The 65,670-nt window shown below is 36.0% G+C and overlaps 6 protein-coding genes and 1 long non-coding RNA gene across 12 annotated transcripts; 4 read left to right on the top strand and 3 right to left on the bottom strand.

Annotated features, from left to right (window-relative positions):
• The first annotated feature begins 4,955 nt into the window (after positions 1 to 4,955).
• On the top strand, positions 4,956 to 8,263 carry LOC125185474. Its single transcript, XM_048082004.1, has 8 exons — positions 4,956 to 5,269; positions 5,838 to 5,905; positions 6,332 to 6,398; positions 6,491 to 6,639; positions 6,739 to 6,806; positions 6,983 to 7,051; positions 7,473 to 7,573; positions 7,672 to 8,263. Exons 1-8 carry the CDS (start codon positions 5,021 to 5,023, stop codon positions 7,957 to 7,959), a joined length of 1,059 nt encoding a protein of 352 aa, XP_047937961.1. The 5' UTR covers positions 4,956 to 5,020; the 3' UTR covers positions 7,960 to 8,263.
• Positions 8,264 to 14,286: 6,023 nt separating this feature from the next.
• Positions 14,287 to 19,924, top strand: LOC125217521. 3 transcript variants are annotated; one of them, XM_048119036.1, is made up of 3 exons: positions 14,287 to 14,596; positions 17,362 to 18,189; positions 19,600 to 19,924. In XM_048119036.1, exons 1-2 carry the CDS (start codon positions 14,524 to 14,526, stop codon positions 18,183 to 18,185), a joined length of 897 nt encoding a protein of 298 aa, XP_047974993.1. In that variant the 5' UTR covers positions 14,287 to 14,523; the 3' UTR covers positions 18,186 to 18,189; positions 19,600 to 19,924. The 3 variants fall into 3 exon arrangements, with proteins under 3 accessions (XP_047974993.1, XP_047974995.1, XP_047974992.1); XM_048119038.1 differs by having other exon boundaries at positions 19,594 to 19,924; XM_048119035.1 differs by lacking the exon at positions 19,600 to 19,924 and having other exon boundaries at positions 17,362 to 18,337.
• Positions 19,925 to 25,796: 5,872 nt separating this feature from the next.
• On the bottom strand, positions 25,797 to 26,982 carry LOC125219049 (nicotianamine synthase-like). The gene has a single exon (XM_048120907.1). The coding sequence runs from the start codon at positions 26,906 to 26,908 to the stop codon at positions 25,973 to 25,975; it is 936 nt and encodes a 311-aa protein (XP_047976864.1). The 5' UTR covers positions 26,909 to 26,982; the 3' UTR covers positions 25,797 to 25,972.
• Positions 26,983 to 35,902: 8,920 nt separating this feature from the next.
• On the top strand, positions 35,903 to 38,534 carry LOC125222141. Of its 3 annotated transcripts, XR_007176481.1 has the most exons (4): positions 35,903 to 36,140; positions 36,236 to 36,686; positions 36,774 to 37,248; positions 37,338 to 38,534. It is a non-coding gene; the product is annotated as an uncharacterized LOC125222141 (long non-coding RNA). The 3 variants fall into 3 exon arrangements; XR_007176480.1 differs by having other exon boundaries at positions 35,903 to 36,686; positions 36,802 to 37,248; positions 37,338 to 38,249; XR_007176479.1 differs by having other exon boundaries at positions 35,903 to 36,686; positions 37,338 to 38,249.
• Positions 38,535 to 38,781: 247 nt separating this feature from the next.
• On the bottom strand, positions 38,782 to 42,604 carry LOC125222140 (calreticulin-like). Its single transcript, XM_048124616.1, has 14 exons — positions 42,467 to 42,604; positions 41,188 to 41,295; positions 40,913 to 41,105; positions 40,579 to 40,837; positions 40,432 to 40,488; positions 40,271 to 40,318; positions 40,098 to 40,184; positions 39,961 to 40,018; positions 39,804 to 39,871; positions 39,603 to 39,698; positions 39,436 to 39,483; positions 39,290 to 39,322; positions 39,099 to 39,206; positions 38,782 to 39,007 (listed from the first exon to the last, which is right to left on the bottom strand). Exons 1-14 carry the CDS (start codon positions 42,579 to 42,581, stop codon positions 38,996 to 38,998), a joined length of 1,290 nt encoding a protein of 429 aa, XP_047980573.1. The 5' UTR covers positions 42,582 to 42,604; the 3' UTR covers positions 38,782 to 38,995.
• An 11,095-nt stretch (positions 42,605 to 53,699) lies between these two features.
• On the bottom strand, positions 53,700 to 55,265 carry LOC125219185 (RNA pseudouridine synthase 1). 2 transcript variants are annotated; one of them, XM_048121092.1, is made up of 2 exons: positions 54,892 to 55,265; positions 53,700 to 54,536 (listed from the first exon to the last, which is right to left on the bottom strand). In XM_048121092.1, the coding sequence occupies exons 1-2, from the start codon at positions 55,244 to 55,246 to the stop codon at positions 53,860 to 53,862; spliced, it is 1,032 nt and encodes a 343-aa protein (XP_047977049.1). In that variant the 5' UTR covers positions 55,247 to 55,265; the 3' UTR covers positions 53,700 to 53,859. The 2 variants fall into 2 exon arrangements, with proteins under 2 accessions (XP_047977049.1, XP_047977050.1); XM_048121093.1 differs by having other exon boundaries at positions 53,700 to 54,527.
• Positions 55,266 to 56,289: 1,024 nt separating this feature from the next.
• On the top strand, positions 56,290 to 58,803 carry LOC125220459 (probable cyclic nucleotide-gated ion channel 16). Its single transcript, XM_048122629.1, has 6 exons — positions 56,290 to 56,724; positions 56,823 to 57,035; positions 57,105 to 57,397; positions 57,484 to 57,595; positions 57,689 to 57,925; positions 58,087 to 58,803. Exons 1-6 carry the CDS (start codon positions 56,290 to 56,292, stop codon positions 58,801 to 58,803), a joined length of 2,007 nt encoding a protein of 668 aa, XP_047978586.1.
• Positions 58,804 to 65,670: the final 6,867 nt, after the last annotated feature.

Below are 65,670 nucleotides of genomic sequence, written 5' to 3'. Positions count from 1 at the left end.
GGAAAGTTGTTTCGCCATCATGTCCATGGCGGCTTTTTGTTCAGACTGAGCATCTTGCAACTTGTGCACCATGTCATTGTTGGAATGTAGGTTACCTTGCATGAACTGCTGTGAATTTACCAAATCATGGACCATGTCATCCAAACTCCGTTGTGGTCTGAAGTTGAATTGACCAAAATTTTGTCCTTGACCTTGGTTCTGTCGATAATTGCCTTGATGATTGTTGTATTGGTTATTCGACCCTTGATTATTGTACTGGCCACCAGACCCTTGATTTCCTTGGTGGTTCTGTTGGGAATTCTGAAAATTGCCTTGGTTATTCCTTTGGTGAGGTGGCACATAGGAGTTTCCCGAATTGTTTTGGTTATTCTGATTCCTATTCCCCCAATTTGTGTTGTCTTGATTCCTATATCCCGCTTGCAGCTGGCCTTCTTGATTCCTTCCTGACCAGTTATGTTGCCTCTCTGGGGGGTGTGTAATTCGTGATTTGCTGCGAGGGCGATTGATTCTGGTCATTTTCACTCCATCGAAAATTAGGATGAGTCCTCCACGGTGCGTCCTTCTGTCTTCCTTAGTTCCAACTTCCCATCGAATTCGCCTGGGCATGGCACTCCTCTTCGCTAGGTTGACCATAATAAGGCTGAATCTGTCTTTCCTCCGGACCCGGGGATTTCTCACTCCTTGATGGAGCGTGGGGGTTGTATTTTTCAATCGCATTCAACAGTGCTTTCTCCAATTGGTCTATCCTATCTTCCACCTTCTTATCAGTTTGCTCCGTTGCTGCGTTGACCGATCCCCTTCTCAAGATGCTCCTCGGGTTATCATAAGCCTTCTTTGCCTCAATTAATCTCCCCAGCGTTTCCCTGGCTTCACTTGCTTTGTTCTTAGTAAAATTCCCCCCGCTCGAAGAATTCATCAGGTCCTTTGATTCGGGGTTTGCACCTTCATAAAACAGATAATAAGTTTCCGCCTCGATCATCCGATGATTAGGACAAGCATCCAGCAATCCCTTGAACCGAGACCAGTAAGAACTAAGGGACTCATCATACTCCTGCTTGCACTCCTGGATCTCTTTTTTCAGAGCGTTCGTCTTGTTGGATGGGAAAAAATAGTCCAGAAATTCTAGTTTGAAATCCTTCCACGTATTGATCGAGTCCGGCGGAAGCCTTAGTAGCCAAGTGTTCGCCTCCCCTTTGAGGGCAAACGGTATTGCACGCAGACGGTAGTCCTCCTCCGTCGCCTCATTAGGTCGCTTCTGAATGCTACACAATTTGCTGAATTCATTTAAAAACTCATAAGGGCATTCGTTCCTCCGTCCAGAGAACGTGGGCAGAACTCCGAGCACATTTGTTTTGATGTCGATTGACCTCCGGCGTGGGTTCGAGACTATAGCGTGAGCGGGTTCACCGTCAAGATGAGCGGTGAGCGACCCTATCTCCGGATCGGGATCTACTAGATGGGCCATATTCGGGTCTTCCTCCTCCTCGGTCTCGGAATGCTCTGGTTCTGTTGACGATCCCTGGGTTCTCCTCTGTCGATGAATTCCACTCCTTTTCACTCTCTGACTCGAACGGGAATGGATCCTCCGTTCTCAATCCTGATCTAGTGGTGATGGTAGATGTAGATTCCTTGACTCGCCACTCGTACCACTCCCTGATCCAGATGAGCCAACTTCCAGATTGGAAGCCTGCTCTCATAAACTGTCAAGGGAAAAGGAAATAACAGAAATTAAAATATTTACACCAAATCCTTAAATGAAATAACAACAAACGCCATCCATCCCCGGCAACGGCGCCACTTGAAAGGTTCTCTGGTCTACGCGTGTTCAAATAGGAAATAGCAGGTTCCCTAGATCCAGCAAGTCCACCAGATCACTCGGTCTAGGAACTCGTGGGTCGCGAGGAATCCCGGTCGTCGGACACACAGAGCACTTTTTCTTTCAAAAACCCTCAACCACTTTACTAAACCTAGTATAGGGAAGTAGGGATCGATCCCACAGAGAAGGATGCGTAATACTCATGTTCAAGGATTTGGGAGTGTTTTTGGTGTTGGCTGCTGCCACGCATTTTCTTGGGTTGAGGAAAATCAAAATTAACTTGACTTGGAAACTTTTAAAAATTCTTAAACTAACAGCTAGACCTAGGAAATAAACCTACTGTGGGGACCATGTCTGAAAAAGCAAGGTACGACTGAAAAGTTGGCAGAATAACTAACTCTCGTACCGACTGACAGTGATATCGTCTTCTACAACCAAAATTGCGTAAAACTTCTTAAGAAAAGCAGCATGAGCAAAATAAAAAATGTTGGGACTACCGCAGCGGAAGACACGGAAACCAAACAGGTCCTAGAACGGATCTATTTAGGTGATTATGCATTCGACTCCAATTTCATGCAATTTACATAGATCTATAGATATAACATCAAATAAACACATAATCATGCATATTCGATGTAGATTCGATTGTTACCTCATTTTGATCCATCATAGGATCGAAGTTGCTAGCTGCACCACCCGGAGATCCTTGGTTTATCGACCGTGAATCTTCCAACCTATTCCCTAGTCCTTGATTACTCATCCGTGTGGGCGGATCTCGAACAATCAAAATAGTCTTGATGAGATCTAGGAAGAACACTACACCAATCTATCTATCTCGATTCAATTCTATGGATTAGAATGAACAAGACTAGAACAAACCAAAACCCTAGATCTCCTTGTTCTATGGCTCGAAAATCGAGGCAAGAAGGAGAGAGAGAGGCCGAGTGATCGGCGGCTAGGGTTAGGGTTTAGGGTGTAACTTGTGGTGTACTAGGGTTTCCACATCTCATCACTATTTATAATGGACTTGTTGGGCTAGGTTGGGGATCCATGGAATGACTTAAGTGTTGGGCTCACCCATTAGATAAATTACTAATTAAATCAAATGACCCATGATTTAATATATTATCAATGGAATATTATTTTATTCCACTAAAGAATAATATTGCACTCCCACTTAAATCACCAAATTACAAATAACTTGGGTCCATTTTATTTTATAATATTTCCCGCGTTTAAGATTATCTTGATCCATCAATTTAATTCTTTTGTCTGCTATGTGACTAGAATTAAATTAATTCTCCAAAGAGTTTTTCTAGTTTGAAACTTTATTTATTATTCGTGGAATAAATTCCAACTGCGCAGATTTCTGAATAATAAATTCCTCTTTCAAACACCTCATTGGGGATCACCCTTTTAGGGATTTAATCATACCACACTGGGCACGCGAATTCTATGAAATAATATTCCAATACCTTCATGTTATTCAATTACTACCACCCAAGATATCATGAACTTGAGTTACGTACAAACTCTCACATATTGATAAGTCAAAGTGGCGTTTGATTGAATAAACAATATTGATATTAATATCATAGACTAGAAAATACTAAACTTTCTTGAAATATATTCTTTCAGTAGATAGCAATAAAGAATACATTTCGGATTAGATCCTTTCAGTGCTTTACCACACCGGTGTTACTAATCTCTTCTTAGGTAAGAGAGAATTATCACAAACACCGCAACCGTACCAATAGGTAGCCAAAGCCTATCTAGGTTGTGAATACGTTTTTCTTCTTACTAGATCTGGCCAAGTCCCCTACTGGAAAACTCATGAGGAGATTCATCGAATTTCCCTACTTGACCTTCTTAGTAAAAAGCCTTAGACTTGTTTATCATATTTCAATAATAAACCATTATATTATATTATTTATTCTCATAAATAGGTAAACAAGTGGACGTGGCGTTTCTCGTATACATGCACAAGCTGACTGTACAAAGGCATGTACGCTCGAAGCATCTTTTAGTATACAAACCCCAACATGTTAGGCAGCATAGATTGTATGCATTGGGAGTGGAAAAACTGTCCCGCTGCCTGGAAGGGGTTCTACACCACCGGCTACAAGGGAAAGAATCCCACGATGATATTCGAGGCCGTAGCTGATTATCGCTATGGATTTGGCATGCATATTTTGGGGTAGCCGTGTCGAACAACGACCTCAACGTCCTCAACTCGTCGCCCCTTTTCAACGAGTAGTGCCAGGGCGTCGGTCCGGCCATCAGTTTTGTCGCCAACGGCAACCGGCATGATATGGGCTACTACTTGGCGGATGAGATATACCCTAGGTGGCCCATCTTTGTGAAGACGATCAGATGCGCAAATGAGGACAGGAAGACCTACTTTACGGAACGGCAGGAGTACGCGCGTAAGGACGTGCAACGCGCATTTGAGGTGCTCCAGGCTCGATGGGCGGCAATTAGGGGTCCAACGCGTTTGTGGCATGTCAACTGCATTGCTGATATAATGTACGCATGTATTATTATGCACAACATAATTGTCGAAGATGAAGGTGTACAACTGACTAGTTGGGCCAACGACGATAATGAAGCCGGTCCATACCACGGTGTGGCCGCCGCCAACGTACGACGGGGGTACCTCACGATGAAACCGGCCGCCTCCAGGCACATGCCGACATGCGCCAAGTGGATGCTCATATTCAACTCCAAAAGGATTTCATTGAAGAGTTGTGGGCGCGGAAGACTGCACGGCGATAGTTTTTTTGTTTTATGTATTTTTTTTTTAATTTATGTAAATTTTTTTAGGACGCACTTTTTTTAATTTAAATGAAATTATTGCATTTTCCCGTATATGTGTCGTAAATTTAATTCTGTATTTTGTGTTTAATTCCGTAAATTTAGTTGTTTTATAATTTTGATTGTTGTGGCTAGCCTATTGCTTGTCCTGATGATGTGGCAAGAGGAATTTTAGTGCTAATAATAAAGTGGCAGGAGGAGTCTGTGGCTAGCCTATAGCCGGCCTATGACTAGCCTAAAGCCATCGTGTATGCACTTAACATTAAATTATATCATAGTAGAATTAACAATATAAACAGTGGGACAAGGTGAATTTGAAGATTTATTAATGGGAGGCAAGTCAAGATTGGAAACTCCGTAAACCAGAATTTCCAGGCTACTCTACTCAATATGTTGTTTCTTCGTCACCTCCTAATCGGCTGCCTATTAGTCTTGGCGGCTTCTCACCAAGAATCTGGTGAGTGGACCTGCGAGCCCGACGACGAGGCCCGAATCTCCGCCCACTTCAGGCCCGGGATCGTCACTATCGACGGCCGCGCCGACGACTGGGCCGACGTCGACGGTTTCGACTTCCCGCTGCGCCCAGCGCTTGATCCTGATCAAGATAAACAGTACAAAGCGGGAAAATTGACCGTTAAGGTAAAACACTCACTCAAATTTGGTAATTGTTTCTTAACTTCCAACATATGAACTTATTTTCGTATTAGTTGTGATTGCAGAAACTGTTTTAGATGGGAATCTATAGTTGCAATTGGAATGGAATCGAGGTTTTTCCGTTTTATGCATAGATGGATCTACAACTTTTGGTGGTTGGAAATGTGACGTTTGGGAAAAATAAAAAATCTTAGCATCTGAGTTCTGATTTTTGTTTGAAGTTAAATTGAAGTTGAATTTGGAGGCCTCTAATAGTTACGAGCTTGTTGGCCAGCTCAAATAGATGGGATTTCTTGTTTCAGATTTACTCAACTGGTAATTTCAATGTTGACCAATAGAACTTTCATGTGCAAACAATACCTCTTTTGTTGATTTTGTTACCAAAAATATTTGCATTGTCCGTCTTTGTGAATGATCATACACAACGAATCTGTTTTACCAAGTTGCGTATCGATTTTTGGATTTCAGTTATGTATGGTTGGAAATGACGAAGCATAGATGTTTTTATGTTTCTTTTGAGATGTGATATTTATAGGTTGATAATTGTATATAGGCTTTGCATGATGGAGCGGATGTTTACTTCATGTTGCAAGTTCCTGGAGATTATGTATACTCCAAAGGGTGAGTTGCCTTTCTCCATTCATGATCCTACAGCGGCTTGATGTGCGTTTGAGTAACTGAGTTTACTGTCTTTTTTAGAGCTCGGATTGCGGCAAGAACTTTTGGAAAAGTAGTTTTGTATCCCCTGTTTTTGGTTCTGTTATTATATTCAATATGGTTTATGTTAATTTCTGCGGAAAGCCGGAAACGAAGTTCAATGGCCTTTAAAAATCCATCCAAATGCTATACAGACACATGATCTGAAACTTTTCTGTAGTTGATGTCATTAGCTGAGTTTTGCTAGAAAGGAAAAAAGCCTAATATTATTATTTAAGTATTACTTTATGTTGCTCTTACTTCCGTCTTAGTAATTTGATCTAGTGATAGTGACTTATTACTGAAAACTGAATGCCTCTTCCCATTTCTGTTGGATTATCAATCATGCAGTGATGACCATATGTGCCCATCAGTAGCTTTGATGTTTCAAGTTGGAGAGAGTGCTACTTATCATAATGTACGTTGTATACTTGTATACCAGTTTTCATCTACCCTAAATGTTTTTTTTCTCATCTTTTATCTGACATGTGTTAATATTTTTGAAACAAGATGGGTGGATGCAAGGAATCACCCAATACATGCAACTACACGAATTGCCGTGGCCATGAAGTTGACATCATGCACTTCTCTATTGGAAACTCTATTCCAGGAAGATTGTATGGTGGCAATTCCATAAATGAAGAGGGTAAAGAAGACAGGTAGAGTCAATAGCATTCCCCTTCTAATCTTCTATACAGGGCCCCATTTTATCACTACGATAATTAACCAAAGGCTATTTCTTGATTTGTCTTTTACAGTGTAGGTCTGGTTGATATGTTTTCCTGGAATCCACACTGTCGAAACATAGATGGTAGTGGTCCTTCAGGTATATAATTTACATACACTTACATGATATCAATATATATGTAGCATTTGGAGCTTCCAGTTTCCTTCTTTTTCATGAGCTTTGTATATATTTTCCTAATTAATCAATTGAGCAACTTTATAGGGTTTATTTGTAGAGTCATTTGACACAAGTTTTCATTTTGATTCACTTGACAGGAAATAGTTCTGCTGCACAGAACGACTGGAGAGGTGCATGGTGGCACAGCAGTTTTTCGACCAATACGGGTTAGTATTTCTCAAATATGCAAAGATTATATTCTTTTGTTTTCTTTCAGGCCCACTTCATGGAGTGGAGGTAACTCCAGAAAAAATGCAACGTTTTTTTGCAGTCAATTTATTGTAAAAAGATACTTTTGGTTCATACTCCCACCATTGTTGTTCATTTGTTTGTTGGTTTATATCTAAAGTTAAGTGTTTCATATATATACTTTTATGTTGCATTAATGATTTCCGTTTAATTCCTATTTGTTTGGATCTGCATATTACTTTATATCTTCTTTTGGTATTGCTTTTTACTTATTAGTTTTGAGAAAATATAAGACATTATTCTTCTGGTAATATAGCGAAGAAGACTGAAAACATCAACGAAGTTTCTCTACTAAAGATGACATGTTTCTTATAACACGCATGATACGTCAACTGACAGGATATATTGAGGTTGATAGTCCTTATGGATCATCTGGTCAGAAAGGCACATATTACTTTGAATTCTCTCGGCCTTTGCGAACCATGGATCTTCTTCAACAGGTTTGTCTCATCTCTCCAGTTAAATCTGTACTTTATTTGAGTCACAGTGCTGGTATTTATTAGAAGCAAGAGTTATGTGTTTTTTGGTGTGAGTGCAGGATGCCCAATTCAGTATTGGACAGTCAAGCAAATTCTCGGCTGCACTGTGGTACCCAGGTGAAGGAAATCCATGGCATGGTGAAGCTCACTATACAGTAAGCTGTGATTGGGTGGCGATGGACGTGGTTCGGGGCTATTCCACACATAAGGAAGTAGGATCTTGGGATGGAGCCAGTGCCTTTGCTTTTGTGATTTCTGTTGTTGCATTAGCCGTCTCCATCTTTGTCGGTTATTTATTGGTTTCCAAATCAAAATCCATTGATTTTACCCCAATCGACCGCCTATGAATTCTTTCCTTCCATTTTGTCTTCTGCACTCTTGATTGCCTCTCGTCTTTTATACTTGATCCTCCATTTTTGTTCTCTCTCTCTCATCACATCTTCACACACAAACATATTTACATCTACGAGACTATGAAAGTCTGTAATTCCCATTTATTTGTTAGAAGAAACTTTGGATGCTCTTCTCGATGTGTACTATTCCACAGGATTGTAAATATCTCCAATTTATGGAGATATGAAAATGGTAGTTAGATTGTAAAGTAACAATCCAAATTTTTGTTGTAATATGATATGGTGGTTTGAAACCAAACTTTGGTCGCTTCTATTAATTAGTTTATTGAATATGTATGTGTATTACTATTAGTTAAAAACCAGGCTTTGAAAATCTGAAAAAAAAAATCAAATAGACAGACAACAGTTAATATACAGCCATTAAAACAATTTTGTTTGCAAAAATAGAACTGAACGCTGCAGACATTATTACCACACTACTGCAAGGCCAACTCACATAGATACGCACTATTAGTTTCTTCTTGTTTCTCAATAATTTGCTCATTTTGTACTTAATGAGGTCTAAAGATAAGGCAAAGTTATTGAACTATTACTTGCCTCATCGTATGGTAGGGGCCTACAATAATAACTCCACATTCAAGATAACTTTCTTTGTTTACAAAGAGAGAGTTTTCAAATTTCTATAGAATTAGTCAATTAGAGTTGAATTGACATCCCTACTCGGTATAACTGTACGGTTTGTACCATGAGAGCTCAGCCGTACACATCAACAAAATCAGTTTAATATATGCATTAATTGGAATCACATTATTCATTCTACTCTAACGCTATCAACAACAAATGGGAACCAAACCTTCTAAAATTGAATTAAAGTTCCAATGAGATGGTGGAGTTTAGACTTGAATTCGAAAAGGTCATCACTGTCTTATGCCGTATTTTGGGCACGATTTACTAAGCATCTTAGCATACTCTGTACTCGCTTTACTAAATACTTACTTCGTTCCATATTTTCAAAGATCTGTTTCAAATAAAACACGGATGTTAAATGTATTACTTTTCATTGCTCAATATGCATGAGAACAACCTCAAAAAGCACTACTTTATTTTAACAACTCTGAATTAATGTCTATTACAATGTACATAGAGATCAACCTATATGATCTCTATAACCTGGTGCATTGGCTTTACCAATAGTGAGCAAGATGATTTGAATGAAATTAGTTTTGCTCAACTCATTTTCCCTTTGATGCTCCTCAAATACCATAGCACTAAGATTTTTGTCATGTTATGTAAATATACAAACATATCAAATTCTAGGTTTAAGATGGAGTATGTGTAAGTCTTATTAAATTTAATAGCCACTGAAAGCATTTTAATACTTATGAGGACTCTTCTTGATGTCCCATTGAATTCGAAAATTGAGGTGAAATTGATATCCTTTTCATCGATTTCTGATTGATCCTAAATATCACCACCAAACCAGAATCTGCAAGACGAAGAATTAATCTTGGGCAATGTACTTACCATATTTCCCTTTCCAAGAGCATCCTCTCTCAGTTTCTTAATCATTGCTCAAAATTTTAATGAATGTTTAAGTATATTTAATTTTTATTTTATACATATAATCATGGAGTATTTATTAAAAAATTATTAGCTAGACACTTCAATCCATAGAATGAATTTGCAATTTGATATGTCTAGAGTCTAGACAAGGGATTTCTTTTTGCTGTTGTAGATCATTGGAAAGGAAAAAAAAAAAGAAAAATAAGCGTGGAAGAGTAATGAATATCGGTGATTTGGGTATATTGCCGCCCTATTAAAAACTTATTTATTCTCTATATTGCCCTTTAGATTTAGTGACCTTGTATGCCAGGAGCATTTCCAACCATTTACACTAAATCTAAATTCATTTTAGTGTAAATGTCACATCAAATATGATTTTACTCCAACCATTTATAGTAAATTCAAACTTAAAAGAATATTCTCTCTATTATACTTTTTTTAGTCATAAAATTTGAAAAAAAATTGGATTTAAGTTTAGTGTAAACTTAAAGATAGGTATTTTTTTCTCAAAAACCAAAAATGGGATTGGTTTTTGAGTACTATTAGAGCTAAATACCTATCCCATTTTAAGTTTTAGTGTACCTTTGGAGATGGTCTAATATTGAATCATTAGTTACAGACACGATATTGATTAGGGAATAACGTGAAATAGCTTCACTTATGGATATAATGTGTGCCAAATAATTATACAATGCATATTCACAGTAACACACATCCCAGTTTTTAATTTAATTGGATACTTACAAAGTTATATAAATGTGATGTATAAAGGAATTTAATGTAGGTGGAAAGGAATAAAAGAAAGGAATAACTGCAATAAATAAATAAATACATGCATTGGTAACATGGGAAAGCTCTTGATTATTGTGTAATCAAGTCACGCACAATAAACGCATGCTTTAGTCTTAATTTTATAGATTTTCTTTTTATGTTTATAAACATGTTAGGTTTTAATAATCATTATTAACATATGAACAATTTTTTTCCAGGGAAAATAGGATTGAAAATTATGAATGTATGTATTAATTGGATAGAGAAAGTTTCCAAAAAAGGAAATGTGTCATCTTAGTTGGGACAAACTAAAAAGAAAAACGTGTCATCTTAAGTGGGACGAAGTAATATATAATAATTTTTTTTCAGGGACAAGGGCATTGGAAACTGATTTATTGATCTGCAAGTGCTTTGTCAAAATATTGTACTCCCTCCATCCCACATTTGGAGTCACTTATTTTTATGGCTCAGATTTTAAGAAAGAGTTAAAGTGTGTAATAAATGAAGTGAGATGGTGGAGTTGGTTGAAGGTGGGTCCCTTTTGACTTTTGATTTTTGTTTTGATTTATTTTAATGTAGATAATGACATTTTTATGTAATTTTGATGAAGAATGGGGTAAAATTGTATGACCAAATATAAAAAATTCTAAAATTGACTCTTAAACTGAGACGGACTTTTATGGTAAAAAGTGACTCTTCATCTGGGACGGAGGGAGTATAGAATAATTTTCTTTACCTAAAGCCTATACAAACCTAGATGTTGCAGACCACAAAACACAAAAGTAATCTATACGTAAACACAAATAATTAAATACAGAAAAGAGATAATTACACATCAGCTTCATATTTCCCGTTTAAAAGGGCAGTATGGTATTTTTACCAAACTGTCACTTTAGATTAGGATAGATAGATTTTTAACAAGCTTTGGACTCACGCAAAGAAGGTCAACCATCTGCTAAAATCACACAATATATGAACTCAAGTTTGGTGTCAACAATGATGAGCATCATAACGCATCAGCAGTAACAATCGATCCAATTTCAAGCACTGTGCAAATTTCAAATCAGATGGACAAAATCCAATAATCTGTCGTTCCCTAAATTGTATTTTTCGCCTCCTAACAATGTCAAATGGCCAAAATCTATCGTTCATCAATGACTTTGATTTTGAATTTCAAACACCGTGCGGATTTCAAGTCAGATGCACAAAATCCAAAATCAGTCGTCCCCTGAATTGTATTTTTCGCCTCCTAAACAATGTCAGATGGCCAAAATCTATCGTCCATCTGCTAAAAGCACACAATGTATGAACTCAAGTTTGGTCTCAACAATGATGACCATAGTAACGCATCAGCAGTAATAATAGATCGAATTTTTAGCATCGTGCGATTTTCAAGCACCGTGCGAATTTCAAGTCAGATAGACAAACCAGAGATCAAAGTGGGTAAAGCCACGGTTGAGGTTGTGTTGGGCATGGTGCTGCCAACCATCATCAGTCTGGTGTCACCCTTTTAAACAAAGGTTTTTGGTCTTAAAAACCATAAACTTTTCCCGAATTCTGTTTTTTCGCATGAACTTTCAAATTTGTTTTTAAAACCATCAACTTTCGATTCGTATGCGATTTGCCAACCCGACCCGAATACTCAATTTTCACTTAAATTCTGGCACGAAATTGTCCAACGTGGACACCGTAAAAATGATTGGGCAACGGCGTCGTTTTGTGCATTTAAGCCCGATTTAACCTTCGTTGGAGCATTTTCATACACAAGCTATCCCGAGTCTCCGCGTTCTGTGCGAACTTCACCTTCGCAAATGTCCCTTCCCCAATCGTCCGCCCCACCTCATACTTCCCCACCTTCCGCACCACCATTTTCGCTACTTTCCCCAATCAAAAAAGCATAAAATAAAGTGGGATTTTGATTTTGAATTGGAGTCGTGGAAGAGGATTAGGTTTGGAATTTTGATTTTGAATTGGAGTCGTGGAAGAGGATTAGGTTTGGTAAAGTGGAAAGAGAAATAACAGAGCAACGAGAATTGAAAATGGAGTTGATTGGAAAATGATTTTATTCTATTTTATTGCTACCTTTAACGGTGGCGATTGATTGTCAGCAGCTGGCTTAGGAGTATGAAAATAGCGATTAATGAAGAAGAATGTATGATTTTATCATCTAAATTGGGTTTTTATTATATACTCCTCCCGTCCCAAGATAAGTGACCTACCTCTTTTGGACACGAGATTTAAGAAATGATATTTAAATAAGTTAAAGTGGAGAGAGTAAAGTATGAGAGAAGGGAAAAGTAGAGGAGAGAAGAGAGAATAAAGTAGGTGGAGAATAAAATAATAGAGATGACTTTTTGCTAAAAATGAAAATAGGTCACTTATATTGGGACACCCCAAAAAGGAATACAAGTCACTTATCTTGGGATGGAGGGAGTATGAAAATAGGATTCATCTATGATTTTCATATTATTATATACTCCCTGCTTCATTGGAAATATATACGAAAATCATATTTACTATTGGAAAATAGGATCGAATAATAAGTTTGCCTGAGTCTTTTCTTCATCCTTCTTCAACTTCTTTTCATTTTCAGAGCTTTTCTTCTTCCCTTTTACCCAATGTAGGAAATACTTATAGGAAGATTTCATGTGCTCTACTACTCCACTAAACCAATTACATAGCAATTACATATAATTTATGATTTATGATTTTGAAGTCTTTATTTTATTTTATTTTATTATAATATTTATAATGACAGTTTTATAAATATTTTCAAAATTCCCTTTATATATATTTATAGATTTTCATCTCCCAGTTTTATTTCTCTCATATTTTCTTTGTTTCGAAGTTATGTATCCAAAATAATACTATCAATTTATATTATTCATTTTTTAAATTAACCATACCGTAAGATTTTCAACATGAGCCAACGTATCTTATTCCTCATTTCTCTACAATTTGGATTTTGGATATCAACCTAATTCTCAGTTTCCTGGAAATTCCCATTTTCCTCTAAATATAAGTCAAATTCATACTTAGGTCTAATTCCAGGAAACTGAAAATGGGAATTTCCAGGAAACTGTCGAAACAAACATTGCCTTAGTCGCTGAACACAGCCTTCAGTTTTTAATTATGTGGGCTAGTCTGCCACAATTCTCAACAAGTCTCATTATGAACAAATAAATTCATCTCAAAGAAAGTGAACAGACCCTTAAAATCCATAAATTCACGATAAACTTTTCCGAGTCTGTAAATTGAAACAAGTGTTAAGAGTTTGATTATCATATCTTCGAAGTGAACCAACAATTAATTGAGAAATAGATTCAGCAAGCTTATAGTTATACTATTATCTTTTTTTATAAGCCACATGTCCCATAAAAATAATCTTATTTTTCATTTTGGTTCGTCTTACAAAAATAACTCATTTCTATTTTTGGTAAATCTTTTCAACTTATTAGGTGGATCCCATCTTATTTTCCACTAATAATACATCACTCACTTTTTCTTTCTACATCTTAAAAATGACTATTGCCCTCGAAATTAAAAAAAAATGTTTTTTTCGCACAAACTTTTAAATTGGTAAATAATAATATCACGAACTTTATCCGTGGTTGTTATTTCCCACCAGCAACAGATTCCAGCTACATGACATAAATGATGAGTTCGTGTACATCTATAATAACGAAATCCTGAATCCTGAATCACGAACTCAACTCAACATCCATGTCATTTTAATGTAGTCGGAATCCGTTGCGGTGGGAATAACAACCATAAATAAAATTTGTGATGTTATTTGCCAAGTTAAAAATTTATAAGAAAAAAAAAACAAAATTTTTAAAAAAACTTCATGATATTAAGGGTCAATATCTATTTTATTGTACTACAATAAATTTGTGTATAGTTAAATCCTTTAGAAATTAAGGGTGAATATCTATTTTATAGTACTCCTACTACAATAAATTTGTGTATAGTTAAATCCTTCATAAATTAGGCAAGAGGATAACGACTCATCGTTATTCAACATTGGCAGTTAACTGCTACACGCCCCCCAAATTTCAATTCTCCCATCATCAAAACTGCAGATCCTTTTCTTCTTCGCTAATTTCTCATTTTCTACGTTTCCTATCAAATCCATGGTAAAACTAGTCAAACAATCGCGATGAACTAGTATTAGAATTTTGGGGTTAGGTTCTCCACAATTACTGTTGGATCATCTCTGCAATTATGACGATTCTGCTGAAGAAGAGAGTTCACTTCCTGCTGTTTGTTATTGGCGTCATTGCTCTCAGCATCACTGGTAATCTGTTTCTTTACTTATTTCCGTGATTTTTATTCCGTCGCCCCCTAATTTTTTGGTCTATTCTGTGATTTCGAGATTATACTTTCTACTGTTCGATTTGCTATAGTAGTTGCTCTCATGCTTTAATTTCTCAATCTGAGTGCTGATTGAAAGTTGTTGTCCACGCATTGTGGAAGTGACGCTCTTATTTAGGATTCCAAATTAGTGTTGATGCACTCTCTTTAGGGGTCCCGATTAAGGTAACAGAGTTGATATTTCTGGAGCTCATCGACCATTATAAACCTACTCTAAGATTGGAAATTTCGAGTGCTTGCACTTTTTATGAACTAGTTCTGAGATCTCTTTGATTAGAGAATTTGGAAAATAATTCTGCCATGATTAGTTTGACATTTACAGCGAAAATTGTTTCCCACGGTTTTAAACAAACGATGGTAAATTGTCATGATTCCGGAATTCCATATACACCAAAATCTCAACACAAACATCCTCTAAGTTTTGCTTGCCTGGAGATTTCATGAGATGCAACCATTTATCACACTAATAGCACAAGGGACTCTATTTATTAACAGCAGTAAGCATGAGAAATAGTGTTTTGAAGATTGAATCATAAATGTTCTATCATGCTTAGATTCAATCATTCAAGTAGCTTTGTATGTGTACAGTAGTATCAAAAAGCATATGTAATCTTTGGACAATCTAGTACTAGCTGCTCCAGATTTAACAGCTGTAATATTCGAACGTTCCAGATAGCATAAGATCACTTTTGACGATAAATCGGTGCTTCTCATTCTTAAAGACATTAATCCGTATTTATTGATATTCAGTTCATTGATAAAAATTCATCCTTTAATACAAATTCTGTCATGCCCAATAATATGGTAAATCCCAAGCATGAATAGTTGGAAAAACTTCTTAAACTGCTGCAGCCGCAGATTTTTTACTAAAGTATTTCGTGTTTGTTATGTTACGCTAAGTCGGTTTAACCAAAATTAGTTGCTAAATATGTGGCATAGGGTTCATAAAAAGATAACGCCTCAGACAATGAACTTAACTTCTGTTTCATAGACGCTAATTTGAGAAACTCATAAGTCATAACATCTTATTGAGAGCAAAAGTCAGCTACCAGTTAATACTCTCAAACCACTTCAAGGTGTCTGTCTAAATACCTTTGTAGGTCTCAGTTTTCAGGGCCTTTGTTCCTATAGGTTGGCTTAAAGTTTTGACTTTTCGTTTCCTTCAATATATCCCAGCAAACTTATGCATTGTCCTACAAATTAGATTTTTTCAAACCTTTGACTGTTTTTATGTATGCCAAGTTACAAGTTTCAGTCAGCCACTTCTTTGTTCAGTTTGTTTCTCCATCTCATTGCTAACCACCAAAATTCTACACCTACTCCTTTGAGTCCTTTTGTATTTGCCTGAACATCAAAGCATATATTACCTTTTTTGATCAGAAATTTGAATTTCTGTCGTCTCCCTTTCATTCCACCTCCCCCCCGCTTCACTTTGCACTTTTTGGCTTCATGTTTCCCCGGTAGCCATATAAATCTTTTTTTTACCAATTTCTTTTATTCTTAATTTCTGTTAAAGAGAATGCTGTAATGATTTTATCCTTGGTTATTTTGGTATATCCTCCATTGACCTACAGCATCCTGTTAGCCACTGATCAAGATTCCTCATACTTAATCGTTTCATCATCATTGAGCTGGATTTGTCATCAAAACTTGGATCATGCTTAGTTTTATTTATTCATAACGCAATTATGAGCATGTGCATTTTAATAACCTATTGATAAGTTGATATTACTATCATTCTATTAAGAATCCCTCTTCATCCATCTAAGATGCTATTAACGTTCTCCCTCCACCTTCCCTAATTTTCTGAATTTCTGGATTAAGGTTTGCTTATGTGTTAAATTATAAAGAGTTTTAGAAAGATTAAGATCTAAGCAACTTAGAGTTCTTGCCTTTGTGTAAACATAGGTTAGCCTTTCTTGTCAATTGCTCATGTTCGTATCTCTGTAGACGTTTCATGTAACTTTCCTGAAATGATCATACATGGCTAGACATCCCAATTAACAGTAGCTCCTGTACTAGTATGATTGTCGCACATCTTGAGGTTCTATACTTCTATTGAGATCTGTACAAGTCATTCTATTGAGGTTCCAATAAACTGCTCATGTTTCGTATCTCTGTTGACTTATTATGCAACTTGCCTGAAATGATTACATGGCTAGACATCCCAATAAACAGCAGCTTCTGTACTAGTATGATGGTCGAACAGCTTGTGATGCTTGGAAGCGTATAAAGTTGATTAAGATTAACGAAATACCGGAAAATAACGCAAATAGAGTGAAATTCTGTCGATTCTCTCTTGAATACCGGATGAACAGAGAAAGGAAAATAAACCTAGCTTTATATTAATCAAAATTCAACTTGAGAATACATTAAAAAATCTCCTATATATAGACTAACCAAGCCCGTAAACTAAAGCAAAAGGGATAAATAAGTAAAGGCCATAACAACTAAAATAACAATTAATTAAACTACTCCTAATCACTCTCTATTGCCTTGCATCAATGTGAGGATCAGATCTATCTTAATTATATGATTTATAAACTATGATTAAATTAATCCACTTTTTCATATTGCAATCAAACTGATCACTACTTTCTTAAACTCATTTTGCTTATGTGCATCTTTCATTCTTTCTATATGAATATATTAGTACTATATCTTACTTTATAATCTCTTGTTACACAGCTGAAAAATGTAGGCAGTGGGTTGGTAAAGAAGCTGCATCAAAAAGTGGGCAGTTTACTTTCTTAAATTGTTTTGATGGAAGTTCTGGAACCCTAGCATGTGCAGTTAAAGAGTGTGTAAAACTTTATTTCTATAATATCCGGTCTCATCATGTGGAAAATAGAAGGAATGAAGCAATTGAGGCTGCTCTGGCTGATGCAGTTGCACAAGGCATGGCTGCAAAAGATGCGGCTAAAGTAGCCCAGAAAGAAGGAGCAAAGGCAGCAAAACTGGCAACAAGAAAAGCTAAGCGTATTATTGGCCCAATAATATCTTCTGGATGGGATTTTTTTGAAGCAGTGTACTATGGGGGTACAGTAACAGAGGGTTTCCTTCGAGGCACAGGTACCTTGTTTGGCACATATTATTTTGGTTTTATTGGAGAGGAAAGGTTTGGGAGGTTCGGTTACTTAGTTGGAAGTCATCTGGGCAGTTGGGTGGGTGGAAGGATTGGGCTGATGGTGTATGATGTGGTCAATGGAATTCATTACATGATGCAGTTCCAACAGGCAGATACCCAAGGTTATGAAGATTCTTCAAATGATAAATTTTTTCAGCCTGATGATGGAAAATCCATTGAGGCCGAAGATTCCTATCTGCAAGGATCAACATTCGGTGGTGTCTCCGATGAGCCTAATAATATTGAGACTCCAGCTGATGAGCCCAGTAACAATGAGTCCCCTGTGGATGAGAACTTTGATTCTACACAGAGTTCTAGTTCCGAGGAGTACAACAACTCTGAGACCCCTGAAGATATGAGCTTTGATGCCCATGAAGAATTATAATCAGGTCAAATGAAGTCATTTACTTGAATGCTTTATGAAATATAAATCATGAGATAGATGTTGTAAATTTATTATGGCAGCTTGTTCTGTACTAGAACTTTCATTCTTGTTTCTTTGAGTTTAGATTATGAAATTATCTTATATGTAGTTAATTTCCTTGAGGCTTTTTAGGAACACATATTCATAAGAAACTAAAGAGTTTCAATAGTCTTTGAGCTCATCTTTGTCTGAATTGCCATCTGAAGATAATTAGAATAGACTTTTGTGATGTCCATTGAAATCATAAAACTCCCAACATGCTCATGTTAATGAAACAAAAAAATTAGCTAAAGTATTTATTCATGTTTAGCAATTACTGAGTAGTATTAAATCATCGAAAAAAACTTTTGTAAATCTTAATCTAGCAATCTTTTGATTTTATTCATCTATGTATATGCTATGATGTTCATGTGAGTTTGGTTTTAAACAAAAAAACCAAACTTGTTAGGAAAATGAAAACCAAACTGAACCATGATTCTCACCTAAATTTGAATCAAATCCAACCATTGTTTTTCGATTTGGTCAGTTTGGTATTAGGTTATATCCAGGTTTTTTTTTTACAATTTCCCCCCTGTTTTCTCCTAGGCTTGATTTCAGTAAAGAATAAGAAAAAGCTAATATTCAAATTTTCAACACTTCTCACTCGGTGAGCAGCATCAAAATTATCAAACATAAAACTAATGTATGCACATATATAATTATACTTGTAGGTTTGGGTTTTACACTGTAAAAAACCGAAACCAACTGAACTTCAAGAACATCGAAACAAATTCTGGCTTAAAGTTTCAGTACAGTTTGCGCACTTTAGGTGCGACAAACATAGATGAAGAGATGATCCATGACATTGAGCCACAAAATTGACACTATTCTAGGTCGAACAGGAAATGAACTTGATTACAGTGTTGCTACTTCCAGATCAAAGTCAGAGTTAATGATATATATGTGAATTGGATTTCTATCCTGACAAGACTTCCATAATTTCTTATTCTGAATTCTTATTTCAGATCCCTTTGTTTCCTCTTCAAAAATTTGCTGGCCTCCCAGCAGATTTTAGTTGGTTAAATTATGTTTGGTGCTGCCTCAAAATTAATGCTTCTTGCTAATGTTATAGTTGCATTGTTAATGGTAATATTTTGTCATGTAGCCGAAAACAGGCAGTGCCATTTAAGCATACTTTTGAAGCTCACTTGACAGTCAGAATAGATGAAAAGGCCTTTTGTCTTTGTTATTTATGAACTGTGCAATTTCTGTTATGAGAGGCAATGATGCGAGCATTTATTGCCCTGAATGAGATCAATTTTTGAAATAGGAAAGATGAAAGAAAACGCAAACTTTTAATTGATATGTGCTTTTGTTACCATATGTCAAGTTGCAGATGTGGTAGCAATGTTGATTGAAGATAAAGACTACAGAAAAAAAGGTCTTAATCAGTGTGGACATATCAGGTATGCTCATGTCTTTTCTTGTGGTTAGCACGCATTTATCGTGAGCCGGCCATGGGCTTGACTTAATCCACGGCCAGCCAAAATGGGACAGACAGATAGGCCCCAAGATGATGGTCTCTTATAGATTTCTCACAATAATACATCACCAGTAACAGTGTACTTGCAATTTCCTCATAGCATAAAAAATCTTGCTTAAATCTGCTGTTGTTGAACAACTGTACATGTTGTTTTGTTGAAAATGGTGGGTTCAACTGTTACGTGTTGCAAAATCAATGAGTTGGTGTAATATATGTGCGCTAGAAGTTCCCAACTCGAGTAGAACACACGCGTAAAAAAACTTAGTTGATGTACTTGTGCACTGACATACCGATTATGGTTAAGTTCTGAAATATGTTTGAAGGCTGAATGAAGCTAAGTTTGCTCCTAGGATGCAGTACCATGTTTAACAAGATTAATCCTAAGGTGAACCAAATTAGGGCTTGTTTTAGAGAAGGCTATTGGAAAAGGATTAACCAGTGATTAAATAAAGTTGGCAAAACAAATGTGATGTCGTTATAAGCAACCCCACTCATACTTGTCTTCATTATTGTTCTCCAAAGGACCTATGCCTTTCTTGAAAATAGACCAAATATTATAAAGTGTGTGTTTATGCTATTATATGCTTTTTCATCCTCGTCGAGTAGTCGCATTACTTTTGCTTCTCTATTATAAAAAGGTCAATGCAAAGGGTGGGAGATTTAAAATTGGCTCCTTTAATTTAATCATAATCTTACACATATACTATTTCATACATGATGTGTTGATTAAATCACACATATAAGTATTTATGCTTATCATATTTAGCATATCACTGGAACTCTCTGGCTTCTAAGACTAAACTCTACATGATTTGTGGTCTTCTAAGTTTATGTTGTGTTGATTGTGGTTATTGTTGGGCACTATTTTTGAACCAAAAATTTGATACACATAAGTGAAATAATTAATTAGAAATAAAATTGGAGAAAGATGCTATGATCCAATCAATGATGAGCACTAGCATAGAAAAGGGTAAAAGGGGAGGAAGACTGTGATAAGAGCCATTGAAATTGTTGAAGGAAAGAAAAGAGAAAGGGTCACAAAGCATCGAACAAGTTGAAAAAAATAAAAGATGAACATTCTGTTCATGATGTGAGATGTCAACATATGTAACTAACTGTGATAATGGCCATTCAAATTACACAAGGCCAACATATCTTAATTATAATATACCAAAAGACTAAAGAAAGGCCATTGCTCTTTTATATATGCATGTTTCTATCACTGTTAAAGAGGTCCGACATTTTATTTTGATATGTTAATATAGCATTATTGATATATATGTATGCAATATAAATCTTTAATAAGGGTTTCAATTGGGGTATTTGACTTGCCTTTTTATTTTCTTTTTAAATTGCATTATAACAGAAGGACAGTAAAAAAAAAATATCTTGTTCTCTCCAAAGTCCAAACATAATAAAAAAAATTATCCGCATGAACTAAAATACTATAGTACCTAGTTTCGGTCCCATCACAGTGAAAATAACTATTTAGAATCATAGTTGTATATTAATCCTTGCAGTTGGTGAAATAATAAAACAAAAAAGGAGTTACTTGTACGTAAGTATCTCTAGTTTTAAAATAGTACAAATGTGTAAGTTATCATTCAAGTCTTTATATTAACAATCAACAACTTAAGGAATCAAAAACGCAAGGTCGTATTACTCCCCGTTTTACAAAAATCAAAACATTTATTTTGGACATGAGAGTTGAGTGGTGAATAAAGTACGAAAAAGAATAAAATAGGAAAGAGTAATTGTGTTATACTATTTCACTGAAAAAATTGAATCAACTAGGACATTCCAAAAATATATACAATGAATTGCTAGTCGAATGGAGGGAGATGAAAAAAAAAATCATCTCATACGACTGATCAAACACCCTGATTTAAGTTCATATTTCTACAACATTTAGATCTTACTTTTATGCAATTAAGTGCGTAGCCACAGTGGCGGACGCAGAAATTTGATGGTGGGGGGTCCAAATCAGTGTTCCTAGTACTGCGGTAATTTTTAGCGCTGACGAATTAGAGCATCAATTATAAAAGATAGAGATATGTGTAAGGTTATTGTTGATAGATGCAATGCCAACATAAAAAAAAACATTGTCGGAAAAGTGAGTTTTAAAAAATAAATAAAATAAAACATAAATTATTAAGAAAAAGGAAAGACTTAATTGAATTTTAGACCATAGCAATGTAACATATAGAACAAAAAAAGTGATATTATAAATATGAGCACATAAAATATAAAATACAAAATTCAATGTAAAATGTAAGAAAAAATTTAGTAATTTCTGTTATATTAAAGTATAATTAAAAAAAAAAAAAACTCAAAGTCTAACTGTAAATAATAAAATAGGGAAAAACAAAGTTGCAAGAAGAATCAGTAAGAAAAAGTAAATAAACACCAAACTATGGTGTTGCTGGGAATCGCACTCGCACATATCATTGTGATGGTTGTGAAGGAAGCCAACTGTGCTACTGAAGTTAACATTGTCATTAATATCAATTATATATGCTACTCACAAAATAGTTTGGGGTTTCATGGGTCCCTCATGTCCTTCTTTAGGTCCGTCTCTGCGTAGCGAGATTCTTATTTTTGGGGTTTTGGTCATACAAATTAAAGATAATCAATACCACGATTGTAATGCTTAGTTTTATTTAGAGTAAAGGCCAAAACTGGCCCTGAACATATGCTCATTTTATGATTTTGGTCTTATACTTTATCTTTTGAATTTTTGCATCCTGAACATTTCAACTCAGATCACAATTGGTCATACACTAACAATTCCGTCAATTTTTAAACGGTTTAAACCCGAATGGGACTGTTAAAACCATCAAAATCGGGTTTAAACCGTTTAAAAATTAACGGAATTGTTAGTGTGAGACCAATTGTGATCTGAGTTGAAATGTTCAGAATGCAAAAATTCAAAAGATACAGTATATGACCAAAATCGTAAAATGAACATATTTTCAGGACCAGTTTTGACCTTTACTCTTTTATTTATACCCGAGCTGAAGGTACTATTTTCACAATATGTATGTTAATTCTTTTTCTTAATTTTACATTCTCAATCACGGGCCCTAAAAAATAAATGCATTTGTAATTACTAAATTAAGGTCATTCAAAATGAATGTTGGTTGTTGAACGTAAAGATGTTAAATACTTAACTAGTGCTTTTGATGGTATCCACAACACTTGACCGAGTAAAAATTTCATGGTCCTTCCACACTATGGTGGCATAATGATTTGGTGTGCCTTACCAATAACTCTTTGACAATTGTAAATGAAAATGGTCCACATGCCACATCACTAGATATAAATTTGGCAACCTTATATCTAAATTGGAGACATCCATTTTAATCATTTTTGGAAAGTTTAATAAATTAAATATAGAAATTATATCATATAAACTATTTATTGACGTTAATATACTAGTACAATTTATATATGCATATTGATATCATAATATAATAGTATTATACACATAAAAAGTAATTGTTTTAGTATTTATATATATAAGAAAAAAAATCATAATAAAGTTATTATGGATGAGATCCCTTTTAATTGTTTTAGTATTTATATATAGAAGAAAAAATTCACATAAATAAAAATTATGACTGTAAGTTTTATTTTGTAAATAATATATTATAATTTTTGTTATATTTATTAGTATGTAAAAATCAAGATTTTTTAACAAAAAAATAAAAAATATAAATGAAATATAAATATAATTTGAAAATATTATTATTTTATTAAAGAGATGTCTTGTAGTATATTAGTACTATTATAATTTTCATTAGATTTATTAGCATGAGACAAAATCAATAATTTTTAACACAAGAAAATAAAAATTAAAAAATTAAATATTAATATAATTTGAAAATATTATTATTTTATAAAATAGATGTCTTGTATATTAGTTCTATTATATTATGAGATAGAATATTACTAGTATATTAACGTCAACTCATTTTTCATATAAGTATAATTTCTATATTAAATATTATTATACTTTCCATAAAATGATTAAATGGATGTATCCAAATTTACCTATAAGTTTCCTAATTTATGTTAAACTGATGTGGCATGTGGACCCTTTTTATTTCAATTGTCAAAGAGTTATTGGTGAGGCACACCAAATCATTATGCTACCATGGTGTGGAAGGACCATAAAATTTTTACTCTGAGCGAGTACTAAAAGGTTGAGCATTTACAATATTTATGAATCCCGCATAATTTTAATTTCTTATATATATATATATATATATATATATATATATTTCAAAATTTAATTTATGAGTGAACAAAAAATACTGACATTTATTATAAATAACAAAATTCTATAATTGAAAATAGACAAAAAAAATTACAGAATTAGAAATAACATTTTACATAATTTTAAATAAAAAATACATAAAGGCCATGTAGACATGTTTATATGTAGTATTATCACTGATAACCAAAGTCAATTCCTTTCTTTGTTTTAAAAAATTTGATTTAAATTATAAAAAACAAGAAATTAAAATCGGGTCACATGCAAGCTTCTGATTAGATAATGCTTGAACACTCTGGAGAGTGTAAAACAATGATCATGCAGAATTTGACACTGTGATCCATGTAAAACCCCTTGTGTGTTTTTGCTTTTCAATATTAGTATATCTATTAATTGCTTGATCGATTCCGCAAAATATAAATATAAAAGAATATATTGGGATCTTTGATCCTCTTGCCACCACACCATTTACGATTCCAATGTGTAGCACTAATATTTACACAATGATTTTTGGTTAGAGGGGCAGCACTGCACTGCTCACCCATAACTATAAAGTTTATTGGAAATGTCATAGGATGTCAACATGCTAATGCTATCGTGCACTTTAGTTTGCCACCAAATTTTATGTAAAAAATTGAAAAAGATTACCCAGATATATTAAATATTAGTAATTGCTGTAGTGTCTTGGTTAACAAACACATACGGAGTATATAGGTTTTGCATATCTTCTAATTTAGGTCGGTTAACAAAATTTAATATATAGATTATGCATATCTTCTCCAATTGATTGGCCCTGTCACTTAAAAAAAAAAAAACTTTAAAGGGTATTTTTTTTAATGCAATCAAGAACACTTACTTGTGTTTTTAAATATACCACCAACACTTCAAAAAGCGTCATTATTGTTGGTGTCCCAGAGGACGCAAATGAAAGCGTTCTTATAAACCAAAAAGTTAAGTTAATTTATCCTTAATTTAGGAATGCTTTCTTTTGCGTCTTAAAAATTTATTGCTATTTTTGAAAATTTTCCATAAATTAAGTAATGCGTCTCAATTTTTGTGTCATTAAAAGATTAATTTTGTGATGCGTTTAGTACTCTTAATTGGAGATATAACTAAGAGAAAAAGTAGAAGGAGCAGTAACCGATGAAGTTTTGTTACTACCTAAACTAATTGTTGCGAGACCCTATTTTGGGTTAGAGCATTTTAAATATATATACCTAAAAAAATGGTCCAATTGCAAACCCTAATGAAGGGAACAGCCAACATGAAATTTTCCATCTTCATTCTGATCAACTTCGGTTCCCTTAATTTCTTGGTCGTCCGTGAATAGATTGATTTAGCTCATAGTCAATGTTAAATTAATCCTTTAGATTATTGGAGTATATGATAATATATGTTTGGAGTTGACAAATTAGTAGTCTTTTTCCAGTTTTAGTTAACATCATCTAATTTATCCTTAACTAATCATTTTAATTGGTTTTTTTCCGGCGAATCTAAGCTCACTGTAACCATCTGCAAAGAAATGATTTGATGAGGACAGCAGCATTGCTTCAACATGTGTGGCCATAAATATGGCACCAATGAAATTCTATTTTGTTTGTTTCAGTCATTGTTTTTAACAATAATTCATACACACATATAATAGTATTTAATTAGTGGTGTTATCCCACATATTGACAAAATTAAGGTTGATCTTGATTGCCCTAGCAATAAAAAAAAGTAGTGGTTTGCCGCAATCCAATTGGAAAATCCAATGCTACTTGCATCGAACATCTCTAGAAAATATAGGAATTCATTATTAATTAAAAGATGTTATTACATCATCAAAATTAAGATTGAATTTGAAGTTGTTCAATGTTATTTCATCCCAAAACAACACAAGATCGACGCACACATTCGATTTGCTAGATAGATAGACAGATAGATAGATTCAGAAACGATTCGATTCGCTTAGCAATGATGCTCTTCAACGGCCAACTCATTCATCTGGCAGAGAGGGTTGAAAGGCTGCACCTCAGAGCACTTGCTGCAGAGCACGTGGGGCCCGGTGGGGGTGGGGAGGGGGCTTGGGCATCTCCTAGCCACCACAACTGAATTGATGACATCATCAGTGGGGTGGTAGACAGAGAGAATCTCAAACCCCCTGAGTTGGCGAGGGTCGACCACAGGGTAGAGGAAAGCCCTCGCCCCGTGGGCACTCCTGAGCATGAGTATGGCCCCAGGGGCCATACTCTTTGCCAAATGTTGAACAACATGCATCTTCTCCTCGATGTCCATCCCCACCAGGGCCGCCAGGAACACCACGTCGTACTCCTTGAGGGCGGCCCCGGGCACGTCCATGATGTCGGCCGTGTGGAACGCCATCCGCCCGGCCAGCTCTGGGTGCGGGGCCACCAGCTTGGCCGCCATCGCGTTGGCAGAGGGGTCAATGTCGAAGTTGTCGAATATAGTGGATGTGAGGTGGTTGGCCGCGAGGACGATGGTGGTGAGGGGGAGGGGGCCGGAGCCCACAAAGGCGACGCGGGCCGGGGCAGGGGAGTGGTGGGAGAGGAGGTCGAATTCGAGGCGGCTGAGCTTGAGGTAGTTGGAGTGGTAGGGGAAGAGGGAGAGGTGGTCGAGGGGGCGGTCGAAGGAGGTGAGGAGGGCGCAAAAGTGCTTCTCCATGAGGCCCTCTGCGTGGCCGCAGAGGGAGATGAGCTTCCCCCGCATCTCTTGGATCTCAGGACAGAGCTTCGTGGGGTCGATTGGATGCGGGGGAATGCAGACGTGGACGAGCTCTGTGAAGAGCGCGTCCACCTCTTTCGAAGGGCTCAGATCCTCGAGCTTCGAGATGCTCTCATAGAGCTGCTGGACTTTGAGAACAAGAGGGTCTTTTAGGCAAACCATCTTTGTAATTTAGGTATTTGGTTTGGTGTTTATGGCAATTGCTCTCTTTCTAATATCTCTTACCCTTTACTATTGTGTTTGTGTTTGTGGAGATTTCATGCCTCCAAAGGGGCTATTTAATGGCAATTGTGGGACCATGGGGAGGGGGAATGGGGGTGGGGTGGGGTGGATATTGCAGCACCATTAGTGAGAAGTGAAACATAATAATAAAATAGTTATAAATTTATTATTTATATAGTATTATTATTAATAATATTATAATATATATAGCATTGTTGATGTGTATAACTTGTTTTGGTAGTGTTCGAGATCTTGACTTGTTATAGGAATTTCTTATTCCATTGGTGTGTAACTGTTTGTTTGTGCTAAGTTAAATACAAATTTCATTTGGTGGTTATGAGATTTTTAAGTAAAACATTTGTTTTGCATCATTATTATTTTCAGTCGAAAAGCTATTGAGATTGTGATTGCGATTGCGATGAAGATATGAGTTTTGATGAGTTACTCCACCTTCCATCGTGATATATTCCACTTCTATTTATGATTTCCTTATTAAATTATTTATTTTAATTTTATTATTTTAGTAAATAGACCACACATTCCATTAATTCATTTCGCTCACGTTGTATTATTCTCTTCATCTCTAGTTTAGGGATTCATATACATTTTGAGGACGTCCAAGTAAGTGAGTCAATTTAATTTTTAACAAAAATTAACACTTTTAATTTTTCTTAATTATTCTCTTTCATATTTTATTATCTCTAATTTTCTTCCTCTTACTTTATTATTTTTTACTTAACTAAATTAAACATCATTTGTTTTAATCTTGTGTCGAAAAGAATTGCTTTGTTCGATAAGCAACGAAAGAAAGTGAGATACATAATGGGAGACTAAGAAATGGAGTAATATTTTTATAATTTCTCTAATGTGTATATATGCCAATTGTATGCTCATAATTTCATCAATCGATTGCTATATGTTTCGATAAAATTGTAAAAGCTCAAATCCACAGAGAACGAATAGTAACCTAAACATGGATACATAATGGGAGACTAAAGAAATGGAGTAATATTTTTGTAATTTCTCTAATGTGTATATATGCCAATTGTATGCTCATAATTTCATCAATCGATTGCTATATGTTTCGATAAAATTGTAAAAGCTCAAATCCACAGAGAACGAATAGTAACCTAAACATGATTAAAATCTAAGCAATCACCCTGATACACTAAAAGACAATAACTACTCTGAAAAGCTAAAGCAAATATTCAATTACTCTAAAAAGTATAAGATCAGTTATTCTAAAAAAGCAAGGAAAAATCTAACTAAAAGGTGTATAAACACGCAAATAGCAAAACAAATTTGCAAAACAAACAAATAAAGTAGCATGATTCAATTAAGTGAATTTGTCTTACTTGACTTATAGTATGTGTATAAAATAAGAGGATGATGTATATGACTTTGTACCACGCTAACGTTGCTCACTTATTGCCTCTATTTTCAATTATTGATCCTAAAAACTAATTTTATAATACCAGGGATATTAAATATGTTTATTTTAAAAAGTCCCATAACTAAAGTTGAATCTGAATCGTTGATCATAATTTGAATGTTAATGATTATCATAAAAAGAGGCATATTATAAATATGACTCACATAAAATTATGAGCAGATATGTAATTCACATGAAATTAGGAATATATATGTAATTATAGTACTATATGAATGGGATCAACAACCATGAGGAGCATATACAGGCCTAACTATACATTGATTTAAAGATATAAATATCAAGTCACACACTGACCCACGCATTTATAATAACAAATTATTTGGTCCTCATGCTTTACTAATTTTGTTTGTCACAATAAATGAGAGAGAAGAAAGGTTTATTTTCGATTTTTGGAAACTTGTAATTTTCTCTGTATCCAATATCCACCTCTCATATAAATTTACTTCAAACTCATTATATAATAAAAAAACCAAAACTTTTCATTTCACTTCTACATATTAATCAATACGGCAAATTTGATCGATATTGGGTCGTTTAATATTAATAATATGTAGAAAAAATTAGTAATAACATTAGGATATACTATCAAGTTTTTATTCAATTTAGTAGATAATAGATACCATATAGTATTTTTTTTATTAATCTATATATGCTCATACACTATTAATTAAATTGTGCTTGTGACAAACATATACAAGACATTAGTCTATGCTCATGCACATTATTTAAGTTTGTGGTTGTCCACAAACATATCTATTACAATATTAATAAAGAGTATTTAAATATGTGCTTGTGACAAACATATACAATGAATTACCAAGGAGGCCTGAAGCATGCAACAAGAATCTATCAAACCATGGTCATGTTTGGAACGATTTCACACGGTCAAAGTAATAAACATGAAATAATTTATTAAAACCAATTGAATGATATTTATTTGATATGATACCCGAATCTATATGCTTTCATACTTATAAATTACAAAATAATACGTGCAAGAAAGATATTACTTCAAGTTATTTCGGAATCAATGAATTCACACTTGTTATTTAATTAGTAATTATATATGTTAACTAAACGATTTTCCTCATCCAAATATTATTCCTGTTTTTCTTGCTTTCCTTTACAATGTTGATTGTGTGAGTCGACGTCATTCTTGTTATTTATCTTAGTTGTTACGTTACGAACAAGTTTTTGAATAGTTATTTTGTTTTTAGTTAGTTTTTATTTTATTTTAATATTTGATATCTAATCATCTTCTCCGTTTGTTAATCCACGTGTATGTTGTAACTCATGTATAATGACAACTCATAAGACAAAGTAAATATGTTAAACTCACTAGTATAAATCTATTTATTTCAGCTAAATTGCTTCCCAAAAAATAGAAGCTTTCTCCTCTGCCTAATTAATATTTCATGGAGTAGGAAATTGCATTATTATTATTTTTAATTATTTTGGGAGAGTACTGGTTAAGATGTTGAAAGTTTCAAAATTTGGTGATGTTGAATGGTATTAAGAATCTATGATTTTTAATACTAATGCAAGTTCATTTTTATGCAATATTGATATTGTGTTTTAACTGAGTACGAGGATGAGCATAGAAGTTACTATCCTTCTCATTGTTTCTTCTCTCTCTTTCTTTATCTTTTGTAATTGTAATTGACTGGACAAACCGCGTGTTAATATGTCCGAACCAATTTTTTACTCGTAAACTATCTTCTACTTTTCCTTTTTTTTAGAGTTTTGTAAATAAATTCAGTTTGGCATGGGCCTTGAGAATAAGATGACTTGTATGGCTTTAATGAAAATCTTATGGACAATTAGTTTTAACTTTAGATGGGCCTCAATAAGACGGCTCGTAGTTATACCTGAAATTCAATAAACCTTTACTCTTTTATTTTTTAAGGAGTTTGCTAGTATTATGGTAGAAAATTACTACCCCACTAGGAAACCTAGCGTTTTATGCAATGCCAAGCACTATAATATTATTTTGCATTTATATATATTAAAATCAAATTTGGACAAGTGATTCGGTAATGGGCCACCTATATGACTTTTTATGTTTTCTTATGTAAGTAAAATTTATTTCAAAATGCACGTGTTCAAGTTAAGAGACAAAGGGTCCAAAAATTATAGGTTGACAAATCACCATACATAAAGACTACAAAACACATTACATAAAGATGTGTATTGACAAATCACAAAAGATGTGTATTGACAAATCCACTTACTTGGTCACGCATATCTTTGGGCCGGGCATCCGAAAGGCCCATTAGCCATGGCATAAATAACATCAGTATTAAATTTTGCTTCATAAATCTATTGAATATATAGTTACTATACGGGACATAAAACTAATAAATTAACATGAGGGAGAAGAAAATCTAATAAATTTATAGTCTTCATGAGGGAGTGGAGACAGATGCGTTGGTGATGACTAGGAGTATATTTTTAACATTTCTCCTTTTTTTTTTTCAAATGTGTTGAGTTGGGAATATACTACTCCCTCCGTCCCGCTTTAGCAGTCCCATTGACTTTTCTGCACTCATTTTGTAAAAATGATAATAAATAGTTAAAGTGGAGAAATAATAAAGTAAAAAAGAGAATAATATAGAGAAGAGTCTTATCTACATTATTCTCATTTTTACTTTATTATTTCTCCACTTTAACTATTTATTATCATTTTTACAAAACGAGTACAGAAAAGTCAATGGGACTGCTAAAGCGGGACGGAGGGAGTAATATGTATGTATACATGTGTTATGCAAGGAGTATATACGTATTGGTGGCAGAGAGTATAGTACAGTGGTGTTCGGTTTCTAAGATAAAATAATATCAAAAAACAATTTAGGATTGTGAGTTGTGAGATTATTTTAGTCGTAGTGTTATTAGCTATGACTAATTATCCCATGATTATTTATCTAGGATTGAGTTGTGGGTTGAATCTCATGAACCAAATACACTAAATTTAATCTCGAATACAATCTTGCAAACCGAACACCCTATATAAGTACTATTTATCCTTATTCTTTTCTTTTTACACATAGGCGTTTGTTGGGTTGGAAGTATATTAGGCTAATGTTTCTTTTTCTTTACTTTAATACTTTTGTTGGGCCATGATTTGTTATGGGCTAATTGGAATTTAATTGAGAAAAGGGTTTAGTTTTGGGCTATTTTATTTTTAATTCATTAGGGTCTCTTGTACGTAAGACTAATGCCGACGGGTGGGGGTATAATTTGTGTTGATGGTGTTTTGCTTAATTGATGAGTTTGATTCCTTAATTTTTGAGTTGACTTTGGAACGAGTTTGAGATATGAGATTTTTCTAAGAAAAGATAAAAGATAATTTGAGCATAGACTTGGCATGCATGCATTGTCTTTAAATTAATTTATTTTGCAAAGTTTAATTTTGCACATCATGTTTTTCAAAAAGGATGAACTTGTACACGTTAGTTCCGGTTAGAATAGGAAGTGATTGAGGAGTTAAGCTTGTGAGGTGGACTTTCTTTTAAATAAGGACTATGTCCTAATTACTTTTTTATGTGAAAGGAGGTGGAAAATGTTTGTCTTGCCATGTTTTGAGTTTGAATGAACCTATCTGAAGTGACTATGCCTTATATATTTAATCGAATTCGGGTTCCAGTAGGGCCGCAAAGCCTGCTCAGGAGCAGGCTAGTGTATACCCCGTAGATCGTGCACTATCTATTTAGAGTTGGTCGGTCTAGTGACTTGGTTTGTGACCACGTTCCTTGTCATATATGTTCAGATATGGTGATGGTGGATGTGGATGAAAAATGGTTGGCCAACCGAACTTTACGTGAAATATATTTTTAGTGTACTTAAGTATTTTTTAACTAAAAGAACCCAAGGTCACTCGATTATGGCTTGACAAACTGTATTTTGGCATGTGTCCACGCATCAAGTACTCAGCCCTGCATATTGTTTTTCTTAATGTGCAGTTTGAGCGGCGACGGACGTGGATGATGTTGAGCAGAGTTCATGGTTAATTATGTCTTGTCTAGTATTGTTGAATATGTTGTGTCTTCAAACTCGTCATTTTGTCTGTGTCTTGAACGCTTCCGCTAAGAGCCTTTTTTTAGAATTGTTTTATCGTTGAGAGTCTAACTCTTTCAAATTAGTTTATCGTCCAGTCTTTGTTTTTTTAGAGTTGATACTTTGCTGAGATGATACTATGTCGTTTTCCAAGTTATTTAAATATTTTGGTCAAGTATGTATGTTTCCCCCTTTCTTTATTCCTCCCCTAGTCGCGATAAACCGTGTTTTCTATCTTTAGAAAATGCGGGCGTGTCACGACATATCCAACAATACTAGACAAGACATAATTAACCATGAACACTGCTCAACATACTACACGTTCGTCACCGCTCAATCTGCACATTAAGAAAAATAATACGCATGGCTGAGTACTTGATGCACTCAGTGGATACATGTCAAAATCTTGGGGGTTTTAATTTAAAAGAACTCAAGTACACTAAAAAACATTTCACATAAAATTGAGTTGCAACCATTTTTCATCCACATCCACTATCACCATATCTGAACATACATGACAAGAAACGTGGCCAAGAACCAAGTTTGTAGCCCTACTGAGACCCGAATTTGATTAAACATACATGGCATACCCATTTCAGACAGGTTCATTCAAACACAAAATATGGCAAGACAAATATTTTCCACCTCCTTTCATATAAAAAGTAATTAGGACATAGTCCTTGTTTAAAAAGAAAGGTCACCTCCCAAGCTTAACTCCTCAATCACTTTCTATTCCAACCGCAACCAACGTGCACAAGTTCATCCTTTTCGAAATAATATGATGTGCAAAATTAGACTTAGCAACATAAATTAGTTTAAAAGAGAACATGCCTCCTACGTGTGTGCTTATTTTATCTGCTAACATTAAGTAATTTATCTCGTATTTTATGATTCAAACTTGAGTAATCTGCTAACATTAAGTAATTTATCCCGTAACAAGATATATATATATTCCCAGCTAGAAAATCATAATAAGCATAACACTTGTTCTAACTCAACACTAATTCCAATTATTTAATAAGCTAAAACAGCCCAATACCAAAATATCCATCTACTAATTAATTCCATCAGACACAAACTTTCAACAAAATAATGGACCAACATTATTAATTAATTAGCCATACAATTAAGTCCAAAAGAAATGTCAAACCAACAAATATACTTAATACTCCCACATCACTACACATATATACTCCCTATCCAACACATTGCAAAACAATTAAAATGGTTCACTCATTTAAACCGAAAAGGAAAGAAATAAATATACTCCCAACCATCACCATATATATATATATATTCCTATTATCCACAAATCCACTCTTAAAGACCGAACCACCGAACCCTACCAAATTAGGGCTTTTAGATCTAGTTTTTTATGGATAAGATACAGAAATTTATAAATTATTTTCGCCTTCATCACGAGCCTATTTTAATTCATCTGAAGGTAAATAAGTCATACTAACATGTTACGAAGATTTAACTTCGTTCCAGAATATATTACTTCATTCTAGTAGGTTTTTACTTCATTCTAGTAGGTTTTTACTTCATTCCAGTACGTAAATGTGGTTTCTCCGTCGCGTGTCATTCTTTCTCTCTACAATACCTATCACCAACGCCATGACGCTAATATGGTTTAATAAACACATGGAATAATGTAATAAATTGATGGAATGAAGTATGTGTAGAAGCATTTGAAGTACAGAATGAAGTAATAAACCTATATAATGAAGTAAAATGGGTTTGTAATAAAGCCGAAAAAATTTTCACAGTAGCACATCTCATCAAAAAAACTAGATCTAATAGCCCAGATTTGGTCTCTAATTCGGTCTTTAAAATTGATTCGACATTGATCACAACCCTATATATATATATATATATACTATATTCACACATTATAAATTAGCACATTCCCAACTCAACTCTACTTTATTTAAAGAATGTACTCCCCAACTTCACTTTTAGTCACACGCAAACAAATAAACTACTCCCTCCGTCCCTTAAAATTTGGCACCATTTGACTCAGTACAGATTTTAAAAAATGTAATAGAAAGTGGGTTGAAAAAATTGATGGCATGTGTATCCTACTTTTATATATTAGTTTTAAAATAAAATGTGAGGGAAAATGAGTTATTTATTAGTTTTAAAATAAAATGTGGGAGAGAATGAGTTAGTGAAATATAGGATCCACTGCCAAATGGTAAAAGTGAAATATGACAAATTTTTAGAGACAGATGAAAAAGGAAATCAGTAATAAATTTTCAAGGACGGATGGAGTATTTACCTATTACTCCTATTCCATACTCTTCCTACACGTACATGTAATTCACGGTCTCTCTCTCTATGCCACCTTCTACACAAGCACAAAATCCTCCCATTATTCCATTCCAAAATTTTATAGATTTCTAATCGTTTGATTTCAAACGTTGGGCAGACAAAGAATTGAGATTTAAAAGAAAGCAGAAAGTCAGATTTGCTTCTAATGGCATTAAAGATCGAAGCTTGATTCGTGAACTACTATGAAGATAAGTATGTCATGGAATGTAGAGAGTTTCAGTAATTGGTGGATATACCTTTGAGATGAAGCAAAATTTGCTCAAACAGAAGGTATTGATAAAAAATCACAGCGGTTCTCCTTCATATAAAGGGAAAAAAAATGCTATAGAAGACAAGTTACCTTTCGTCGTAGAGAAGGAGAAAGAGAAACTGAGCTGGGATTGGAATGATTTGCGTGGTAACTGATTGAAGAGGTGGGAAGGTATATGTATCCGATTTTGGTGAAGATTGATTTGTTTGTTGGAGCGATTTTAGGTAGTGGAGATATTGATGGGATATACTCCTATAATCGTGTAGAAGGGTTTTGGGAGAGAGATTTTGGTGAAGATTGATTGGTTTGTTGGAGAGATTTTAGGCAGTGGAGATATTGATGGGATATACTCCTATAATCGTATAGAAGGGTTTTGGGAGAGAGGGAATTTATGAAGATTGATTGGTTTGTTGGAGCGATTTTAGGCAGTGGAGATATTGATGGGATATACTCCTATAATCGTGTAGAAGGGTTTTGGGAGAGAGGGAATTTATGTTGACCAAGGATTTGAAATAAATAGCTAAAATAACACTAGTCCAATTGAAATAAGGATAATTGGGCTAACGAAAATAAATAAAATAAGATGCTGGGCCCAAATATTTAATTTAGAACATTGATTAAATTGCGATATTTTACTTTTAGTACCGTGATGTTATTCCAAGTACTCATAAATGAACCTCCAATTTTGAAACTCACATCAACCTCGACAACTACTTTCACCACACCACACGATTCAACCATTTAATATCTCCAAAATCAACCAATCAAAACAATGACGGTATTTTATTTAATTTTAAGGTGTATCAAAATAAAAGCAGGTGTTACAAATTCGTCCTCTGTTGCTCATCACTTCGCTCATCTTGCCCTCCAAAATGCTGGATGGTCGACCTCTCGTAGAGACCAAGCTCAGTGGTTCTGTCTCGGTTGAAGCAGTGGATGTTGATGGCCATGTGGAAGAACATTCCGGTTTCTATTCTTGCAACAAGGCAGATGATGGAGAATTGACTCGTTTTCGCCTCACGATTAGGGGAAGCCAACGCATATTTTATTGCTCAACTCTTGAAGTTGGAGGAATTCAATCGGTATATATATGATACTATATCCTTAGAGTTACATTTATTTCTTTGAATTTATTTTATACTTTATACAACAGTAATGGATGTCAAGTATTTTTCAGGTATATGTGGTATCAAAGCTTTTGTTCTTGTGATTGCGTTTGTTGTTGTTGTTATAGTCGTCACATTCATCGTGGAACTTGTTCTTAGTACTGCTCTTGCTAACCAAATGGAAGCGGAGTTCGAGAGTATGAACAAGAGTGTTGCATTTGTCTGTGGCTGCCACGACATACATGCCGCTGATAGGATAAACCTCCTATTGGGCTGATCGGCCATCGATAAATATTTGTCGCGGGCAAGTGCCCGACCCGCCCGTCAAGCAAGACGGTTCTCTCACTTTGGAGAAGCCAATAAACGAATTTAACTAACTAAATAATGTTAACGCTCGTATCAACTGCTCTGTTGCCATATCCAGCCTCATGGATCTTTGTCGTGCAACTGCAAAACCAGAACCCGAATTGACATCCAACTTAGACCACATGACTAGTTGTGCAATGGATCTTCTTCTTCTAGGTATCTTTTAGATGCTCAAATTCCATTTTTCTTGTAGTACTAAACATGGCTCTTTATGTAGTAATATTATTATTCTTATATGGTTAGGCATACTAAACTCTATTCTTGACACAAGCAAAATTGAAGCTGAGAAAATGCAACTGGAAGAGGAGGAATTCAATGTAGCAAAGCTTGCTGAAGATGTTGTGGATTTGTTCTATCCCCTCAGCTTGAAGAAAGGCGTGGATATTGTGCTCGATCCCACTGACTGCTCAATCTTCAAGCATAGTGTCGTTAAAGGGGATAGGGCGAAGCTCAAACAGATTTTATGCAACTCGTTGAGCAATGCTCTACCAAGTTTACATCACAAGGCCACATCTCAGTTTGAGCTATGGTCAGCAAACGAAACCAAATAACAAGAGTTGAAGAAAATGATGGATTGGATTACATATTTGATGTTGATGATATGGGAGAAGGAATCCCAAAAGAGATGCGAGCATTGGTTTTTGACAACTTCGTGCAGGTGAAGGAGACGGCCCTCGGACAAGGAACGGGTTTGGGTTTGGGAATCATCCGATCTTTGGTGAGTTAAGCTAAATAATACTACTCGGTTATTTCTTTCATGTTTTATTGTTAGGGATTTATCAATGTCTTTGAACCTCTGTGCTGCAGGTTCATCTCATGGGAGGCAAAATCAAGATTGTAGCGAAAGAGGCACTTGCTTTAGATTCAATGTAGTCTTCACTGCATGTAAAGGGACGAGCAACGATGGATATCCAGTAGGTAGTTTTGGGGTGCCATTGGCCTCAAGATCATATGCATCCCACGTTATTCTCTTCCTCACAAGTAGCGAGCGTAGGTGAGCTACTGAGAATCTGATGAGGAGGTTGGGTCTTAGAGTCTCAATTGTCAAAACAATTAGTGATCTTGTCAATGTTCTTAATGTGATTGATACGATTTCTGAGTTCAACAATGAAACCAGTGGCACTCAATCCAACTCTATCCTGATTGTGTTGGATGCAAATGCAGCCTCAATCTGAGAACTATCTTGTGATTTGGGACAAGACGTTCATAAGTTGCAGTGTGAAATTGTTTGGGTAGAAAATTCTATGAAACCAAAGGAGTCAGAAGACATAGATGAGGAGAATAGAATACCTGCATGGATCACATCTAAACCGCATTCTACAACTGCTTCATGAATTCAGACCATCCAGAAATAAAGAGATTCAATCTTCGCATGAAGATAGTCTAGTCGAGCATGAAGCAACGAGCGTGGCGAATGAAATTGAGGTGGTGGTGGTTAGTGAAAATGATCAAGTGGGGGACAATAAGGCATTGAACGGGAAGAATGTGCTCCTGGTGGAAGATGACAGGACGCTGTGCATGCTGGCAAAGACGATACTTTACAAACTCAGAGCAACTCTCCATGTTTGCGAAAATGGAAAAGAAGCACTTGATCTAGTCGAGACAACTTTGAAGAATAAGGCATCTCTTCCCTTTGATTACATATTTATGAACTGTAAGGTACTTTGTTTACATTCCAGAGTAACATGGAGATACAACATCCGGGTTGCTATATCTGTATATTACGTTGTGGTTTCGTGATTAGATGCCGTTAATGGATGGATTTGAAGCTACGAGACTCATCAGAAAAGAAGAAGCAGCCTATGGAATCCACACGCTGTGACTGCATATTCAACTCCTGATGAAGTTAATCGGGCCATGGATGCAGGGGTGGATTTCCATTTGCTCAAACCATTGACCATACAAAATATCCTGGACCTCATTCACTATACTAACAACTCTCAAATTTATACCACACCCAAAATCTCTTGACATGGTGATTAATTTAGGCACTTACTACTTTTACTATTACTATTACTCTCTGTTTTAGGCAGCAGCCTCGTCATGATTGAATTTATTCTGTTTTCTTAATTTTTTTTTTGCTAATCTGGTTCAGATGAATAAGCTGACTGTTTCTTAATTAGACTCTTTCATAGGTTTAACATATAAACGTTGTTAATGGAAATTAATCTTTTAATGAAAAGAAGAAAATATTCAAATCAGAAAACTGCAATCTCTAGATTTAACAGAATAACAGTGATTCTGAGACAAGTTGATAAACAAAAAATCAGATTATATCTTGAGTCCAGACAGCAAACTCAATTAAAGCAATCAAGCCACAAATACGTTCTCTTGTAGCGTCCAACTGTCATTTAAGTTTCCTACCGAAAGCGCTACAACTATTAAGAAAAATTTGGGGCACTACACCCAATCCGGATGGCACAATGTCAGTAAGAGATATTCAGCTTTTTCCATCACTTCACACCCTACAGTTCATCCTGTAGAGAGACGAGCACAAAAATAAGAACTAGGAGTAGGTGACTTGAGAAAATTAGCGACTACCGACATTGTATAGAACAAAGATCTTACATGCACATCATCATCAACCGAAGTTACAGGGTCTTCGTTGGGGTCTACTTTGGAATCATCCTCAGCATCCTCACCTTCAGCGTCGGAATCCTCTGCTCCATCATCAGCCTGTGAAGAGAATTCAAGCTTCCTTTAAACACATATGTAAGGCAAATATAGGAGTATTATTTTCAAAAGCAAACGAAGCTTACATCAGAATCAACAGATGGCTCATTCTTTGATTCCTGAGCATAGAAACACAATTTTCAGAACGTGCTTACTTAAAGAGCAATTACAGAAACACAAAGTAATAAATGGATAAAATGAAAGGATCTTTCTGCAAATCATAAAATTGTACCTCCTCTTCTCTCTTCTTTTCTGCCTCATCGAAAGCAGCCTTCTCAGCCTGCATTATCAGCAGCATTGGCAATTATAAATAGATAGCAGGTGTCATCCTCTTTTAAAAATATAACTGAGTACAGAAAAGATGAAAGAAAAAAAATAATTGAAACAAATCACACATACATCCTTTTGCGTTCCCCATGTTTCTTCTGCTACCTTCTTGGCATATTCAGGGTCATCAGATACAAGAACATTGTCAAACAAGGTTCCAGATTTCACCTGCGAAATAGTTATAGTGGCTGAGTACCATCCGAATCATCCATTGAGCACAAATGAGGGAAAATTAAAATCATACAAGTGACTAAAAGAAAAAAGAAAATGTACCTGCCACAACTCAATGCCTACATACTTCAGCTTCGGGAAAACATATAGTTCTGGGTCATCCTTGAACTCTGCAATTATTCCAAAACCAAATTAGCTAGAACCAACTTAACAGAATGCAATAGCTGCTCAGAAATAATGTGTCAAATTCAATAAAAACCTGGGTTATCAATCAGTGGTGCCTTCCACTTTCCCTTGTAGTTGGGGTTCTTAATTTTCTGGTACAGAAAAGGGCTATTTAGATTATAGTCTGCTTCCTAAGCCATATAAGTAAGCCAAACTGAATATTTAACAAACCTTTGCCTTCCATGGTCCCTTGTACTCGGGGTTGGGAATGGTAGGTGCAGTCCACTCACCATCCTCCTCATCATCCCAGTCCTCAGGCTGCAAATGCAAAATGTTTTTATCAGCAAAATTTCAAATATTAGTTTCTGGTAGCAGAAGGTACCATAAATATGTCATTAAAATACCTTTTTGGCATCGGGGTCAGCAACCTCCTTGGGGATGTCATCATAACCCTGTCAACAAAGACAACTACTCTTAGCACATCATTAAATCAACACCAGGAGTTCTGCATTACTCCCTTTCTAGTAAAAGACAAAATCATTAAAGACATCACAGGTATATTTACCTCTGGCTTTTTGTCTTCAGGATCAGCAATGAATTCCTTTTCATCCCAATCTTCAGGCTGATATTGGTATCAACAAAGTCAATTTAACACAAGAATAACAGGATATGCAAATGGGAAACCAATCTAACAAAAAAGTAGAAAATCCACCTTCTTGGCTTCAGGGTCCTTGATTTGCTTTGGAGGCAATAGGTCCCAGTCAGAATACAAGCTCCCTGTTTGCTTCTCCACATTGTCGATGAGGATGCTGTAGGTAGCATCAGGTCGGAGGATGAAAGTATATACATGAGAGAGTTGATCAGTCTCACATGGAACATCCTTCTTGATCAAGTTGTTTTTGTCATTGTATGTGAGAATAGCATGAACCTTTTTGGTGGTGTAACCACAGATATCTGGCCCAAACATGATGCTGCATCAACCCAAATACCATTCAATACACAAACTAAGTAAAATAACGATCAAGAAGGTTGGGAGATGTGTAAACCTGTATGGAGTGTCACCACCAAATTTCTTCTGGTCAACGTCACCACTGAGCAATTTCATATATCCACCACCACAGTCAAGTTTCTGTTCGTGCTTGACAGAAAATTGGAAAACCAAGGTTTTATCCTTGTTGCTAAATTCAGGGAATTCAGCAGAGATAGCATAAAACCTATAGTCTTCACTGGTCTGGATACCTGCAAAAAAAAAATAAAGTCAAGACTTTAAGTTTGTACTCCATTACACACAAATTGCAGAGGAGACAAACAGACTAATTACCTTTGTCATTGGCATCTCCGCTCCATTTTCCAGAGGTGTAATTCCACTCACCGGCCATGTTCTCATCTTTCTTCCACTCAGATTTGACCCACCGACTCTCCCATCCATCTATAATGTGTAGCAAACAAATACATTAGGACAGACTACCAATGTAGGCAGAAACAACTTAACAATCTATTATTGTTTTTCATTTCTAGAGCCAAATGATTTTCTGTTGAGAAAATAGAAGGCATTTTCAGTATAGGAATGTGTAGTTCTTTCAGGGAAAAGGATAAAATATAGATGCATCATCCCACACATTCACACACGATTTATTAACATGGATAACAATAGAAGACACCAGGACATGTCTGGCCAAACCCAATTGAACTTCAGTCTGTTCTGCACAAGTTTACAAAATAATTTCCCTCTAAGATATTGAAACTACTGTCATTTAAAACAATAGTACTTGTATTAATGTATTAAAATGTAGTAGTATTATTTTTGGCATGGAAAATCATTAAAATGTTAGGTGTAGGTCAAGTCTAATAAACAAGACAATTGTCAATTGTGCCTATCGCAAACAAATAAACCAACACGAAGAGAAGGTTTATCACTAAAATGAATTTTCTATCAGACTCGTTGTGGTTGATATTTTTAGCATCCAATAGCAACAAATTCCCATTTACATCGTCCAAATCCATGTGCATACAGCATTACATACAGACATCCGATTGTAGTGATTTTTCCTATAATTGTCGTGGCACTAGCTGCCACCAAATCACAGCACAATTTTCAAACTTATACAATCGTCCTACAGGTGCGTAGACAAACAATTTCCCACTACATAAAAGGTCACATCGAAAATTCATCGAATAGGTAGCATATTCTTTCCGACATTTCCGTTTATACTAAAGTGCATTTTCAACTCAGAAACCAGAATTTACTAACACATTAGAAAAAACTGAATAAAATTGATTAATGAATCAGATCCAAAGTAGATAAGCTCAATTAGATGCGGATTTAATCTAAACTACAACGAACAGAACAAACATGTACGAGCATCAAATTACCCTAATAAGACTGCGAGAAATGACATTATCATCAGATCTACAATAAATAGATCTCGATTGGATGCAGATTAAACCTATGCTACAGTACATCCTCAGATCAAAACAATGAGATTCGCACAATCATATAAGTGAAAGACGATTACTCATATCTCAAAACTAATATGCTAGCAGAGTGAACTGAAATGATTGCAAAATATAGTCAGAGAGAAATATGGAATCGATAATACCATCGAAACGCTCCTCGAAGAATACGGCGGCCGAGGCGACGGCTAGGAGGAGAGAAATAGTGATAGATAGAGAGAGAGGAGCTGCGATCAGAGATCTTCCCCTTGATATCGCCATTGCTACTATAGTGAAGAACAACTGAATGAGATGAAGGGTTTATGTAGGTAAGATTTTCGTTCATAATAGCGAGACAGCTAAATGCCTGACGTGGACAATTTTGAAAGGAAGATCCAATAGAATGACGCCACATCGGAGTTTGCTGTCACTGATTTCAACGTGGCCGGTTACTATTGGAAACGTAGCCGTAGGTGGGCCAGCACAAGTAGTTTGTCTTCTGCAAAGACGTATTTGACCTTCGATAAACGGAAGTTGCATTGTTATCTTCTATTTCTAAAACAAGCAATTTCAGTATGGCGTTTCTCGTGATATTTTTGGTGATTAACATTCCGATGGTGTGTGGATTACCTTTTTGTCTTTTTATTTTTGGGATAATTGTCATGTACTGTGATTAAAGTTTGGTCTAACTCATTAACTTTGAAATTATAATATTAAATTATGAAATTTTAATTTTTCTCAATGTCATGTCTATGCACAAATAGATGTCCTTTGGTGATGGTAAAAATGACAATATTTTAAAAAAATAATAATATCGTTAATAAAGGAATTTAATAGAAAAATACTTAGTTTTAATCTTACCTACATAAACCCTTCATCTCATTCAGTATTCTTCACATTTTGTTTTAATAGAAAAAAATTAAGGAATTTAGTTTTAGTCTTACCTACATAAACCCTTAATAGAAAAAAATAAAAAAATAAAGGAATTTAATAAAAAAAAATACTTAGTTTTAATGAAATATGTCGTTTTCTCGTTAAAAAATGACATTTTGTGCATGAATAAAACAATTGAGAAAAATTAAAACTTCATTATTTAATATTTCGATTTCAAAATTCATGGGACAAACCAAAATTTCACCAAACTTTATGATTTAAATGACTGTTGACTCTTGTATTTACCTATTTTATCCATTTTCCATTATATATAAGTACACGGTCAAATGCAAATCAAGGGGATCATTATCACTATTCAAATTCTTTGGTATTCAATTTTTCAGAATTAAGTACAAAAGTGATTCATGATCAAGAAGCAAAAGGAAAATGAAATAAGTACATATATTAGTCTTACTGACACAAAAGTGATTCATGAGCAAGAAGCAAACGGAAAATGAAATAAGTGCATATATTAGTCTTATATATAATTAATATGATGTAATGACAAATATCCTAATAATTAATATGGACGGTTGAACCTTAAATATACATAAATTGTGAAGATATAATTTGGTTCTCCAATAAACCTTGAGCATAGGTAAATATATTCCCTTCATTTTAAAAAATTGTATTAAATGAGTTGAGTGAATAGAGAATAAAGTGGAAAAATAATAAACTTGAAAGAATAAATGTACTCCCTTCGTTTTTAAAGTCATTTAGACTTGAGATTTAAGAAAATTGTGTTAAATGAATTAAGTGGAAAAGATAATAAACTTGAGAGATGGAAAGAGTATAAAATTAAAGAGATGAGTGAGATAATTTTTTTTTTTAACACTGTAGTGAGACAATCCAAAAAGAAACATAACTTTACTACAGAGAAAAAGTACAATTTTGGTTCGCATATATATCAAGAAACTTAATATTTATGAACTTAAATTTTCACCATGCAAATACTCCATTGACCATTAAAATCTTAAACGTGACGAAAAGCAAATGTTGACCAATTTTTGGAGTAATTTGAGTTTATATCTATATTGGTGATAATATAGTTGAGGTTAGTAGTGAGTTAGCTCCACCAACTAATACAAATTAAGTAGTAGTAATTGCCAACCATTTCACAAACTCTATAAAGTTCTATGGTTTATTGCTCGCTACTTATACAATAATGACTTAAAGTACATTTTAATTAATTTATTTAATTACTTGGCAGGAACGACAATCGGTAAAAATAATAGTATTATAATCAGAAATTTGAAGCGAAAAAACTAAAGTAAATCAGTACAACTATCCATAATCAAATAATTCGAAATTGAACGAGTTGCAACAGAAATATCACAGTAGCTCAGCTCAAATCGAATAAATAAAAAGATTAATAAAAAATTTCCACAAAAAAATTAAAGTAACTCAGATTCAGTGCAACTATCCATAATCAAATACTAGTAATAAATACTATATGATCATTTTTTAACCGTAGAAAATTAAATTAAATTTTCCAAATCAAATAGCCTAATGAAGTCAAAGCAAAATCTAGAAATGACAAATTGTGCGAGTTGAGTTGTTATCGGATCAATATGATAACAACCCAACTTAGTCAAACTCGGATATGAGCTGCATATGATATGAATTTTCCAAAGGCCAAATCTGATTCATGTTAACACGATAAATACACGAATTTGACATGACACACCCGGCATAATAACCTAAGCTAACTATGAAAAATAAAAAAATGATAGTGTAATTTTAACTTTAACAAAATAATAAATAAATAATTAAAATATTAATTATTAACAGGTCTTCTAAATCTAATCTTTAGTTATTGTGTTTGGATTAATCTGATAAGGATATAAACACAGTTAAATTTCACTTTAATACAATTAAATTATGTACCAAACACAAGTTAAATTATTTACTTATCTTACTTACCTAGTATCCATCAATATTATTATAACCATCCAAAATTAAATAATTTAATATTTCTCCCTCATCTATTATTAGTATATCCGCCATTAGGAGTTCTGATTCACTTTTACTATAAATGGTGAATAGATTTCACATTGCACTTACTCATTTCACAATTTTCACTCATGTTTCATTACAAAATCAATATATAAAAACAAGTCTTATATTCCACTATTTTTTTCAATTTTTTCATATTATCAAACTAATTCTATAAACCTAGCTACTAAATGAGCCCTTGGTCAGCAGTTGACAAAGCACTTGTATTATTAACCCAGTGCAACAAGTGTTTACGACATTACAGGCGCAAGAGGATTTCGATAAATAAATGAAATAGTAGTAATATTTTTTTATAAGAAGGTTATTAATAATAAAATAGTCCTACTATTAATGAAAGGGATTTAGAGTGCAAATTGTAAGAGTTAAGCCGATAAATGAGACAAAATAGCAGGCGCACCAAAATTATGCAAATGTTAAACCTATGTAATGTAATAATGCCACAAATTTTAGTTTATAAGTTACTCCCTCCGTCCCACTTAAAATGCAACATTTGGGAATCGACACAAGATTTTATATAGTGTTGTTTTGTGAGTTAATGAAGAGAGAATAAAGTAAGAGAGATGAAAAAGTAATATAGTTATTTTCATTTTAGGAAACATTTCATTTTTAATGGGACAATCAAAAAAAGGAAAACGTTTCATTTTTCATGGAACAGAGTGAGTATTTAACAGCCTCAATTTTTGTTCGATAAACATAAGCTCATATGGCCGGCCGAGATTCCATGAACCATCAACTGTAAAAACAATGTAGCTTTTGATAATAGTTGGGAAATCAAAATAAAAATCTCAGCCTTAGAGATATATATGTTGATAAATAGAAAATAAAATGAGGAAACTAAAAAACTAATGGACAAAATAAAAGACTAGAAAAAGCGTAAAGTTTAGTGTATTATAGTATTACGTACTGGTTGTTTTTCAACTATATTATACTCCAACAATGAAGTAAATAATTTACTTATGACTTGATTATCTATGACTGATCTAAAATTGACTTCTTTCTTTCTTGAAATGCTCTAATTGTAGCATTGGTTATTTCTTTTAATCATATATATTCTTTTTATTTCAACAATTCTTCTTCACAAGTTAACTGTCAATTGTTTCAATATTTAACTTGCAACAATTTTCAATTTAATAAATAGTTTATACTCATATTTAGGAGCTCTTCAATTTTCATTATAATTTATGCTTGTATCATGCCTTCTTCATTCTTTATTGAAAGTTTAGACTCTTTTCAATAAACTTGTACAAATTCGTTAGATGACAGTTTTAACTCGTAGTATTAAGGATTACTTCAATTTTCAATTTTTCATCATTTTCAATTTTCAATCAGGCAGTTTTACTCAAAGTAATGAGCCCCTTCAATTAGAAAAGTATATGATTAACAATCATTTATGGATAGTTAGATGTTGTAATACCATGATAGAAAATAAAATGGAGAAACTATAAAAACTAATGAAAAAAAACTGGAAGACTTGTAAGTTCATCAACTCTATTAAGTCCAACTCTTTGTCTAGAGTTCAATTATACATTAACAATGAAAGTATAAAAGCAACTTTTAACTTAAATTATTTTTTTAATCTGAATTAATTTCTTTCTTTGTTGAATAAACTCTGATTAACCTTGATTATTTCCTTCACTCACACATTCTCTTAATTATAAAAATTATTATATTTATAATTCCTATTTACTCACTATATATTACATTTAAAATGCTAAAATATTAGTAATAAATTTATGGCCCCCATAGCTCTACACTACGATAGAAAAAGGGGGAAAAAGAAATAGAAATATTGAAATTGCAACTAGTACAACCACCCTTTGTAACGTTATTGTTACCTAGAAATTATATAAAAAATATTGTTATTAAATTATTAAATTAATATCAATAAACTGTAGTACCTAGTAATTGCGAACGGTTCACTGCATAAGAGCATCTCCAACCATTTCACTAAACTCAAACTTATTTTAGTGTAAATCTCACACTAAATATTGATTTTACTCCAATCATTTACACTAAACTCAAACTTAAAAGAATATTCTCTATATTATGCCTTTTTTACTCACAAAATTTGAAAAACTTTTAGGTATTGGTTTAGTGTAAATCTAAAGATAGGTATTTTTTTTCTTAAAAACAAAAAATAAGATTGGTTTTTAAGTACTATAGTAGCTAAATACTTATCCGATTTTAGGTTTTAGTATATTTTTGGAGATGATTTAAATAGACAAATGTTTGCGTAGGCGAGCGTCCATTAACTGCCATTAATTACAGGGTTTAGACTTTTAGAGTATTATTATTATTATTATTGTTACAGCGCTGTTGTTGTGCGTAGGAAATAGAGCGCCTACAGGCTACAGCAGCTCTTCTTAGTATGATATATTATTAAATATATTATTTTGGTACAGGCATGCGTTAATATATTACATACCCTATATCTAAGACTAAGTAGCATATGAGCAATATATCATGACTAGACCTCAATAATAGTATCAACTACAGAGTATAAATTTATTTGCTCTTGTTCAAACTCTTATTTTTATAGTATAACAATTTCTTGCTTGATGATAATTCATTTATTAAAAATTAATTTGGGGATTATAAGGTAAAGTAATGGAGTACATCTATTAGAGCTATGAATATAAATGCCCCTATATAATTTCTTTCATTCTTTAAAGCTTTAGGAAGAATTGAAATTGGTGAAAGAGAGGGTGATGGCCATGGGTCAAAAGCACAAGATGATTGCTGCCCTACTGTTTTATTTGATTGGATCCTTTTATTTGAAGCAACCGATGAGCTTCATTATTGACACTGTCCACTTTTCTCACTTCATACATACTCAATCAGTGTCAAACAATATTGGATCCAACTTTTTCACTGGCTCCACACATTCCATTTCCATCTCAAAGTGCCTAAAAAGTATGGAATTTTCAGAGGGAAAGGGAGAGAAGTAAACTTCACAACATGTTAACTAGAAGTCTACAGCCATATATGGTGGCACAGAGAAAATGTCACAAGTGAGTTTCAAGATTTGAAGATGATTATCTAACTTGGTTATATAAAGATGTAAGGACAGTAATAATCATTTATGTCTTTAATTAAACAAGGCATAAGCAGATTGAGTAAGTATCAAACAACCTCCTTGAACTGGAACAAGTATTTGTACAACAGGTTATGTATCAAGTTAAGCATATGATCATAGCACACTCTTCTGCCAGTTATCAGAAAATTTGGAAAATTAACTAAATTATGTCATAAACTATTTATAGGATACCCATGATGTTAAGTATGCCTTGAATTTGTATAGGATTAGGTTTCCTGATTGGGATAGGATTATGTTTTCTAGGCTCAGTCTGTCTAATGTGTGTCTATATATATGGGAGTAGAGCACATAAATCTGTATCTAAAAACTGCAGTCATAATACAATTTGTTCTCCGTTTTTGCCCGTGGACGTAGCCAACACAACGTTGGTGAACCACGTAAATTCTGTGTCTATTTACGTTCTTTTGTTTCTCGATTCACAATTGCCCTATTTGTCATAACAAACTGGTATCTAGAGCCTTGGTTTTCGAATTAGGGTTTTGAATTCCGCTGCAAGGGTTTTCTGGTAAATTGAAGATGTTTGCTCTAAACGTGAAGGTTGACAAATTCACCGGGAGAAATAGTTTTGGTTTATGGCAGATCAAGATGCGATCTCTGCTGAAGCAGCAGGGTTTGTGGGAGCCGCTCAAAACAAAGAAGGCTACGGAGGATGATAAGGAGTGGACAACCCTAGACGAAAAGGCCCACTCGACCATCATATTGAGCCTGTCTGACGATGTTATCATCGAAGTTGCGGATCAGGAGACGGCTGCTGCTCTTTGGGCGAAGTTGGAGAGTCTATACATGACGAAGTCTCTAACCAACAAGTTGCTCTTGAAGCAACGTTTGTTTCGGTTACGCATGCAGGAAGGTACGCCCCTTCGGGATCATCTGGAAAATTTGAATAAAATTTTGCTAGATTTGCGTAATGTTGAAGTTAAAGTAGAAGACGAGGATGCTGCTTTAATTTTGCTTGTGTCTCTGCCTGAATCTTACGAAAATTTTGTTGAGTCTTTTATGACTGGCAAGGAAACTCTTTCGTTGGAGGATGTTCGATCTGCTCTCCACATCAGAGAGGATCGTCAACAGGCAACGAGTTCAGCCACAGAAGATCTGCCATCGGGATTATCTGTTACGGGTAAAGGACAGAAGAAATTCGGACAAAAGAAGCAGAACTCAAAAGGTTCAAAAGGTCCTAAAGGCCCTAAGCCAGATGACATCTGCAGATATTGTAAAGAACCAGGGCATTGGAAGGCTGATTGTCCAAGGATAAAGAAGAAATTGGGCAAGAAGGAAGATGCTAACGGTTCTGCGACTGTGGCAGAAGCTGATGACACAAATTCGGAAGAAGAATTGGCCTTGGTTGCGGATGAACAACCACACTGTAATGATGTGTGGATTTTGGATTCTGGAGCGTCATATCATCTCTGTCCTCACAGGGAGTATTTCAACACTTATGAGCAGATAGATGGAGGCAATGTTACCATGGCCAACAGTGCTGTCTGCAAGGTGGTTGGCATCGGCTCAATCAGGATTAGGACTCATGATGGGGTCTTCTGCACCTTGAACGATGTTAGGCATGTTCCACAGATGACGAAGAATCTGATATCCCTGAGTACATTTGATAGTAAGGGGTTCAGTTTCAAAGGTGAAGGTGGAGTAATGCGTATTTTGAAAGGTTCGAAGGTGGTTCTGACAGCTTTGAAACGAGGTACCTTGTATGTTCTGAGAGGTTCCATCGTGGCAAATTCTGCTGATATTGCATCATCCGAGGTTGCAACCAAGGATATGACCAAGCTGTGGCATATGAGGCTCGGTCATATGGGAGAACGTGGCATGAGAATCATGTCGAATCGTGATTTTCTTTCGGGCCATAAGGTGCAGAAACTTGATTTCTGCGAACACTGTGTGTTGGGGAAGCTTCATCGCAGCAAGTTTCCAAAGAAGGGTGTTCATCGAACGAAGGGGACACTTGACTACATTCATATGGATTGTTGGGGTCCCTCACGTGTTGAGTCTATTGGAGGACACAAGTATTTTGTGTCGATGATTGATGACTACTCGAGAATGACTTGGGTGTTTATGATGAAGCATAAAGGTGAGGCATTCAAGAAGTTCAAAGAGTGGAAGACTCTAATTGAAAACCAGACTGGGAAGAAGATCAAGCGATTGAGAACAAATAACGGTCTGGAATTTTGTTCGTCTGAGTTCGATGAGTTTTGTAGGAGTGAAGGGATCGTTCGCCATCACACCGTTAGACATACACCACATCAGAATGGTGTGGCAGAACGCATGAATCAGACGTTATTGGAGAGAGCAAGATGCATGCTCTTCCAAGCCGGTTTGACTAGGAAGTTTTGGGCAGAGGCAGTAAACACGGCTTGTTATCTGATCAACCGTGGACCTCACACTGGCATTGACTGCAAGACACCGTACGAGGTATGGTCTGATTCACCTGCAGATTACTCTATGTTGAGAGTTTTTGGGAGTACTGTTTACTATCATGTGAGTGAAGGTAAATTGGAGCCAAGAGCTAAGAAGGGAGTATTTGTTGGTTATGGAGATGGAGTTAAGGGGTACAGAATTTGGCCATTTTCAGAGGTTAGAATTATTCTCAGTTGGAATGTGGTATTTGATGAAAATTCTATGCTTAACTCTACTATGAAGTCTATTGCTACAGAGGATTTGGATGGTGTTGATGAACAGGTGGAGCTGCAAGTCACTCACGATGTGAGTGAATCACAACTCCAAGGTGGAGAAGATCAACACACTACTGCTGAAGCCGCCGATACTTCTAGTTCGGATGTTCATCCACAAGCTCGTCAGAGAAGCATTGCTATTGACAGAGCTAGGAGGACAAATGTGAAGCCTCCGTTGAGGTATGGTTTTGAGGATATGATGGCATATGCATTGCAGGTTGCCAATGAGGTCGAAGATGAGCCTTCGGCAGATGAACCACCTACCTACAAGGAAGCTATTTCAGGCAGTGAGCGTGCCAAGTGGCTCGCTGCAATGCAAGAAGAGATAGAATCACTTTTGAAGAACCTGACTTGGGAATTGGTTCCACGGCCTAAGGGGATAAAGATTGTCACTTGCAAATGGATTTTCAAGAAGAAGGAAGGCACTACACCAGATGAGGGCATTAGATACAAGGCTCGTCTAGTTGCAAGAGGGTTCACGCAAAAGGAGGGGGTTGACTATAATGAGATATTCTCACCAGTGGTCAGACACACTTCCATCAGAGTGTTACTTGCGATAGTTGCACATTATGATTTGGAGCTTGAGCAACTAGATGTGAAGACGGCTTTCCTACACGGATTGCTTGAGGAAGATATCTACATGACTCAGCCAGAGGGATTTGTGGTTCCGGGCAAGGAGGATTATGTGTGCAAGTTGAAGAAGTCCTTGTATGGACTAAAGCAGTCTCCGAGGCAGTGGTATAAGAGGTTTGACAGTTACATGATCAAGCTGGGATTCAGCAGGAGTCCGTATGATTGTTGTGTCTATCACAACAAAGCTGACGATAGTTCTATGGTCTATCTTATTCTATATGTGGATGATATGCTCATAGCTGCGAAGTCGAAGTCTGAAGTACAGAAGTTGAAAGCTCAGCTTAGTGCTGAGTTTGATATGAAGGATTTGGGTGTTGCGAAGAAAATTTTGGGCATGGAGATTTCTAGAGATAGAGAAAAGAAAAAGCTTTCTCTGTCACAGAAGAGCTACATTGAGAAGATTTTGTCAAGATTTGGCATGTCTTCATCTAAGGCTATTGATACTCCAAGTGCCACAAACATTCATTTGTCATCTGATCTTGCACCGAAAATCCGAAGTTGAGGAGGAGTACATGTCTCGAGTCCCGTACTCTAATGCAGTAGGGAGTTTGATGTACGCCATGGTCTGTACTAGGCCAGATATAGCGCATGCTGTCAGCGTTGTTAGCAGGTTCATGGGAAATCCTGGAAAGGAGCACTGGCAGGCTGTGAAGAGGATTTTTCGTTACTTGAGAGGTACTTCTGATGTTGGTCTCATTTATGGAGGTGATACTCACTGTTTAGTGACTGGTTATTCTGATTCTGACTACGCTGGAGATGTCGATAGTAGAAGATCTATGACCGATTATGTTTTCACTCTTGTGGTTCTGTTGTTAGTTGGAAAGCAACTTTGCAGGCTGCAGTTACTTTGTCTACTAGAGTATATGGCGTTGACAGAAGCTGCTAAAGAGGGAATATGGTTGCAAGGGCTAGTTGGTGATCTTGGTTTACATCAAGATCAAACTGTTGTGTTCTGTGACAGTCAGAGCGCTATTTGTTTAGCCAAGGATCAAGTCCATCATGAAAAGACTAAGCATATTGATGTGAGGTATCAGAAACTTCTAAGAGATGAGAAGAGAATTGAGGTGAAGAAAGTAGGTACTGCTGATAATCCTGCTGATATGTTCACCAAGTCAGTCCCGCAGAGCAAGTTCCAACATTGTTTGGACTTGCTTAATGTCATGAGCTGTTAGTTGCCCGTGGAGGGCAAATCTGAGGCAAGAATGGAGAAGTTTGTTCGTCTGGTGTTATGATGATGCGTCTGCAAGGGAGAATTCAAGTCAAGGTGGAGATTTGTTAGTATGCCTTGAATTTGTTTAGGATTAGGTTTCCTAATTGAGATAAGATTATGTTTCCTAGGCCCAGTCTGTCTAATGTGTGTCTATATATATGGGAGTAGAGCACATAAATCTGTATCTGAAAACTGCAGTCATAATACAATTTGTTCTCCGTTTTTGCCCATGGACGTAGCCAACACAACGTTGGTGAACCACGTAAATTCTGTGTCTATTTACGTTCTTTTGTTTCTCGATTCACAATTGCCCTATTTGTCATAACACATGAGTTAAAATTCCACATAGTTTCATTGGCAATCAAAACCTTTGTAGCAGACAAGCAGTAATATAGAGAAACAAGTAAATACCATTGCGAAAGGGGTTTTGCTGCTGTCACGCTCATGTGGCACATGAGTGGTCCGAATCGATAGGACATGTAGGATGGAAACACATGATGCATGAGTAGAATCTCACCTTGATGCGTCTAATTAGTTACTTATACGGTATGGTAAATTTCGCATGGCCTTGTGACAAACTGAATCCATCAGAATCTGTGATGAGTTTGCTGTCAATGCATTACCAGATGCAGTGCCATATATATTAATCCAGCGACTGTAAATCCAATTTAACACCAAAAATAAACGCTCCCAAACAGTTCACATCAGTATATAACTTAACGCTCGCTTACACATGCGAGTCACTAGAATAGAATGCATCACCAGTGTGGTGAGTCAGGTGCTGGTAAGGATAAAATGTTCCATGAATTAAGCATAAAATTGCGCAGAAGAAAGCCAGGAAGAAACTGAAATAAGTTGGAGATACTAACAGAATTCATCTAAACAATTTCATCTAATTGCCCTCAACCCGGAGACAAGGGCAGGTAAATGCAAGTAGGTAAACTAAGATGAAAACAAGAACTTGATTTCGTTATCGAACCAAACATAATGCTACTACGAATATACTTTTGATAGTGCTTTGCTAGCCCACAAGGGCAAAGGTGCCCGAATCAAAACTGAATGACCTGTTACAGGATGTTCAAAAGACAAGCTTTCTGCATGAAGTTCATGTCCTTCATAGATTCTATCCTTCCATTCATAGACACCTTCGTATTTCACATCCCCTCTAATTGGAATTCCAAGATACTGGCAATGCAGACGAATCTGGTGCGTTCTTCCACTTCTAGGATACGCTCTAACAAGAACCTCTGATTTCTCAGTACAAGATGTAATTTCCGATTTTTCCTTAACAACAATGGTATTTTCTTCGTGTTTTCCCGATCCAAGAGACTCTTGTGAGCAGCCTTTCCCGTCTACTGATAAAACTTCAACAAGTGTTTCCATATCTCGAATGCATGATCCGCCAGGAAGTGTCCGGCCCACATCAGAAACAGCATAGATGCGCCAGGCTCCATGCTTTGATCGACCATGGCCAGATTTTACAACGATCTTATCCCATTTCGGAACAGAACCAACACACAGCGCAAGGTAAGTCTTCTTGACCATGTGATCAGTAAACGCTTTCACAAGCTTGGCCGCCACTTTATGAGACTTTGTTACGACCGTCACACCACTCGTATCACGGTCTAGCCGATTAGATAGATGGAATTCTTGCAACTTCCCTATCTCCTCTAAAAAGAAAAGATGCAATTACATAAGATGATAAGCCTTTACAACAACATTTCCCCAACAATCGGAGTGATATTGGTTGAAACTGAACGAAATTTCCAGAAATATATAATCTTTGCTAATGACTTCATTCAAAAAATGATTCTTTTTCCCCATGATTAACAATAGCATACTAAATTTGGAGCAAGTTAGTCAATAGCCAATCGAAGCATCTAATTGTAATCCAGCAAGTTATTGAATTCATATTAATCATATAGACTAAGATATAAACAATTTCTAAGTTCTTCATAATTCAGTTTAAAAGAAGAAATAATGTACTTATAAATTAAACAAAAAACATATCTGGAAATAATGAACCTTGATTAGGGTTGAGAAGACTCCTAACTGAAGACAAAATGGATTCGCAATAAATCCCTTGAGGCTTATTGACAGCAATGAGCCACTCATCTTCGAAGAGTACATCATTCCTAGAGAGAGTAAAGATGACAGATTTGGAGGATGCGGTTAAAGCCCTATTCAGCTCGACGTTCTTGGATAGAAGCGGTGGCGGAGGGGAGAGTGGGACAGGGTAATCGGCAAGTGTTTTGGGGGCGTTTTCCGGCTGAAGTTGGGAAGAATTCGTGTGGGCTTCCGCCGCCATCGACGACAATCGGAGAGGTCTGGTAATTTGGAAGAGGGGATGAGCGGGGTAAACCAAGGGCATTCTTGTCATTGCATGGTATTGGCCAAAATTTTTGGGGTACAAAATTGGAGTAATGCATTTCTATTGGAACAATCAGAAATAATCCATATCTTCCTTTTTTTATTTAGAAAAAAAATGCCAATTAAATCTTAATTTTTGATTGAATTCTAATTTATTCTATAACTAATAAAATTAGCTATTAAAACATAATTTTTGTATATTTCTTAATTATCCAGTACAGTTAAAATTTTGATGAAATTTATCGTTTAAATCATAATTTTTAATTAACTTGTGAATAACTTAGCATTGTTCTACATTATGATGGTCTATATTTAGCTCATTATCACATAATGACAAAAAAATATAAAAATCATATAAATTTCAGCATAATTTTAATTGTATGGAGCAATTGAAAAATATATAAAGTTACTACTCCCTTCGTCCCGGCTAAAATGACACATTTTTTGGCGGCACGGGATTTTAGGAGTAATTAGTTAATGTGTTTGATTGGAAAGAGAAATTGTGTATGTAAGTATTAAAATAGAGAGAAAAAGAAAAATCTACGAAGTATATTTAAATAAGAGTGATAAAAAAGTGGTTGAGTGTATTAATTAGAGAGAAAAAGTTTTTAAAAAAAAGGAAATATGTTATCTTAGTTGGGATAAAAAAAAATGTGTCATCTTAAGTGAGACGAATAAAGTATAATTTAGTTGACTAATTTTCTAAATTACAAGATTGACTAGAAGTCAACCAAAAGTTATAATTTAAACGGTACTCTTATAAAATTTTCCATTTTATGTAATACTAATGAAATAAGTAACTTGGTGTTAAATGTCTCAAATTTCAATTTCTATAGATTTTTGTGTGTCAAATCTAAGTATTTCTAGTATATTTGATCACATAAAATATTATTTTTTAACCATTAATTAATTATTTATTTAACCAGGAACGTGCGTAGAAAATAATGTAATCCCTCCTAAAATTTCCCCTGTATTCGTGCAAGTTACTAAAAAAAGAAGAAATACAGAAATGTAAATTTCTGGTAAATCCAATAACGACCTTAACGAACAAGGATGAACAATCTCCGGGTGGTCCCAATCCCGGCGGGCAGCTCGATCCTCCACGAGCACCAGCAGCAGCAAGAATGGTGGCGTCAGGTCCTGGATCCCGGCGGCGAAATCGTGAACCGATGGAACCGCATCTTCTTCGCCATCTGCATGATCGCCCTCTACATCGATCCCCTCTTCTTCTACCTGATCCGCCTCGAGCCCCACCACAACTGCCTCAGCATGGAATACGCCCTCGCCGGCTTCCTCGTCCCCACCCGCACCCTCGTCGACCTCTTCTCCTCCATCCACATCCTCCTCAAGTTCCGCACCGCCTACATCGCCCCCAACTCCACCGTCTTCGGCCGCGGCGACCTCGTCACTGACACCAACCTCATCGCCGCCCGCTACCTCAAACGCAACTTCGCCATCGACCTCGCCGCCGCCCTCCCCCTCCCCCAGGTCCCCTCCCCAATTCCAATTTTAATTAATTTTTTTTATTAGGATAGATAACTCATCTATCTTGAAACTATCTGATCACCATGCATGTGCATGTGCAGTGTGTTGTCTGGGGCATCATGCCAATGACAGTTGCTCGAAGCAGCAACCATGTCAACCACACCATCTCTTTGCTGATCATACTTCAGTACATCCCCCGCCTCATCATCATCTTCCCGCTCAACTGGCGGATCATCAAGAACACTGGCGTCGTTGCCAAGACTGCTTGGACCGGAGCGGCCTACAATCTCATTCTCTACTTGCTAGCAAGCCATGTAAGCAATCTATATGATTCTGTTGTAATTGTTGTTAGTGTTGTTGATTGGTAACTAGACGAGGTTCAGGCTCTGGGAGCAATATGGTACTTGATGTCCGTGGAGAGAATCTATTCGTGCTGGAGAGATTACTGCGCACTCGAAGGGAGATCTGTTTGCAACACTAGCTATTTTGATTGCTTGTCGACGCTCCCTGGGCATGATGCTTGGCATAACTCCACCCTTGTCTTCCAGAGATGCGATGGCCAGACTGGCGTTTACAATTTTGGAATGTTCGAGATTGCTTTGTATGATCATATTGCTTCTGTCAATTTCTTCGAAAAATACTTTTATTGTTTGTGGTTTGGGTTGAAAAGTTTAAGGTAATCAGTCTCGTTACTTATTTTATCCATTTAACTATAAGTTTCTTAGTTGGGATTTAATTGCATCTTTGCATTCGTGTTGGTAGTTCGTACGGACAGAGTATGGAGGCGAGTGCTAAGGTAACCGAGACAATATTTGGGATTCTTGTTTGCATAATGGGGCTACTCTTCTTCTCGCTTCTCATTGGCAATGTCCAGGTAAAACATCAATCAACACACTTCATCATCTAAATATCTCCCATTTTGATCATACATATATACATATACATTGGGTTTGTGTGGATTTCATAGACGTATCTGCAATCTACAACAGCAAGACTCGAAGAATGGAGAGTGAAAAGACGAGACACCGAGGAATGGATGCGACACCGGCAGCTCCCACCCAATCTGCAGGAGCGCGTCAGGCGGTTCGTCCAGTACAACTGGCTCTCCACCAGAGGCGTCAAGGAAGAAGAGATTCTACATGAATTGCCCCTAGACATCCGCCGCGAAGTCCAGAAGCATCTCTGTCTGGATCTCGTTCGTCGTGTAAGTATTTCACACACATAAGGAAACATCACATCAGAATTCCATTAATGATATTGTACGCTTTAAACTAAGTTTGAACTTGAGACTTTTTAAAATAGGGATAGTAGCACTTATATATTGCTTGCATATTTTCTAATTCTCTGACGTGGGATGATTTGAAGGTCCCTTTCTTTTCGAAGATGGACAACCAACTCTTGGACGCGATATGCCAGCGACTAGTCTCATCCCTAAACACCAAAGGCACGTTTATAGTGCGCGAGGGCGATCCGGTGAACGAGATGCTGTTCATAATCCGGGGGCAGCTGGAGAGCTCCACCACAGACGGCGGCCGCTCAGGATTCTTCAACTCCATAACCCTCAAGGTAGGCGACTTCTGCGGCGAGGAGCTTCTGAACTGGGCCCTGATGGCCACATCCCACCTCAACCTCCCAGCCTCCACGCGGACAGTGAAGTGCATCACCGAGGTGGAGGCCTTTGCCCTCCGCGCGGACGACCTCAAGTTCTTCGCCGCGCAGTTCAAGCGCCTCCACAGCAAGCGGCTGCAGCACTCGTTCCGCTACTACTCCCACCAGTGGCGGACATGGGGCGCGTGCATCCTGCAGGCGGCGTGGAGGCGCTTCCGCAGGAGGAAGCTCGCTGATGAGCTCTCCAGGCAGGAGAGCATGATGAGTTTGCAGGATGTAGACTACGGTGATGATGACGACGACGATGACCCATCCCGGCGCGGGAGCAGTGCACTCACTGCGGCTCTCTTGGCTAAGAGATTTGCCAAGAAAGCAAAGAGAGGGACATCCACTCTTAGGAAGCTTAAAATTCTTGCTGGAGAGTCCACTTCGCCAATACCTAAGCTCTTTAAGCCTGATGAGCCTAGTTTCTGAATTGCGCCTCTCTTTTTCTTTTTCTTATTCATTCATTTCCATTTTATTATCAAGCTTAGACAAAACATAACTTGTAATTTTAACAACTAATTTTCCTTATTGTCATAAAACTACATTAATTACTAAAATTAGATAAAACATACTCCCTCCGTCCCATAAAAATATATGCACGTTCCATTTTCATCCGTTCCATAAAAATATATACATTCCATTTTGAGAAAGTTATATCGATTTAATAATGTAGGTCTCACTATCCACTAACACTACTTTAACTACAATTCTCCTCATCTCTCTTACATTACAATATCATTCTCTCTTTTACTTTACAATATCATTCTCCTTCTTTCTCTCTTAGGCCATCCGCATCACTGTCTTTTATCTGTCTCTTAACCGTCTCATCTCTTAACTATTCATGGGTCCCACTGTACTTTTCAGCTCATCTCTTAACTAAGAGACAACACCTGCATCCCTCCATCTCTTAACCATCTCTTAACTATTCATTCAATTTCATTTTTTATTTTTAATTCCAACAAATTCAATTAATAAAAACACACTTTATTAAATAAAATAAAATTACAATTTAAATACCTAAAAAAAAATAAAAAAGACATAATTTAAAAACTAGAAATTACAAATTGACACTTAAACTCAAATAAAAAAAAATAGAGGCAAAGAAGAAGAAGAAGGAGTTCTCTAGTGACGATCATCTAACGGTTGCCAAATTTTGCCCAAATGTGCTCCATTAGATCCTCCTGGAGTTGGGCGTGGGCGGTAGAATCACGTGTCCTTGCCCGAATAGACAACCGCTCTTGCAAAGACGGATGCACTCCCGTTCGAGGCGGACTACTTGCGGTTGAGCTTCCCGGGGTTTCAGGGTCGAACCAATTTCCCGCCTCAGGTCCTTCGTCGGCGACAATCATGTTGTGCAAGATTATGCACGTATACATGATGTCGACCATATTCTCCATAAACCACTGTCGAGCCGGGGCTTTGATAATGTTGACATCGAGCTTGGAGAACCCCGAACGCTCTCTCCACATCCTTGCGAGCAGCCTCTTGCTTCTACGCAAAATGAGACTGCTTTTTCGTTCGCAGGCCTGTTGAACATTTTCACGAAGGTTGGCCATTTTGGATAGATGCCGTCGGCAAGATAGTACCCCATTTTATACTGGCGATTGTTAGCGATGAAGTTGAGGCCGGCGCTTTACCATTCAGAACTTCAGCGAAGAGGTCGGAGTTGTTGAGCACGTTGACGTCGTTGTTCGAGCCGGGGAACCCGAAATACGCATGCCAAATTCATAGCCGGTAGTCGGCGACGGCCTCGAGTATAACGGTGGGATGGGTGCCTTTGTGGCCGCTCGTGTATGACCCCCTCAACGCCACAGGGCAATTCTTCCATTGCCAATGCATGCAATCGACACTCCCGAGCATCCCGGGGAATCCGTGCACTTGTTCGTGAAGTCGGAGCAGAAACTGACAATCTGCGGTGGTTGGCTTCTTCAGAAATTCGTCGGTGAAGGCTGCCCGGACGCCTTTGCAGAAGTTCAACAAACAAAGTCTCCTGGATTCTCCGACGTGCAGGTATTCGTCGAACGAATCCGCCGTTTGTCCAGTAGCAAGCTGACGGATCGCCGCAGTACATTTCTGGAGCGTCGTGTGGCTAGGACGGCCAACAACGTCGAACCCTTCTCTGAAGTACTCTTCCCGTCCCGCCAATGTATTCGCGATATGCAAAAATAGCGCGCGTGACATACGGAAACGGCGACGGAAGTAGATATCTCCCCATACCGGGTTCGGACTGAAGTAATCACGTTCCAACCTTGCGGCGGCTTCCTCCCGGTTACGATGGATGTAAGTCCGGGGTCGCCTTTGACGAGGCGCGGCGGCTTCCTCCTCCCTACGTCGATCTTCTTCTAACGATTCTTCCATTATTCGACGCATTTGCTCAAATGGATCCATAATGGATTAAATTTGGGAGAAGAAAAAAATAAAGGAATGATTTTATAGAAGTGATTGGAGAGGAAAGAAAGAGAGATGAGAGAATAGATGTGTGTTTGTGTGTAAAATGGAGAATGAAGAAGAGTATATATAGAATAAAAATAAAAAATTTTAAAATATGACCGTTGAACGGTCATATTACCGTTTTTTTTTTTAAAAAAAATTTTGAAAAATTGATTTAAAAAAAAAAATGAATTATGACGTCATAATTCCGACGCCCACTCGCGGGTCGGCGAGTGGGCGTCACGCCAGCCGCCCGCGCGCACCACGTGGCGCCGGGCGCGTGTCTCGCCAGCTCGAGGCCGGCCTCGCCGGGACGCGTCACGCGTCGAGACAGCTCGTCTCGTCGGGACGAGACGGATCCCGCATCGCTGTCTCGATGCCGTCTCGTCTCGTCGAGACGAGATCGAGACCGCATCGCTGCGCGATGCGGATGCCCTTACATTATCAATTTTATCTTAATTTCCGTGCCATCCTCATTAGCCATATTTTTATGGGATAGAGGGAGTACTTCATAAATATTCTTTGCCATTATTTATCAATAATTTTCTTTTCTATTGTGATACAGTAACAAGCTTTGACGTACTTAACAATTATTTTTCCACTGTCATCAAACTACATTAATTGTCGGATTTGGTCCAAATATCCAATATTCTTTGCCATTATTTTTCGCTAGTTTTCTTTTCAACGTGTTCATTAATGCTTGTCACACTTACATTTTTTTATTCTTTCTATTTTTAGTAATAGATCCTACACCTTCTACTAACATTTTTATCAGGAAGTTACTCTCTCCGCTCACACATAAATGTCCCATTTTTTTAGCTGTATTTTAAGAAATTGTTTAACTTTGTAAAAAATTGTAATATTAAAAAAATTCATGGAATGTGAGTCCTATTTTTATTTTTTGATTTATAATAAAATGTAAGTGAAGTGTGAAAGTAGAATATGAGTTCTACTTGCAAAAAATATTAAAAGTGAAATGAAACATTGATTGATGGAATGGAAAAAAAGAAAAAAAAATGAGATACTCCTTTTAATAGAAAAAAAAGATGGCATTAAAAAAATTGCACCCATATTGCATTAACTTTTTCCACTAATTTTCCTCTATATTTTTTAAATATTGAACCGAGTCAATAACAGATGAAGTAATATTTGATGATGAAATTTAAGTGCCTCGTTTTTAAATTTGACAAAAAAAAGTAATTGCAGTTGAATCACGTGTTTGAAGAGGAGTAATGAATAAAGTGAAGGGATTCTCTATTTATTAGTTGTTGCATTTATTCGTTTTTTCCATTTACAGAAATTTTTTTTAGCGGTTAATTTGTTTTGGAGTAAAACTGATTATGTAGTCGCACTTCTTTTGCACAAGAGTAAAAAAGACATAATAATTCATGTGCAATTCGAGATGAAAACAGGATCATATATGGGTGTATATCCGAGATTATAATTGATCAAGTTCACTGTGGTTTGCAACAAACAAAATATTTTATTCCGATGGGGAGACACCGGATTGGTATACATTCACACTCAACCTCAAAATTCCCTATGCGAATGCAACTATATGTATCACACTCACTCCCATGGCGGCATGTAAAAGTTGGCCGAGGCGGAAGTTTCACCGGGAAACGGAGGCAGAGAGTTATCACCGAAATGGTGTTGCCTCATCAGGAGAGTCTGATCAACCATCATGTTGAGGCCAAGGTCAGGGTAGGGCGGAGGTTGAGGTGGCATCATCCACTGATTGACATTATATTGAGGCTGTGCCTCCAATCCCAACCCCAATCCAAAGGCTTCCTGGTAGTTGGTGTTGGAGGGTGCTGCAGCCACCCCAAAATCAATCATCCCTCTGTTTGGCTGATAACTAGCCCAAGACGGTGTCCCCGCGTCCATTGTTGGCAGTGGAGGATACGGATAGCTGTTGAAGTCGAGCGAGAAGGGCACAAACATTTCTGGATTGAAAAAAGGAGAGGCGCGGCTCGGGAATGGCATCTTGGCCAATGCACACAGGCGCGGATCAGATTGCAGTAGCTTCTCGTAGTGCTTGTCAAGCACACCTGGTGGGAACCTCAGAGAGTGTATCCTAAGAAAGCGAGAGCGATGTATGATATCCATTAGTGTTAGAGTGGAGGAATCATTCGCGAACATTTTATGCACTTGTAATGCACATTGTATGAACTTGTAATAAACATGTAATAGACTATCCTTTCTAACGAATATTAAATGCATAATATTCATTACAAGAGGGCAGTTCATTACATGTATATACGACGTTCATTACAAGTGCATAAAATGTCCATGGTTTGAAATTCTGCAATAAGAATTTTTTGTATTTTATATACCTCCAATTGGGAGCTTGGCCTCCCGTGAAATCAGGGGACTGCTGCCAAAGGGTGTGCTTTCTTGGCTGAGGGTTGATCTCGCGGAAGAACGTCGGGGGCTGGTTCAGCTTCACAAAATAAAAAACAACCAGTTTCATCTCTTTCTCTTTGCACAAAGTAGAAAGGAAATAGTAAAAAAATAAGTAAAGAGGGAGAAGAAAACCTCGATTTCGAGGGTGCCGGGGAGACCGTTGAGTAGGGAAACCCTTATGGCAGAGATGTCAGACCACGACAATTCGAGCTTGCACTTGAGAGCACCATCTAGCACCTCCCACACCATTTTACGCTTCGAATAGTAGAATTTGGCGGTGACGTCGCCTTCATTCCTAGTCACCTTCTGCATGGCATGAGAGAGAAAGAGAAACTATGAATAAAGTAAAGGAGATAAAAGATAAAACGTGAGTAATAAATTGAAAGTAACTTTCAATTTTTAGTATGTGCAAGGAATAATAAATTGAAAGAAACTTTCAATTTTTAGTATGTGCAAGGAAGGAGTAAAGAAACTATGAATAAAGTAAAGGAGATAAAAATAAAATGTGAGTAATAAATTGAAAGTAACTTGCAATTTTTAGTATGTGCAAGGAATAATAAATTGAAAGAAACTTTCAATTTTTAGTATGTGCAAGTAACTAATCTTATCATTAATTAATTTCTACATACCTCCCAAGTTCCGATCTGGAGGAACATTGCCGGGAAATTGGAAGCCTTTAATTTCTCCGGAGATACATATTCCTCCACTCTTCTTCTCGGCTTGTCCTTATCGGAAACATAACTCTTCCCTTTATTCAAACTCATCTGCACCAGGTTTAGGAATGATGGAGTCTTACTGAGGGTCAGCCCAAGAGGGGTTGATTGGGATGTACTCTCTGCACTTTCTTCCTACAAATCCAACAAGGCTATTAAAATTGTACACTATGGCTAACAATCTTGTTTCAATTTTTTGTACTAGACAAAATTAAAACAAACGTGATCAATATATTGCATCAGGTGTAGCATTGTACCACGACCATTAACTTTTGCACATGTTAAGGTATAAAGTGGAAAAATGGGAAAAAAAGGAATGTCTGGTTGGGAAAAAACATAGTACTAATTTATTTTTTTTTGAACGTGATTTGCATGTATTGCACAATATTGCGCGTGAGAGCCAATGATGGTGGTGTGTGCTAAAACAAATTCACAAAAACGAGTAAAAAAGTGAGTTTTTTTGTTCAACTAAAAATGAATGGACCCAATAAAGATGAAGATGAAGAAGAGAGAACCTGGTGGTTGTTCTCAGACCCTGAAGAGAGTGAAATCCTCTTTGAGTCGCCGGAATCTTCACCAGAGAAGCCATCATGATTTGCCGTTTGAAAATCATGAGTTGGAAAATAGGCTTCACTATCATTCCAAAAAACACTCTGATCACTATCACCCATATTTAATTTCTAACTAGTAAGCTTCTTGTTGATTTTCTTGTGTGATGAATGCACATGTGTTGGTGTGGTATATATAGGCAGCGGGAGTGGGAAACAACAAGAGTTGAGAGAAGAAAGCAATGGGCTCAGTGTTTGACTTCAGATCTTGAGCCAACAACATTTTTTTTGTGGTAAATGAAAACATAAAAACTAGGGATATATCTTTTTATCTCTTTAATTATTGCTATTGGCCGATTTTTTATTAGGCTAATTTGAAATAAATATTATAGATAGTGAAAATTAAGTGGTCGTCAAATAAATTTATATAAACTATACTAGCTAATTTTCATAAATTATAGTAGTAATAAAATTATCTTTAGATTAAATGCGATCAATTTGAACATGTGATCGAAGGATTATTCAAATCAGTTGTCGTGTATAATGTCATGGTACGGAATGGAGTTGTCGTGTATTGCGTCATGGTATGGATGGTTTCAACTCATATAAAGTGTACATTTATGTTGGCTGTCGCAACTCATACGAGTTATACTTTCATATTATGTGTACCAAATAAAATAAGAACAATAAATGTATTCTTATCAAAATTGATCATAATTTATTCAAATTAAGTTGATGCAGTAAAATAAGAACAATACATTTTTCTTATCAAAACTGATTATAATTCATTGAGATTATGTTGACGAGTAACACTTATTTCTTTTATATAATTTTCCTTATTAAATCTCATTTTTGTTAGTTGGGGTTCATTTTGACCCAAGGAACTCTATTCTTTTCGAGATTTGCCTCATAAATTTTTGTTGCCATAATTTTACTTTAATGTATACTCCTATTATTTTCTTCAGAACTTACTTTATATTTAATGACGGATCTTTATGGACTTCTCTTCTAGATTGCATGTGAGAGATTTTAATTTAAGTTAAAGACATCAATATTTATTTATTGAATTTGTACATAAGATAATAAATTTTGCTTTTGCTTTTATAAAATAGCAATGCGGAGTAAATGAGTGATAACGCGTATTAATTTTCTTTACAGAAAAGGAATAAAAGAATGAACATTTATGTGACCTCATTCAA

The sequence above is a fragment of the Salvia hispanica genome, chromosome 4 (assembly GCF_023119035.1).
Source record: "Salvia hispanica cultivar TCC Black 2014 chromosome 4, UniMelb_Shisp_WGS_1.0, whole genome shotgun sequence".
Taxonomy (NCBI): Eukaryota; Viridiplantae; Streptophyta; class Magnoliopsida; order Lamiales; family Lamiaceae; genus Salvia; species Salvia hispanica.
Note: the sequence above shows the minus strand (reverse complement) of the source record. Positions and strands in the feature narration are given on the sequence as shown.

Coding starts and splice junctions, on each gene's coding strand:
- LOC125217521 (XM_048119036.1), top strand. CDS start 14,524: ATGACGATTCTGCTGAAGAAGAGAGTTCACTTCCTGCTGTTTGTTATT. Junction 14,597..17,361: donor CATTGCTCTCAGCATCACTG/GTAATCTGTTTC, acceptor CTTGTTACACAG/CTGAAAAATGTAGGCAGTGG.
- LOC125219185 (XM_048121092.1), bottom strand. CDS start 55,246: ATGACAAGAATGCCCTTGGTTTACCCCGCTCATCCCCTCTTCCAAATT. Junction 54,537..54,891: donor TCTTCTCAACCCTAATCAAG/GTTCATTATTTC, acceptor TTTTCTTTTTAG/AGGAGATAGGGAAGTTGCAA.
- LOC125185474 (XM_048082004.1), top strand. CDS start 5,021: ATGTTGTTTCTTCGTCACCTCCTAATCGGCTGCCTATTAGTCTTGGCG. Junction 7,052..7,472: donor CAGTTTTTCGACCAATACGG/GTTAGTATTTCT, acceptor GTCAACTGACAG/GATATATTGAGGTTGATAGT. Junction 7,574..7,671: donor CCATGGATCTTCTTCAACAG/GTTTGTCTCATC, acceptor GTGTGAGTGCAG/GATGCCCAATTCAGTATTGG.
- LOC125219049 (XM_048120907.1), bottom strand. CDS start 26,908: ATGGTTTGCCTAAAAGACCCTCTTGTTCTCAAAGTCCAGCAGCTCTAT.
- LOC125220459 (XM_048122629.1), top strand. CDS start 56,290: ATGAACAATCTCCGGGTGGTCCCAATCCCGGCGGGCAGCTCGATCCTC. Junction 57,398..57,483: donor TTTGGGTTGAAAAGTTTAAG/GTAATCAGTCTC, acceptor TCGTGTTGGTAG/TTCGTACGGACAGAGTATGG. Junction 57,926..58,086: donor GTCTGGATCTCGTTCGTCGT/GTAAGTATTTCA, acceptor GATGATTTGAAG/GTCCCTTTCTTTTCGAAGAT.
- LOC125222140 (XM_048124616.1), bottom strand. CDS start 42,581: ATGGCGATATCAAGGGGAAGATCTCTGATCGCAGCTCCTCTCTCTCTA. Junction 40,489..40,578: donor AGGACCCTGAAGCCAAGAAG/GTGGATTTTCTA, acceptor TACCAATATCAG/CCTGAAGATTGGGATGAAAA. Junction 39,872..39,960: donor ACCACTGATTGATAACCCAG/GTTTTTATTGAA, acceptor GAATAATTGCAG/AGTTCAAGGATGACCCAGAA.